The following is a 72,089-nucleotide window of genomic DNA, read 5'->3' on the forward strand; positions in this document are numbered from 1 at the left end:
CATCCAGATCTCAACAGCTCCTTTCAGTTTTTTTTCTTACAATTTTTCTCATTTTATCAAAGTTTCCCTTTTAAAAAGTTTAGTACGAGAGCCGTGGATTTGCTTACTGTCCCCCTTCCAGTCATTAATTCCAATTTGATCATATTATGATCACTATTGCCAAGTGGCCCCACCACTGTTACCTCTCTCACAAAATCCTGTCCTCCACTGAGAATTAGATCTAAAATTTTCCCTCTCTTGTAGATTCCTGGACCAATTGCTCCATAAAAATGTCATTTATTCCATCCAGGAACTTTATATCTCTAGCATGTACCGATGATACATTTACCTAGTCAATATTGGGTAACAATATAGCTAGATGGGGGAGGCACTTGAGACAGAGCTGGGGTGTGCCTCGGGCATGTCTGGATGCTCGACCGGACATGGCTGAGCTGAGGGGGAGGGTATGTGACGGAGTCTACTGAGAACGGATGAGGATTTTAGAACAGTACTGCAACTTTTACTGTTACTAGGGCTACCAGATTCAACAATACGCCCTCTACAAATTTTACAAAATTTGTAGCTGCGGCTAGGATTTTAACTGGGTCAAAAAAGAGTGATCACATTACACCTATATTGCAAAACCTTCACTGGTTATCTATAAGATATCGTATATAGTATAAAGTACTCTGCATCTTACACAAACTCATCTATGTAGAACAAACAGATTGGTTAAATAGAGCAATTAGACTACATAAACCCCAGAGAAACCTGAGATCAGCTAATAAAGGACTTCTAACAATACCATCAGTAAATTCGGCCCATCTTAGGCCATGATTCATCATTCTTCGCAGAATGATGAATCCTGCAAAAACGGGGGGGGCGAAGGGGGGGAGCGGGTCCATTAAAACCCACAGCCTTCGCACCACGCCGGTGCGCCAGCTGCCAGCTTTTGCACCGAATAACACCACCGTGAAAGGTGGTGCTATTCGGAGTGCTACTGCCGATAATGTTAGTAACATTATCGTCGCCAGCGAAGACACTGCCGACTGCCCCTCCCCTCCCCCTCCCTGACTCCTCCCCTCCCCCTAATTTGCATTCTATCGCATGCGAAAAGGCCCTTTTCGCATGCGATAGAGGCGTATCGCACGTGATAAGCTTTTGATAAATGACCCCCTTAGTCAGGTAAGAGAGAGAAGCATCTCCCTGGCTGGCACAAAACTGTTGAATGAAATGCCTACTGAATTAAAAACCCAAGCAGAGAGAAAATTATTTAAAAAAGAATCTGAAAACCTGGCTTTTTGGAACTGCATTTGGAGGGACTGAATAAGAGCTATTTTAATACTATTTTAAGTATTTATTTATATAGCATGAGACACTTTTCTAGCAACTGAAAGTGAGAAATATATAGCATTTACATATTAAGTATTTTAGTGTATTTTCAAAATTGCTTTATTATGATTGTATCATATTGTATTTTGTCTATTGTATTTTATTTTGTTTTATTTACCATATTTTAGGAACAACTGCTCTTTATCTAATTTATTGTTATTTATGTTTTACTTATATTTTATACATGGAAACTGTCGTGATGGCCAGTCTGAATGACGGTATATAAGAGATTAATAAATAAATAAATAAATAAACTCCTTCATTCTACCTTCAGGAGCCCAGTTCACACTTTTAATCTAGGTCTCCTTAAGGCAGAAGGCCTTAAGGCCTCCCTTCGCCCCGCCATAAGAATCCAGGCCTAGAGAGCTTGAGGAAGCCCCCAGAGATACACTCAGACAGTGGACATTTACCTGTTAGTAGTACCTGACGCATGGTGAGCTAGTATTTTGATTCTTGTACCTTTAAAGCACTGTAAATAAATACCTGCACTATAAATAAATTGGCAGTCTTATGGCATTCCTGAACATTCCAATAAACACAGCAGGCCCAAATACACCTCAGTGGGCTACTGCGACTGTCAGTGATCAAATCATCAGAGACAACACAAAGCAGAGTTAGGCCTAGACAAGCCTGAGGCCTTTTGCCAGTTACTGACTGCAACATCATGTCCCTCCTCTTCTGCTTCCCTGTATATATACGCACACACAGTCACTAGCTGGGCTACATCACACCTATTTATATTCACTCAAGGCTGGATGGAAACAGATTATATGGTGGATTCCCAATGTCCAAAACCATTGGATAATGAATTATTGATCCCTGGGTATAAAACAAATATGGTGAATGTCAGTCTTATCTATACATCTATATTTCAAAAAATACTGATAGCATAAAAAGGCCAATTGGTCCTTGCATTTATTTCTGTCCACGTATCCAAGGATATAGCCCAGCTTCCAACCATAAAGCATAACCATTTATAAGATGTAACTCCTTATGCAAGGCAGTTTTTGTCATCTTCCCCCCCCCCCCCCCCCCCCCCGATGACCCTGCAAGATTTGTTATACAGTTCACATCCAGCACTGCTTCCTTCCCATGTCTATCCACAAAGCTTTCAAATAATTTAAATAGCTATCAATAGCATGCCTGTTGCCTAAATACCTTTCTGGTTATTTCCCAATTCTAAATCCTTTGCTATATAGTCTCCTATTAGAATTTGTTTTTCCTTTGCGTGCCTCTTCCATCTCTTATAAAATCTGTTCTATAGTAGACTCCCTCATCAATTTTCAGCCCTGTTTCAAGTGCATTACAAGTATATGATTTACTACCTGTAGAGGAGCAGGGCATTACAGGCATCTAAGATCCACAGTCAGAGTTCACCCTGAACCAATAGTAAAATAGATTACACTCGTTTTTTGAAGGATTCTTTGCCTGTGGTATCCGATAAAGCAGTCCCTTATTGCTCTTTTCATGAACTATAGCTCAGCCTTTAGGTTCATAATATTTCTCATTAAGTCAGACAACTGTGTATAGACAGGGCACAGGGCAAACTTGAAACTTCCACTAGGTTTCTTTAAATACTATAGATACACAGATATTGCACTGCACTACTCACCTTTCATTCACCTCTATGTCAATTATAGAAAAAGAAGAAAATACCAGGGACTGTTTTTCCTAAATGAGCTGAAGCACCTGAAATACACACCACTTCTGGGGATCAGTCATGATGGAGTAGACTTAGGACCAACGTCAGAAAATATTTTTTTCACCAAAAGGGTAGAGGATACCTGGATTGCTCTCCCAGTGCAGGTGGTGGAGATAAAAACAGCACTGTGATTGAAGGCATAGGATAAACACAAAGGATTTCTAGGATAGTAATAAAGCACTGGAGGAACTTGCACAGAGCAGCAGTTTCGAACCTTGGAGGGGTAAGCCAGTTTCCCTAAAAGAAATGTGCAATTGAACCAAACCTTAGACTGAACCAGAGTTTGCAGGCTTAAGCAACACAAAGATGAGAGCCTAATCACATGATGGCCCTGCAGTTTAATGTTAAAGATTGTGAGAACTGTACAGAGGAGAAGCTATTATTCTTCATATAAGAATTTGACTTGACTTTGTAATTCTGCCAAGCCATGGCCTTGACAAAGAATTTACATCTAGCCATGAAGTGAGCATGTGTATACGTAAACCCACCAATCCTATGCCAGTGAACTGTGGTAATCTGTAATCAAGATCAACATTTGGACCCTGTGTATGTACATATGCAATGAAGTCCTAGGGCAAGGAAAGATTTTAAACTTCACAGATTAAAAAAAGAGAAAGAAAGAAAAGACTCTTAATCCACTCTGCACTGTTTGTTGCCATTCATTTAAACTTTGTATACGTGAATTTGACACCTGAGACTTTTCATAAAGCTTACAATAGGGTGAGATAAACTGGCGTAATTACTACTTTTGCTGAGGTTGTTTAATTGATATTGAATTTGATGTGCGAGATAAACAAAAGATATTTTCATAATCTTTGTAACAAGAGTGCTTTGCTCTTTTAAACCAGAAACTAAAAAACAATATCTACCATATATAAATCATTGTATGCTTATGCTGGTACAATAAAACTATTATTCACAACCTCAGCAAATTTGTAGATATTCTGCTGTCTTTACATGAATTTGGACTTATTTTATCTGACTAAAATGTCAGATAAACCATGTAAGACTAAAATCCCTTACACTCTAAAGACCTGGGGCTAACCTCCTCAGAACACAACCCTGATAAATTTTGCTGTGCAGACTGGATGGATTATCTGTGTCTTTTTCTGCTATCATTTAATTTGTTACTATGTTACTAATTGCCTAAATAACTATTTACATGAGTAAAAGGTGTTTTTTTTTTAATTACTCACTTTGGGGCAGATTTTCAAAGGGGTACGCGCGTAAGAAACGCGCTTAGCCCCCGAAAACCTGCCCCAAGTTCCCCCTGCACACGCCGAGCCTATGTTGAATAGACTCGGCGGCACACACAAGCCCAGGGACGCGCGTAAGTCCCGGGACTTTCCTGGGGGGGGGGGCGTGTCGGGGCGCGTGTCGCGGCGGCACGTCATCTGTGGGCGGGGCCGCGGGAGTGGTTCCAGCCCGGGGGCGTTTCGGGGGCATGGCCGAGGCCTTCAAAACTGCTCCCGGGCCAGGGAATCACACAGCCGGTGCAGGCGTAACTCTTCAAAGGTAGGGGGGGTGGGTTAGGTAGGGGAAGGGAGGTGTGGGGGGGGGGGTGGAAGAAAAGTTCCCTCCGAGGGAACTTTTCTTCCACCGTTCGGAGGGAACGGAAGCAGGCTGCGTGGCTCGGCACGCTCAGGCTGCCGATTTTGCACAGCCTTGCGCGCGCCAACCCCAGATTTTAAAGGATACGCGGGGCTATGCGCGTATCTATTAAAATACGGCGTACTCTTGTTTGCGCCTGGTGCACGAACAAAAGTACGCGCAGGCATACTTTATTAAAATCTACCCCTCTGTGCTTGATAAAAATATGCATTTTCCACAATGGTTGCAAGTTTATCATCATTCTCGTGGAGGCGTTCCCAGGGTGGGGTTAGGCTGGGGGAGGCAGGAACATGTATATTCTGTCTGCTTTGATTTTGCGAGAAAAAATATCTGCACAAAAAGCAGGTCCAAATTCCTGTGGGTACATTTTCCTTGGGCAATTTTCAAAGGTAAAAGTATGAGCATACTTTCACTACTAGTGTAAAATCTATAGATACAAGTAACCACACTTTGCACCTGGCCACACAGTTATAAAAATTGCCTCAAAAATAAAAGTGAAAGCAGGGTAGGAAGTGTTTTACACTTACAAAATTGATAGCAGACCCTTTGCAGAGCTGGTAAAATGTTTGCCTACTCAAAAAATTATATGAAAGCCCTAATGTTCAAAGGGCCACACACGCAAATACCAGCAGTTACCTGCATGGCCAGGCCCTGCCTGTGCCGCACGAATTTAAGGGCCCGGGCACACGGGTAACCACCGATACGTGCAGCAGTCCTGGGCCCTGAAAAAGGGGCGAGCTGGGGGGCATGGTCTGGGCAGGTTGGAGGCTGGCCGGGAAATCAGCCATTAGCCGCTGTCCTGTGGAAGTGCGGGCCGAAAATGGAATCTTGTCTTCCGGCCTTGTCCAAGCAATAATGGGCTGTAAAGGTATGAAGAAAACTCCAGGTGGCAGCCCTGCAAATGTCAGGAAGCGGCACCAATCGTAGGTGTGCTACTGAAGTCACCATAGCCCTCACAGAATGTGCTTTAACACGGTCTTGAAGTGGAATGCCTGCTTGCTGATAGCAAAAGGATATGCAGTCCGCTAATCAGGAGGAGAGAGTCTGCTTACCCACAGGCTGCCCCAATTTGATGGAATGGAAAGAGACAAACAATTGAGTGCTTTTCCTGTGGGCAGCTGTATGGTCTAGGTAGAACGCTAGAGCCCGTTTACAGTCAAGGGTATGCAGAGCCTGCTCTCCTGGATTGGAATGGGGCCTGGGAAAAAAGGTAGGTAGTATAATTGATTGAGATGAAACTCTGATACTACCTTAGGCAAGAACTTAGGGTGAGTGCGGAGTATTGCCCAGTCCTGCAGAAGTTTAGTGTAAGGCGGATAGGTAACTAGGGCCTGTAACTCACTAACTCTGCGAGTCGAAGTGATTGCCAAAAGGAAAATCACTTTCCATGTGAGATAGCGAAGTTCACAGGATTGGAGAGGCTCGAATGGTGGTTTCATGAGTCTTCCTAAAACCAGGTTGAGGTCCCAAGAAGGGGCCGGAGGACACAGTGGAGGCTTGAGGTGAAGCAAGCCCTTCAGAAAATGTATTACAAGGGGTTGTACTGATATGGGAACATCCCCAACACCTTTATGGAAGGCGGCCACTGCACTAACATGCATTCTGATGGAGGAAGGTTTTAGACCTGACTCCGATAAGTGCCAGAGATAGTCCAGAAACTTCGTGATTGGACAGATAAAGGGGTCAAGGGATTGAGAAGAGCACCATGACTGAAACCTGTTCCATTTGTAAGAATAAGATTTTCTTGTGGAAGGCTTCCGTGAAGCAATCAGGACATGGGAAACTGATTCAGAAAGGTTAAATGGCTGAAGGATTAACCTTTCAACATCCATGCCGTCAGGGACAAGGCTTGAAGACTGGGGTGATGCAGGCACCTGTCGTTTTGCGTAATCAGAAGCGGGTCCCTTCCCAAGGGAATGTGCCTGCGAATGGAGAGATCCTGAAGTATTGGAAACCACACATGGCGAGGCCAGTGAGATGCTATCAGGATCATGGTTTCCTTGTCCTAACGTAACTTCACGAGAGTCTTTGAGAGAAGTGGAAGTGGAGGGAATGCATATAGGAGACCTGTCGCCCACGAGAGGGAGAACGCATCTCTTGGTTGTGAGTGTTGGCTGCGAGCGTGAGAGCAAAAGTTCTCTACTTTGCAGTTTTGACATGTCGCAAAGAGATCTATATGAGGGTAACCCCAATTGTTGGAAGATCGAGTCCACCATTAAGGGGTTGAGAGACCACTCGTGCGGTTGAAAGGCGCAACTTAGCTTGTCTGCCAACACATTGTCCACTTCCTGCAAGTAGGTGGCCCTGAGGTACATTGAATGGGAGAGGGCCTCCCCTCATATCTGCGCAGCTTCCTGGCACAGTAGGTAGGAGCCCGTCCCTCCTTGTTTGTTGATGTACCACATGGCCACCTGGTTGTCCATCTGAATCAGGATGACTATGTTACAGTATTTGATGGCACCTGTTAAGTTAATATAATTCAACACATTGAAGTTGAAATTATGTGCCTTATTGTGAACCGTTGTGACGGCAACTAGCTTAACGACGGTATAGAAAAGATTTTAAATAAATTAAATAAATAAATGACTTGATTGGAGAGGCGATCCTGAAATACCCTGAGAGCATATCTGATTGCTTGAAGCTCCAGGAAATTGATTTGGTGTTTGGCTTCCTCTGGAGACCAATTTCCTTTTTTCTACAGATTGGCCACATGGGCTCCCCAGCCAAGATTGGAAGCATCGGTGGTGAGAATTATTTGAGGATCTGGAGCCTGGAAGGGCAAGCCTTGGAGGAGATTGATCTGATTTTTCCACCAGGCAAGAGACTGACGGAGCGAGTCGGTGACGTGGACAATGGCCGACAGGGGCTGAATGCATTGAGTCCATTGTGACCTTAGAGTCCACTGCATGACTCTCATGGCTAGGCAGGCCATTGGGGTGACCTGAACTGAGGACGCCATGTGTCCCAGTAGGATGAGAAAGTGGCGTGCAGTCGTGTAGCACTCAGACTGCAGCTGGTGTGCGAGAGAGACGAGAGTGAGAGCTCGTTGTCGAGGTAGAAAAGCTTTTGCCTGCAAGGTGTCCAAGTCTGCCCCTATGAATGATAAGACTTGAGATGGGACTAAGTAGGATTTGTCGTAGTTGATGAGAAATCCTAGCAAAATCAGGGTGTGTAAGGTAAGATGTAGGGATGACAGAGCAGTTTGCTGAGTAGGAGCCCTGATCAACCAATCGTATAGATAGGGGTAGACGTGAACACCTTGAATCCTGAGGAAGGCTGCAACTACTACGAGACATTTCCTGAAGACTTGTGGTGCAGACGTGAGGCCGAATGGAAGCACTCGGTACTGAGTGCTTGGGGCCTACCAGAAATCTCAGGTATTTGTGATGAGATGGTGTTATCGCAATATGAGTGTATGCGTCCTGGAGGTCTAGAGAGCAGAGCCAGTCTCCTTTTTGCAGAAGAGGAAGGAGGGAACCCAAGGTTATCATCTTGAACTTTTCTTGTTGGAGGTACTTGTTGAGGGCACGTAGGTCCAGAATTGGACGAACGCCACCTGATTGTTTAGGGATTAGAAAGTACCGGGAATAGAATCCTAGGCTTTGTTGGGAGTAGGGCACTGGTTCTATTGCTCTAGACTGGAGAAGGAGAAAGACCTCCTGCTCCAGAAGTGGTGAGTGGTCGGATGTTCCCCACATCAGCCGAGGTGGGGAGAAAGTTCAGGTGATAACCCTGAGAGACTATGGCGAGGACCCACTGGTCCTCGCCATAGTGGAAATGGCACAATCGACCTCCCACTGGTATCTGAGTCAGTGGAAGCTAGTTGCTGCTCTCTATGCAGGAGTCAAATACCGGAAGTAGGGCCCGGTTGAGGAGCTGCTTGCGGCTTTTGTTTTCGTATCTGACGAGACTGGACCTTTTAGAAAGGTCTCGAGGAATGAGTCCTAGACTGTGGTGGATAGGACTTCTTTGGACGGAAGAAAGATTTTTTAGTATCCTTCCTGAATGGCTGCTTGGAAGCATACTCAGAAGGCATCAGAGAGAGCTGTCTCAGGGTCTCATGATGGTCCTTGAGTTCCGCCACCATCCTTTGAATCTGCTTGCCAAACAGATTGTCTCCTACACAGGGCAGGTCAGATAATCTGTCCCGTACTTCAGGGCGAAGGTCCAAAGACTTGAGCCAGGCCCATCTTCTTGCCGAAATAGCAGCTGCAGATACCCTGGTAGCAGTGTCAAAGATATTATAAGATGATCTTATCTCATGCTTGCCTGCCTCAAAGCCCTTGTTCACTAGGGTTTGAAGTTGATCTTGGAACTGTTGAGGCAGGGAGTCTGTCAATTCTTGTATCTGCTTAAATAAGACCCTGTTGTATTGGGTAATATAGAGCTGATAAGAGGCAATTCGGGAGATGAGCATTGAGCCCTGGAAGACATGGCGACCAATGACTTCTAGAAATTTTTGTTCCTTGCCTGGGGGGAAAGGAAGTGTGAGGTTTTGATCTCTTTGCCCTCTTTTGGGCAGATTCCACGATGACAGAGTGGTGATCCAATTGAGATTTTTGAAAACCTGGGGCTGACTGTACCAAATAAGTGGTGTTAGCCTTCCTGTTGACTGGAGCCAGGGTGTTCCCAGTTCTTTTTGAGGAGATTCAGAAGAACTTGGTGAATAGGGATGGAGGTTATTTCCTTAGGAGCATCCAGGAATTGCAACAGCTCCATCATTTGGTGCCTGTCATCTTGTTCGGTTTGTAATTGGAAGGGAACAAATTCAGACATCTCCTTCACAAAATTTATGAAGGAAAGGTCCTCTGGAGGAGAACACTTTCTGCTTTCAGAAGGAGAAGGTGGTGAAGGCAGGTCATCGGTATCTGGTGAAGAATCATCTGTCCAGGTATCGTAGGGATCGGCATCTGCCCCTCTAGGAGCCCTAGGGGGACGAAATGGTGGAATCCCTGAAGGTTCTGGTCTAGGCTCCAAAGGAATAATTGGAGGCACCGATGAAGGCATCGAAGACACCGGTGCAGGCATCGAGGACATTGATGAATGGATTGGTGGGCCAACGGACATATTGGCATCGATGGATGTATCGGCATCGATGGCTGAGGCATCGGTAGGACTCCCGATGGAGGTATGCCGAACGGTGTTTCCCCTCCCGATGACAAGGTAAATGGAGAGGGCACTGGAGCCATCGGGGACCCGGGATCCATCGGTGGAAAAGTGGCAACGAGCGCTTCCAGAGAGCAGCGGTGCCAACGCTGCCGGAATCGGGTCAGCGGTCGGTTCCATGATTGGTATTGGTGTCGGTGCCAGAAGAACTTGGAGTCGATGGCCTCGTGAACCAGCTGGTCCAGTTCTTCTCGGAGACCTGGAGCAAGCAGCTCCAGCTCCGGAACAGAAAAAAGAGGCAGAGGCATAGCCAGAGGGACCACCGTTAAAGGCGGAGTCACGGCTCCCAATCCCCTTTCAGGTGAGGGTTGCCTCGGTGACCCGGTCGCCGAAAAGGTCGGTGCCTTTTTTGGACGGGGTTTCTTTGCCAGCGGCTTGGTCGATGATTTCGCTCCCTCGATGGTCTCAGACTTCTGATGTCAATGGCGCTCTCTATGATCCCCTCGGTCCTGAAGGGGAGTAGAGGGAGTTGAAGGCTGAGAAGTCGTCGATGCTGGATGGTCACCGGCCGGTAGTCACTACTGGCGCGAAGTTGACGGTGCCAGTTCTGATGACGTCGAAGCAATAGACGGCGTCGGGGTTTGAGCACGGAAGAGAAGTTCCATCTTCTCCATTCTGGACTTGCGAACTTTTGGTGTCATTAGGGCACATTTGGTACAGGTCAGGACATCTTGCTCACATCCGAGACACATTACACAGACATTATATGAGGGTCTGTTATGGACATGGTGTGATTGCAGTCCGGGCACAGACGGAACCCCGACGCCATGGCCATGAAAAACTTGAGCCGCGGTATGGTCGACGGCCAGTAGGCCGCATGTGCCAAACTCGACGGGAATCGACCAAAAATGGGTACAAACTTACCGGACTACTGCGGAGTCAAAAATTTGAAGGAGGGACTCCTGTGGGGTATGAAACTTTTTAATAATTCCGTGAGGAAAATTCCTGTCAGGAATCTCTGTGGAGCTCCTTAACCGCGTGGCTACTGCTGCACAGAAAAAAGAAGACTGAAGGGGGACCCCTGCTGGCTGCAGGGTTAGTGCCATGATGGGCATGCCCAGTAGGGGCCAGTCAAAGTTCTAGAAACTTTGACAAAAGTGTTCCGTGATTGGGCTCCATCCTGTGATGTCACCCATATGTGAGGACTACCATCCTGCTTGTCCTGTGAGAAAGGACTTTCCTCTTGTCCTCACTAGATAAGTGCAGACTATCATGAGATGTTCCAAATTCAGTACAGCTGATGTAATATATTTATGCTCTGTTTAAAATAGATCTCTAAGGAGAATGCACATATTAAAAAGAAGATAACCATAAACTACAATATGTCCTTTGGGCCGAATTTTAAAAGCATTGCTCACACAAAAAGTATGTGGGCTGCATGTGAGCAACGCGGATTTTAAAAGCCACTGATTCCATATGCATAGGCACATGTGCAACTTAATAAAAGGGAGAGGCAGGGCAGTGGTGAGGGGGTGAGAGTTCCAGGGTGGCGCCAACTTGTGATCCACATATTTACTGCTGCTCCTGATGAGGTCTGCAGACCTAAAGTGACAGGGTGAGGGGTCAGGGTCAATGGGGGGCGTGCAGGATGAAGAACCAGTGTTAGGGTTAGTTAGTGTGTGGGCCCTAGGCCGAGGTGAGAGATGGTACCACCCACAGGGAGGAGCCCCGTGAGCCCCACCGTCGGGAGGCGAGGTCTCAGCTGACGTCAGACACAGTATCAATCTAGAGTTTTTATTAAATAGAGTGGTACCGTTCGTGGAGTGGGGGGTGCCAGAGAGGAGGTCTCACAGTCCCAGAGACCCAGAGAGGATGCCTCTGAAGAGTTGGTAGTGGCTCACGGAGCGGGGTACACTGGAGAAGGGACGGGGTACACTGAAGCAGAGACGGTAGTGGTCCACAGGGTGGGGTACTCCGATTTCGGAGAAAGTTCTTTTTCACTCAACGCACCATTAAACTCTGGAATATGTTGTCAGAGGATGTGGTTAGTGCAGTTAGTGTAGCTGTGTTTAAAAAAGGATTGGATACGTTCTTGGAGGAGAAATCCATTACCTGCTATTAATTAAGTTGACTTAGAAATTAGCCACTGCTTTACTAGCAACAAACAGTAACATGGAATAGACTTAGTTTTTGGATACTTGCCAGGTTCTTATGGCCTGGATTGGCCACTGATGGAAACAGGATGCTGGACTTGATGGACCCTTGGTCTGACCCAGTATGGCATGTTCTTATGTTCTTAAACCACTCTATTTCTTATTTTTGAACTGGCTTATCAAACCAGTTAATATCCAGACGCTGAAAGATGGCTACCAAAAGTCAAGAATTAGGTAACAGAGCTGCTTAGATCATAAGAAAATTTGCTACCTATACCATATTTCCTAGTCCACTCATACTGAGCAAAGGAAAAGCCTGCTTGAAAAAAAAAATATGTGAGAACTTCAATCTGAGTCAGTTAACATCTATCTTGGACAACTAAACAAAAATATAGGATGAGGCAGTCTAGCCCAAATCTGGATTTGAAATGAAACATAGAATCATGCTTTTGACTATGATTTTGTCAAGTCAGGCTGACATTAGCACAAATATCTGTGACTCAAAATATCTGAACAATACTAAACCATCTCTCCATCCATGTGGAAGTAACACAAACAAAATCCTAATCACATACTAGACAGGTCATTTTGTAGCATTGCACATAAAGAGGTAGATTTTAAAAAATAGCGCGATCGCATACTTTTGTTCTCGCACCAGGCGCAAACAAAAGTACGCTTTTGTTTGCGCCTGGTGCGAGAATTTTATAAGATACGCGAGTAGCTGCGCGTATCTTATAAAATCCGGGATCGGCACGTGCAAGGCTGCCGATTTTGGGCAGCCTGCGCGCGCCGAGCCGCACAGCCTGCCTCCGTTCCCTCCGAGGCCGCTCCGAAATCGGAGCGGCCTCGGAGGGAACTTTCTTTCGCCCTCCCCTCCCTTCCCCTACCTAACCCACCCCCCCCCCCCCGGCCCTATATAAACTCCCCCTACCTTTATCCATGGATTTACGCCTCCCGGAGGCAGACGTAAATCCGTGCGCGCCAGCGGACTGCTGGTGCGCCAAGACCTGACCCGGGGGCTGTTCCGGAGGGCGCAGCCACGCCCCGGGCTGGTGCCACGCCCCCGGGCCCACCCCCAAACGCCGCGTCACGCCCCCCAAACGCCGCATCATTTGGCGACGCCCCTGACACGCCCTTTTCAGGAAGCCCCGGGACTTACGCGTGTCCAGGGGCTCTGCGCGCGCAGGCGGCCTATGCAAAATAGGCGCGCCAGCGCGCAGGCCATTTAAAATCCGCCGGAAATTATTCAGCAAACACAAATATCAGCTACATCAATTTTCAAACCAGATAAATGCATGTAAGTCCACATGGAAAATTATCCCATCAAATCTAACTGTATACATGTACCCATGCTAAAACGTGCACAGAACATTTAGGAAATATTTATGCAATTACTTTTTATAATTCAGAAGTATGAGCCTAACTTTCAAGCTTATTTGCTTGCTTATTTGGCATCTGTTGAGTGTATGTGCAGAGATTTATCTTAGTATTTTATAAATTGTGCAATGGAAGCAGAGCAATTTATAAAATACTAAGTAGTCCTGCTCTTAAAGTACGTGCTAAGATGGCAACTTTCAAACCAGTGCAGGTGTGCACAAGTGCGCACATTTGTCAGCCCATGCCTAGGGACATGGCTATTTAATTTAATTTATTTATTTAAAAACTTTTCTATACCGTCGTTTAGTAATGTACCATCACAACGGTTTACATTTAGGCACGAAATATGTTTGGTTTCTAGGTTATCTATAGTGTGCCAATATTTACGGTTATGTGCGAATATGCACACGTTATAAAATAGCCTGGCCATGTGCCACATTTTAAATGGGCACGCACATATGTCACTTCTACCACGTATAACGAGGGATTTTAAAAGGCACCCATGCCAACGCCATTTACAGTTTTATTAGTTTATTATCAGTTTGGCAAGTGAAGAGGTAAGTCCTCCAACCCCCCATGGTTTGATAGCCTTCACTCCCCGCAGTAATCCCCAACCCTTAAAACCCTGCCAATCTGCCTATTAATCTTGATTTTATAACTTACACGGCATCCATAGCAGAATTAAACTTACGCAGCAGGGGGGCCTCAGCGCACGCTGGATCATTTAAGTATTGAGGCACACATCTCTGGTTCATGCCCTGAAATGCTCAAACCCGTCCCCTTCTTGAAAACTTCCAAGATGTGTGTGCTGCGGCATTTACATGTATATCCAGGAGGCTTTTAAAATTCGCTTGGCATGCGCGAGCCTGACATATTCGCATATCCCCTAATTAATGCATGCATTAACCTTTTAAAATTCACCGTTTGTATTTTAGTATGTGTGAATATTTCCAGTGCAAGAAAGTGTTCACTTTCTCTACCCATTTTATAAACATATTCACAAAACAAATATAATGCATGCGTAATAACCCTGACTTATCTGCAGAGGCAGGTATTTTGTAAAGTATGCACATATACTGCTTTGAAAATACTTTTGTATGTACTTGCGGCAAATCACCAGTTCGCCGACACCTTCACAACTTTTCCCAGTCCACCTCCAGTTCACCTACATCCTTTAGCATTTCACCATGAACCCCCAGTTCACCCAAATTTCCTATGCAAAATTTGCAGACAACAAAGTCCGATTTCACTTGGCTAGTCAATTAGCGCGTGTAAAATTGTACAAATAATTTTGATAATGTATATATGTATATCACTTAAAAAAATTGAAAATTACCCTCCCTAATTATTTAGAGGAAACATAAATAGCATTGTATCTACAGTATCTACAGCTAATGTTTACCTAATTTAAATATCTTTATCGTTATCAAATGTTATCCTATCCTTTTTTCTCGTCTCCCAGTTTCATTTCCCCTGTTATTTGTAACTGCTTACTTCCTCACCAATAAGTTATTCAATTGTTCATTGTACACCCCTTGTTTTATGTAAACCAGCATGATGTGATTGTATCACGAATGCCGGTATATAAAAATCTTAAATAAATAAATAAATAAAATAAAAATTGTGGGCCTATTTATAGATATTAATGAATGCTATAGGATAAAGTTTGATTTTCTACGTGTTATGATAGAAAATGCAGAAATTATATTATCTAGCCTGAAAAGTCTTAAACTATCGCACTGTAGAAAGAGATAAAGTCTGATCAATGCAAACTCACAGCTTATTTTATCCTGAGCAGTCAACAGTGTTTTACTGACATATTTGAAAGTGCTAGGAAGTCTTCTCCATCTGGATACAAGTTCTGCATCTTCTTTGCCGACAGATGGATGTGACAGGTGTACAAATGTAAACATTGCTGCTGTGGATTTTTTTTTTTTCCAATAGGCCCTTCACAGCTTCTGAGGCACTTTTAAGGAATATTGTGAAGTAATTTGGAGTCCAAGGGAATTGTCTACAGTTTGAAAGTTGCACAGATATACATCAGCTCTCATTTGACATCATCCTCTACACTTCCTCTTCATTAACCCTAGGGAAGAAGAGAAACATTAACTCAACTGTACATTAAATCAAGGTAGTCCATCTGTCTGTACACAGTATAATATTTATTAGCTTTTGGATTTTAATAAGAAAAAAAGCAATGTTCTTATAAAGACAATGATCAAGCGAAAAATCAAATCAAATATAGGATTATGCAAAATGTTTCTCTGACAGTTGAAATATTCTTATTTTTAGAAGAAAACAGGTATAAAAAGAACACTTGAGGTTCGCCTTAGATACAATAGGAGATAAGCACTTTTACAAACAGTGGCAGAACATGAGGATAAGACTCTTGAGCTTTTATAAAGCTCTTTCACTGAGACAGGTTAAATAGTAATTGGAGACAAGTCATGCTTGACTTAGAGATTTAAGCTTCAAGCCGGGGGGCTTACATCCAATATAGCCCTATCTGGGGAACATTAGAACACAGTTGAAAAAATCCAAACAGAGTCAAAGCCTAGTTTTAAAGGAGCATGGCTAGACTGTAAGAGGACAATTTTCAGACATTTACGATAAGTAGACTTTTGCATTCCAAAATTGGTTGTCTAGATTGCTGTCCCTCAGTATGGCTAAAAATATGCACACTATTCCACAATGCCAGTACTTTTTAGTGGCATTTAGAGGAGGTGCACCCAGGGATATATGTTGCGTATTTTCAACTCTACATGTGTTATTTTCCACGAAAAAAATACTTGCACAAAAAGCAGTTGCAAATGTTCATGGATCTTTTGTATCCACAGCAAGATGCAAAGAGGCTGATATTCAGCACCACTTATCTGGATAAGTACTTAGCCAGATAAGTACCTATCTGGCTAAGTGGTGGGTAGGAAATGGGTGTTCCAGGGAGGAGCTACTTATTCGGCTAACATAGCTGGATAAGTAGCAATATTTAAACTTGCCCAGCCATGTTAGCCTGATAAGGTAGACCTGCTCAATAGCAGGTCTAAAGTTAGTCAGATAAGACTTATCCGGCTAACTAGTGATTTTTTTCAGGGATATTCAGAAACATAGCTGTACTGCTGAATATCCCATGTAAGCTAGCCGGATAAGTCTTATCAGGCTAACCTGCTTAAATGTTCACATTTGGACATCTATCCTAAAGTGAAAGTAGATACATACTTTGTCTTTGAAAATTGATAAATAATCTGCTGGCAATATAAAAATTGCTATCTAAACCCACTTACACAGGCATAGGTGAATGATCAATACAATAAAATATCCAAAACAATACACATTATAGGATTGATTTACTAAACCGTTGCCCATAGCTTGTGAAAGGGCATTATTAAATCAGGCACAGGTCTTTGGGATTCATGACATTCCTTTCCTATAGATTCAGAATGGGAGAAAAGCCTTAGTAAAACATACCCTTTTAACTGAGATTGGAAAGGTATACTTCATTTTGGACTATATAGACGTGCCAAATGCATTTCTTCTGAGAGCATGATAGTACTTATATGTTGTTTTTCTCTGTACTTAGAGGGACAGACAGACATATATGGAAAGATAAGCATGGTCTCCCCTCAATGCACACTGTTATGCAAAGAATGCATAAAAACAGTCATTTTCAGTTTTGTTACTGTCAAGCTTTAAGGATCCTTGGGATGGGCAAAGGCTGGATAATATGGACGGGCCCCTGCCCATCTGGTCAGGTTCCCAACCTTTACTAGAATGTCTTTTTCCATTGGACAAGTGAGGCTCATTCAAGTGTGTGTGTATTGGGGGGTGATGCATCTGTGGGGGTTGGAAAGTCTTATCTGGCCAATCACCAACCTCTGTGTGGCTGTTTGGCATTGGTGGACTCTACAAGTTTCTGTCACCTGCTAGGGCTGCTTCATGTTGGGTAGTCTTCTTTGTGTTCAGTGATCCTTTTTCTATTGTGGCTTCTTTTTAGGGTTTCTTACAAGCAATTTGCTGGCCAGTGAGGGCCTTGTTGATGGAAGGAAGTTCTCATGATTGAAGGGTTTTCCTTGGAATATTGTTTTCTGGGGGCGCTGGAGCTTTGTGGAAAACAGCCAATGTTTAGGAGCCAGTTGGGCAGTGCTCTGTTCATGGACTTGTTGGGTTGCTTGGCCCAGTGAGCAAGGTGATGTCTCTATTTCTTGCCTAGGGCTGTGGATGGTGTGAGAGGTTTGGGGAAGTTCATGTTTTCAATTAAATATTTAAAAATGTTTTAAAAAGTAATGAAAGGGAAGGAGAGTTAGAGTTCACTGCTGTATTATTCCTAGGTCTGTAGAGGATTAGTCTAAGACAAGGTGTTTATAAAGTTTATAAAAAGGGAAGTATGTTTTACAATTTAGTTTATAAAATGGATTAAAAAAAAAGAGCATATAGTAAGTTGTGTGATTTAATAAAAGGCTTTTTCTTGGGCTGATGCTGGGGGCCATACACAAAGGTAGCATTGAGCTGCTCAGTGCCTACAGGGCAGGAGTGCAATATCTTGCTGGGGTGTGGCAGATACCTTCTGAGGCATGTCAAGGTTATTAATGTTGTTAATGCTACGGTATAGTTGCACTTTTTGAATCCTATATGGTTTAGTCTGGACTGTTATTGAAATGTGTTGGCTGTTGTAATAAAGGTGAAAAAGAATTCCAGTTTTTACCAGGTAGCTGGGGAACCATGCCCTTTAATAATCCCTCTGGATCCCCATGGTAAGGGCTGGCATGGGATCAGGATGGCTGGATTACAAGGAGGGCTGTAATAGTCCAAGAAAAATTAGTCAAGCTTCAACGGTTTTTATTTAGCTGCAGCTCTTTAAGAAAGGAGCTGGCAGCTCGAAACAGGCAACTGTGGGAGAGTTATAAAATGTCTCCTGCAGTGATGTAGAGAGAGGGAAACTGGAGGTAGCATCAGGAGGTCTGCAGACTGCTGCCCAATGCTGATGAGAAAGAGAGACAATAGCCAGAGAAGGAGACAGAAACAAGAGCATAAGCAAGATCTTGCGGCCGATATCACTGAGGAGGGAGGTCAGGCTGGCAGAAGCAGAGAAAGGGGAGGCTGGTGACAGTGGCAAGAACATTGACTGTCAGTTTACTGGTGGTTTCTGATAGGGGCTTTCTAGTAAAATTATATTTTTGTAAGAGGATGTTTTGATTTTTACATTAAAAAATTGTCATGTTCCCAGTTATTGCCAAATCCTCTCAACTTAGGAGGAAGCATTTTCTCCTCCTTAGATCAAGAGGTTCAACAATTCAAGGGGTTGGTTAAATTTCCCCTGTAAAAGTATAGTTACGGTAAGTTGGCCAGAATTACGTATGTGTTTTATGACCCTGTTCTATGAGTCAGTTTATTAATGAAAAGCAAGCTTTACTTAGACCTGCATTAACATCTCCTTCAGAGAGAGTTTCTTTTCCTGCACAGTAAGCTCTGTATACAGTAGTTTTTGTCTTATCTTTTGACATCCTTTTTTGGTTTATTTCCTTGGCATATGGTGGCTTTGCCTCCCCTTTTTTGTGGACTAGAGTTTATTCTGAATCTTTGATTTTTATCTGCTGTAAACTGGTATTGCTTGGCTTTTCTTTGTATTTGTTCTGATGTTTACATGGGAAATTAACATAAATAAAAAGTTAAGAAATACAATTTGGGATTGGTACAGATGCTGGGGAGCCTTGGGTAAGCCTTCAACACTGTTTTAAACTAAAAATGAGGAATATAAGAACCACAAAGAATGCATTAAAAAAGGTCTCTCATACAAAAGGGTCCCTATTAAAATGAAAGTCTCAGGGGAAAAAAGGGCAGGAACACCGAATTGTAAGTCAGCAGTGCCATGGTAACCACCTTGAATGAGGGCTTCTGCATGGGAGAATCAACTGGTAGACAACTTGCTGGAGTGGAAGCACACTGAAGGTATGGCATGGTGAGACCTGCTGATTCTGATTTTACTAAAAATTAGAATTATTTACTAATGGCTGCTATGTGGGAAAGGGTATGGAGGATTTCCCAAGAATCCTATTGAAAGCTGTTGTGGGAGGTAAAAATAATTGGGAATTATTTTATTGAACTCAGGTGTATTGCTACACTGTGTACCTTGACAGTTACAGTTGAGAAACATGGTTACAGTTGTAGGGAGAGGGAACTTGTTGAACAACAGCAAATGCAGTTTAAGTGAAAAATAATCATTGACTTAAGTTTGGGGAATTTTGAAACTACTGAAAAAAAGTTTTAATGTGAAATGAATGTGTTCTAGTGTAAAGAAATACTGAAATATACATTCTCTCTCTCTTAAAGTTCAGGAATTAGAGTAGTTAAAAATTAATTTAAAGCAGAAAATGTGCTAAAATAGTGTTCTGCTTATATTAAGTGATTATAGGCTGAATTTTAAAAAGGCTGCATGTGCCGAAATGGGCAAATACATGTGTGGATGGGATGCATGCGTGATGCGGGGATTTTAAATGACCGTAGCCACAGAAGTATCTGACTGTATGTGCACAAGAAAGCCTTTCAGGAAAAGGGGTGGGCTGGGGCAGGGTCTGGGTGTGGCGTGCGTGGGCTGGGACAGCACTATTAAGCACTGTCCCGCTGAAGCGCATGCTGGCAGCCGACCGACCCATTCAACCTACTGCTCCAGAGAGCAGGTACGTTATAAAACAAAACAAAAAAAAGGTTAGATAGCAGGGTTTTAGGGGTCTGGGTTAGTAGGGGAAAAGGGAGACAGGTTAGGTATGGGGTTTAGGAAGTTCCCTCCCAGTCTCCTTTATTGGAGTAGACTGGGAGGGAACAGGGATTAGGGCCTATTGTGTCACCGTGCACATGTTGTAAAATTTCTTCCCTTATGCGAGAAAGTTGGCATTGGAGCGTGCATGTTAAAAAATCAGCGTGTCCGTGTGTACTCACCGGGAACCGTGCACGGGTCTTAAAATTTCCCTTTAATTGTTGAATAAGTGAAGGTATTGTACATAAACAATAAAAACTAATTTTCTGACTGATTAATTTAGTCTGCCCACATACTAGTAATATCAACATTTAAACCAAACATTGGCAGCTTAAAAAGTCAAGAAAATATTTAAGCCAGAGCTTTAATCTTAAATATAGAAGACCGGAATAATTCTAACTATTGTGATGGCCAGCCGCAGGACCATGCATCTAGCCTCACTTACCCCCTGAGTCAGTCCCATCCTCGTTGCGGCGCTCTGGAGCCACCACTGTCGCTTCCACACGGCAGGACTGCCCCCACGCCGCCTGCTCTGACTTCCTCGAGCGATCGCGGCTTTTCATGGTATTTAAAGGGGCCACAGCAGGAAAGCTTCCCACAGTCCCAGATATTCACGTCAGTAGGAGGTCCTACTTAAGGCAGCCCCTGCTGCCCAAACCTTTCCTCAGCAACAGGTCGCATTCTTCGAGACTACTAGTTGCTTCTCCATGGTCCTGCCTCCGCCCCTGCCTTCCTCTTCCCTGTTCCTGGCCCCGAGCTCCTGTCCCAGACCCGCTCTCCTTTTCCTTGGATGGATCTTCTAGTTTGACCCTGGTACATTCTTCAGATTTCGTCTGTCTGCTGCCTGCCCTGACTTTGGCCTGTCTTCTGGATTAGTCTGTCTGCTGCCTGCCCCTGACCTCAGCACGTCTGATTCTGCTTTTGCCTGTCGTCGTCTTCCTGGATTCATCACTCACAGACCCGCGCCTTAACTCCAGCCAGCCCTGGTATCCAAGGGCTCAACCTGTGGGGAACAAGGGTTGGTAGTGGTGAAGGTCCAGTTGGGTCTCTTTACCGCTCTGTTCCACCTGCCGACGGTGGGGACCCGCAGAGGGGATCTCCTTCTGCTGGTAGATCAACCCCGCCTCGGCCCAAGGGTCCACACTGCAACAGCTTGCTGAGGCCATGGACCCAGTTGATCTCTCGGGCCTCCAGGATACCAGGTCTGGCTCAGAAGCTTCAGCAGCAGCAGCAGTTCTTGGAGATGCTGGCGACATCGCTGGGCCATATAAATGCCTACCTCAACACCTCGGAAGCTCCTCGGGCGGCACCTGTGGCCTCATCCATCCATCTCCTGGCTCCTCCTAGATATGCTGGCGACCTCAAGCAGTGTCGCAGCTTCCCTAACCAGTGCTTAATGCACTTTCCCTTGCAGCCTGCACAATTTTCCATGGATGCCATCAAGATCACGTTCATTCTCTCCCTCCTTGATGGGAAGGCCTTGGCGTGGACCTCCCTGTGGGAGGACGGGAACCCACTTCTTCAGGGCCTGCAGTGCTTCATCCAGACATTTAAACAGATGTTCAAAGAGTCAGATTGTCTAGCCACGACAGGGTCGGACATATTACACTTTCGCCAGGGGGCAAGGCCCCTTATCGACTATACCATAGAATTCCACACTATGGCAACAGAGATTGGTTGGAGGGAGGACTGTCTAAAGAGTATCTTTCTGGAAGGCCTATCCTCACACATTATGGATGAGCTGGAAGCCAGATATCTCCCTGAATCCTTTGACAAACTAATTGATCTGGCTGGAAGGGTGGACTGTCATCTTCAGCAGCGAGCCCGAGAACTTCAGACTCCACGCCATCCCATTCCTCTGGCACCATCCTTCTCTTGCATACTCACCACCACTGCCCGCTCCGGTATGCCCCGACGAGCCCATGCAGCTAGGATGATGTCCACCGACTCCTGAGGAGAAACAATATCGTCGGGCGATGGGCTTATGCCTGTATTGAGCTGGGAAAGGTCACTTCCTAGCTCAATATCCAGAGAAGCCGGGAAACTCCCGAGCCTAGAACCTGTTGGGGAGTTGGTCCTAGGTTTCACTAACCCCGCTCCCCAACTCGTACTTCCTGTGGCTCTTTGCTCACGCAGCTGGAAATTCCAAACTCAGCTGGAGCTGGAGGGAACTTCATCAGGAAGAGCATGGTGGAACACCTGAAGCTACTGACGACCCTGCAGGACAGGCCTCTTGTAATCTCTTCTATCTCAGGAGACCTGGGGCGTATCACTGAGACCATGCTTCCCTTGTGTCTGTGCACCGGCTTGCTGCACCTGGAGGAGATTTCCTTCCACGTGATCGAGAAGGCCGTGCACCCGGTCATCCTCGGGTTACTGTGGTTGCAAATGCACTCCCCCACTATTGACTGGGAGACCCTCCAGCTCAGTAAATGGGGTTATCGCTGCTGTCAAGATGGCCTCCTGAGGTGCTCCTCACTGCCACCATTCTGGACATGCCTCCTCAGTATGCTGAATTCTCAGATGTCTTCTCAAGGGAGAAGGCAGAGATTCTCCCCGAACACCACCCCTACGACTGCGCCATCAGCGTGATCCTTGGTGCTGTCCCTCCACGCAGGAGAGTATATCCTCTGTCCCTTCCAGAGATGGAGGCCAAGGCACAACACATCCGGGAGAATCTGGAGAGAGGATTTATTTGCCCCTCCACATCACCGGCAGGGGTGGGGTTCTTCTTCATAACCAAGAAAGACAGCACCCTCCGGCCCTGCATCGATTAATGGGGCTGCAATGCAATTACTAAGAAGGACCACTACCCTCTTCCTCTCATCGCAGAGTTGCTGGATCGCTTGCAAGGGGCCAAGATTTTTACTAAACTGGACCTACGGCGAGCGTACAATCAGGTCCACATCAAACCTGGAGATGAATGGAAGACCACATTTAACACACGCGATGGCCAGTACCAGTACCTGGTCATGCCCTTCGGCTTGTGTAATGCCCCTGCGGTATTCCAGCACATGATGAATGAAATTTTCAGCGATCTCCTATACGTCAACATGGTGGTCTACTTGGACAATGTCCTCATTTTCTCCAAGGATCTCCACTCTCATCGAATGGATGTCCGACAGGTGTTCCAACAACTGCATGCCAACCAACTTTATGCTAAGCTCGAGAAACGTATGTTCGAGCAGGAATCTCTCCCCTTTCTTGGATACATTATCTCTAGCACTGGGTTCCACATGGACCCAGAGAAGGTGGGCTGCATCCGAGATTGGCCCCAACCTTCTGGACTCTGATCTCTACAGCAATTCCTTGGTTTTGCCAATTTCTACACATACTTCATTCCTAATTTTTCCTGCCTGGTTGCCCCTCTCACGGCCCTTACCAAGAAGGGTACTAACCCAAAGGAGTGGCCCGAAGAAGTGACCTCCGCCTTCCTCAGGCTAAAACAGGCCTTCTTGAGGGAACCATGTCTCCGACATCTGGATCCAACTCGTCTATTTATCGTGGAGGTTGATGCCTCTGCCATCGCAGTGGGAGCAGTCTTAGGCCAATTCTCTCCTAAAGGAATGTTCCATTCCTGCTCTTATTTCTCATGGAGGTTCACTCCCGTGGAGAAGAATTATGGCATTGGGAATAAAGAACTCCTGGCCATAAAGTTGGACTTCGAGGAATGGTACCAATGGCTTGAAGGGGCACAACATACCATTAAGGTCTACACTGATTTCAAAAACGTAGAGCACCTTCGCCATGCCCAGTGCTTGAACTCCTGCCAGGCTCGCTGGTCCCTATTTTTCTGCCGCTTCGACTGTGATAAAGTACAGACCAGCCACAAAGAACATCAGAGCGGATGTCCTTTCATGGTCCTTCAAGGTCGAGGAGAAAACAGACCCCCAGGATATGTGATTTGAACCAGCACGGATTCTGCTAACCACATCGCACATTGTTCCTTCTGGGAAAACAGTGGTCCCCTCTAAACTTCAGCAACATGTACTGGAATGGTCCCATGGCTCTCGAGTAGCGGGTCACCCAGGTCGGGCCCGGACCCTGACTTTACTCAGGCAATACTATTGGTGGCCTCAGATGGACTGGGATGTGAAGGTATGTGGGTTTGTGCCCCACCTGTGCTCGACAAAAGCCCTTGGTGGGGCAACCTTGGGGGCTGTTGCAGCCACTGCCAGTCCAAAAGGAACCCTGGACCCACCTCTACCGACTTTGTGGTAGATCTTCCTTTTTCTAGTGGCAACTGCATCATTTGGGTTGCGACTGACCATTTTTCCAAAATGGCTCACTTCATTGCACTTCCTGCCCTGCCATCCACCCCGGAGCTAGCCAAGCTTTTCACCACACACATTTTTCACCTCCATGGACTGCCTCTTCACATCACCTCGGATCGAGATGCCAGTTTACTTCCAAGTATTGGCAGTGCCTCTGCTGCAAGTTCAATATCAAGCTAGACTTTACATCAGCTTACCACCCCTAAGCAAACGGACAAGTGGAATGTATGAATCGAACCCTTAAAACTTTCCTCCAAGCATTTATAAATGAAAGAAAAGACTATTGGGCCATTCCTTCCCTGGGCGGAGTTTTTGCACAACTCCCACATTAACATGGCTACTGGGTCCTCTCCATTTCTGTTAGCATATAGAAGACAACCACTTCCGCCATATCCTCTATTCTAGGTTGTCCCTTCACCGGCCACTCAGCTGACAGCGCAGGAGCTTCATAACCTCTGGACCCGAATCGAGGGCATGATTCAAAAGGCAGCCAGCAAGAGAAGTCCAGGAGGTACCCAAGGGCTCATCCTGCGAGGAATGAGGGTTGGTAGTAATGAAAGTTCAGTTGGGTCTCTGCACGCTCTGCTCCTCCTGCCGACGGCAGGGACGCAAGGAGGGGATCTACTTCTGCTGGTATCGTCAACCCTGCCTCAGCCCAAGGGTTCACACCACAACACTACTCTTTCCTTTTTCAGGGTTAAAGAGAGAAGTTAGCTAGTAGTCTATGAATACACAAGAGTGAGAAGTGAGAAAAATTTAGCTGAAAAATAGTTTTTTTTAAATTCTTGTAAGAGCTGAATTTTAATCGTCCACGCAGGTATAAATCGACACTTACATGCATGGCTGGGCCTTGTGCATGCTGCACATATTTTCAAAAGGGCGCGGCCATGCGCATAAGTAGCAATACGTGCACAAGTGTTGGGCCCTGAGAAAGGGGTGGGCCAGAGGGTGGGGTGAGACAGAGGCCAGCTTGGACAGTGGCCATTAGCTACTGCCCGGGAACTGCGCACCGGCAGCCTGACAGTGTATGTAAATTACTTCTGCTCCTAAGGAGCAGTAAGTATTAAAAAAAAAAATAGAGGCAAGGTAGGTTAGGTTTAGGGAGTGGGGAGAAGAGGGGAAGGGGAAGGAAGATTAGGCAGGGGGTTAGGGAACTGGGGAAGGCTTGATTGCGTTGCCGTATGGACTTTGCAATAATCCCCCCCCCCCTTGCACACGGCCAATGGATTTTATAACATACGTGTGTATGTTTTAAAATCTACCACTTTGAATTTTCAGCTGCTTTCTGCCAAAGCACTACTGACTCACTCCTAAAGCTTAAAAATGGAACCTCAGAGAAATAAAACATTATTGCTATTGGGAAATGTTATCCAAGGTTGGAATAGATATGGTGCACACACTTGAAATTTATTTTATCCTCATAACTAGCTATATATCTTCATTTAAGATTCTGAAATATTATTTATTTAGACATTTTATATACCATCATTCCATATGAAGATCACAACGGTTTACAGAATATTAGAAACTGTATTATATAGGGACCGATAATATTTATTTATTTATTTTAAGCTTTTATATACCGAAGTTTAGCAAAAGGCCCTCACTCCGGTTTACAGGTATAACAACATATTACAGGCGTAACACAATACAGGCGTAACATCAGATACAACTAGGTTATAACATCAGAGACAAATAGGTTATATATATATATATATATATATATATATATAGGTTATATAGCAACAGATTAGGTATAGCATCAGTTACAAAAAGATTAACTATCGCAATCATAACTGTGGGAGGTGACATGGGTTTTCCTTCTGGAGAAACATTACAGAAACATTACTGAGAACATATGTTTATAGAGGTAGATATGAGGAAAGGTAGGAGACTGTGGGGTGTGCTAAAGCTAGAGACAGGATGAACGTCTAGTTGTATATGTTAATGCAGTCAGGTTTGTCTTGGTATTTATGTCATCCATTGATAGTGGATTCTCTGCTTGCTAATTTCTCGTTATTTTATAGAATATAAGTGTGAAATTGATTGGGTTTAAAAGGTTCAACTTAGTAGGTTGCTGGAATACGAGCTGGGTGGCGATTGAGGTGGTTGTGGTTATTAAAGTTCATAGAGGGGGTTGAATTCATGGTGTCTGAGGTCGTGTGGATGATTAGCTGATCCAGTCTTTGTAGGCTTGTTTGAAGAGCCAGGTTTTGAGCAATTTTTTAAATATTTTAGTGTTGTTCTGTAATCTTAGGTGTTCCGGTAGGGAGTTCCAGAGGTGAGGTCCTGCTATAGATATGGCTCTGTTTCTTACGGTAGTGAGTTTGGCAGTTGTGACTGATGGTATGTCTAGCTGTAGTTTGTTTGTCGACCTCGTATTGCGTTGGGGGGGGTGTCGTTGAATAATGGTGTTTAGGCATGTGCTTTCACTGTTGTGTATTGCATTGTGGATAATGGTTAGAGTTTTGTATTAGATTCTTTTTTTCTACAGGTAGCCAGTGTAAACCTTTTAGCACCGGGGTGATATGATCAGTTCGTTTGCGACCGGTGAGGATTCTGGCTGTGGCGTTCTGTAGTATTTGGAGTGGTCGTATGGTAGATTTGGGTAGGCCTATCAGGAGTGAGTTGCAATAATCAAAGCTAGTGAAGATTATTAATTGGAGAATGGTTCTGAATTTGGGGTGATTCAGTAGTGGTTTTAGGTGTTTGAGGATTAGTAGTTTGTGGAAGCTTTCTTTGATTTTCATTGCAATGTGTTTTTTGTAGTTGAGCTCTGGGTCTAACCATATTCCTAGATCTTTTATGTTTTCTTTTAATGTGATGATTGTGTTGTCAATTTGTATGTCATGGTTCTGGTGGACTCCGGAGTTTTTTCTTTCAAGCATTATACATTCAGTTTTGTCCATATTAAGGCATAGTTTCATGTGGTTTAGCATGTTTTTTATAGTATTGAGGTAAGTGGCCGAGAGTTTCATAGTGCTTTCGAGGGTGTCTGTTACAGGAATGATTAGCTGGATATCGTCGGCGTACATGTAAAATGTGAGGCCGAGACTCGTGAGTAGCTGGCATAGAGGCAGGAGGTATATATTAAACAGAGTGGCTGAAAGTGCGGATCCTTGGTGTACTCCGGTTTCTAGAGGTATGGCATCTGAGCAGTGGTTGTTGATGTTTACCCTGAAATATCTGTTTTTAAGGAAAGAGGTAAACCAGTCAAGAGTTTTACCAGATAGACCGATTTCAGTTAGTCTGGATATTAGGCTTTGATGTTCGACCGTGTCGAAGGCAGCAGAGAGGTTAAGTAGGATGAGGATGTATCTTTGTCCATTGTCAAAACCTCTTATTATTGTGTTTGATAAGTTGAGGAGTAAGGTTTCTGTGCTATGATTTTTTCTGAATCCATGTTGGGTGGGGTGCAAGATGTTGTTTGTTTCGAGATGATCACTGAGTTGTTTAAGTGCTGCTTTTTCGGTCAGTTTGGCAAGGAGAGGTAAGTTTGAGATTGGGCGGTAGTTGTTCATCTGGATTGAGATTTTTTTTTAATATGGGTTTAATTGTGGCAATTTTAAATTTGTCTGGAAGTTCACCTTCTTCTAGAGATTTATTTATGATTGCCGTGATGGTTGGAGTAATGGTTTGAGCTTTTTCCTTTAAGGCTCGAATCGGGATTATGTCGAGTTCGTGGCAGGCCGGGTTTAGGGTTCTTAATAGCTTCTCCGTTTCAGTAGTCGATATTGGTTCAAAAGTGGACCATGGTGTTATGTCTTTGATGTTTAGCTGCACATTTTGATTAGGGGAATTGTTTATATTCCCTGTTATTTTGCTGATTTTGTTTTTGAAAAAAATGGCAAGCTCTTGGCTTAGATTTTTGGTTTGGGCTGAGGGGTTGTTGTTATTGACTGATATTAGGTTGTTTACTATGTTGAAAAGAGATTTTGTGTTGTTTAAGGAGTTTTGGATTTTTTTGCTGTAATAATCTTGTTTCGTTTTATTAATCAGCTTTTTATATGTTGCCAGTTGGGTGTGATATCTTTCCAGAGTCAGAGGACTTTTATTTTTTCGCCATTCTTTTTCTTTCTTCCTTAGTGTGGACTTGGTATCTCTTAGTTGGGTGTTGAACCATGGGTTTGTGTTATCTCTTTTGTTCTGGATCTGTTTTGTTCTTTCGGGGTTTATAGTGTTGGCAATTTCCGTTGTAAGTTTGTGCCATGAGTGGGTGGCATTATTTATATTAGAGAGATCTAGGTTTGTTAGATGCTTTTCGAGTTCTTGTTTGAGAAGGTCTGATTGAAAAGGTGGTCTGTATTTGAAAGTGTATGTTTTATTTGCTTCATTCTTGATGTTTATGTTGGCTTGGGTCTTGCAGTGCAGGAGATAGTGGTCGGACCATGGGACTGGAGTGTATGATATTGTTGTGTTTGAGAAGACATTGTCGTTTGTGAATATTAGGTCAAGAGTGTGACCAGCTTTGTGTGTTGGGTTGGTCACCTGTTGGGTGAAGCTTAGGGTGGAAAGCACGTCCAACAGGGTTTGGCAAGTTTGGGATCGTGGGGAAATGTCCATATGGAGGTTAAAATCTCCGAGTATAATTGTGGGTTTCTTGAGGCTGATATTTGTTATGAGGAATTCTATGAGGGGGGATATGTCATTGTCCAGAAGTCTGGGGGGGGGGGGGGGCAGTATACTATGCAAGTTTGCAGATTTTCAGAGTCGAAGATGGTTATTTCATACTGCCGTGGGAGCGTGTGTGGTATCGGTTTCATGGTGAAATGTTTTTTTATGATTAGTAGTAGCCCACCTCCTCTGCGGGATTTTCTGGGAATTGAGAATAAGTCATATGAGTTGTTGTTTATTTGGTTTGTGATTACATGGTCCGTATTTTTGAACCAGGTTTCTGTCACTGCGATGAAGTCAAGGGGTTTTTCTTGAATGATGTCTGATAAAAGCATGAATTTTTTTGTGAGTGCTTGAGCGTTTATGAGGAAGAATGTAAGATAGATAATGCTTTTTAGTGATTTGTTGAAGAGGATCTTGACCAGTTGTCGGTATCTTTCATGAGGGTTGGTGTTAGGCGTCAAATTCTTTCAATTAACTGGGTTGGGAAGTTGTTTAATGTGGGATATGTCATTGAGGTGATGGTACGTATGCAGTATTGGAGGAGTTGGGTGAATTTTCTTTGGATTTTGCGGAGGGTAGTTTAGATGTGTAATAAGTCCAGGTCAATCTTTAGTGTTAATGTTCACAGCTGGTGCACTTTTGCGTATCTTTTGGCTGTCAGGATGATGTTGTATTGGATGGTGGAGTGTGAATTTGTCAGGATGTTCAATATTGTTGTCGAGTTGAGGCCCGTGGATCTTGTTCCGTCTGTTTGTGGTGGAGATGGAGCCTAGTTTGGGTATGTGGTCAGTTCGGTTCGAGCGGTATAGTAGCTGGATTGAGAGGGTCAGTTAGACTTGTATTTGGTCTATTTAGGAGTTATCGTTGCGTCGAAAAGGGGACACGCTAAGGGGCGTGCCAAGGGGCATACCCCTTTGTCGAGCTCCTTAGGTGCGCGACGCAGGCATGCAGCGCCAGAGGCGCGCTCACTTGCCTTATGTAGCTGGGTCCCACGTCGCCGCCTTGGGAGCGAAGAAGATCACTTTATGGGCAGGGCCAGTTAGGTCCCCGAAGAACTGAAACACTGACTGAGCTGTATATATTCTGAATATATATATTTTTGATTTGATAAACTTTTTTGCTTCCCTTTTATGCTAAGCTCTCTGTCTTCTCTGGAAAACTAAACCACTGAATTTTGTGTGGTAATGATGAGTCTCCAAGACCCTCAGGAAATCTATATTATTAAGCTACCTACAGGTGATATTTTGCTGTCCTTTTTGAGCCAACACCTGGCAGGCCTCCTCTGACCTAGGGCTGGAATGCATGGGAAAGGAAAGTATGCACAGCATGATTTATGGCTGGGTATTGGTGAGAAAAATCTGAAAAGAACAACATATTCTATATAAACCAAGATATGCAAGATATTTATGACATGTCAATGTTCCAGCACTGAAGTCCTAAGAGTTTTGACTGTTCTACTGCTGAGATTCATGGGACAACCTCAGGGAAGTGAGCAGATTTAGTGTTACATTTTAAATATAAATATATATATATATATTCTCTGGTTTTGATATTCTATGCATATACTTTCTTGTATTTTATCTTCTATTACATTTGTATTTTTCCCTTATTTACATTATACCTTACTCTTATGTGCATTGCAATTTTTATTAGTCCTAGAGTATTATATATACTCAATTTACTGGGACAATAAATGTGAAAATCAGCTACTTACAGTGTGAAGATATTTTCTATTTCTCTTTGGGAATTAAGAAAGAGCCACCTAGTGACCTTAACTATTCCCTGGCTTACAGTAGCATATTGACAAAGTTCTTGTGGAAGATTGGCAGACTTAGCATAGTCAAATTCTATTGTTTATTTCTTCAAGATAGTATAGTAGATACTTAAGAGAGAGAGGGAGCCAGGAGGAGGTCTACAGATGAAGAATGATGAAACAAAAAGAGGACTACTGGTGCTGCATGATCTCAAGCAACTAACATGTGAGCTAACCCATGCACACTAAACACACTGGACAGTAACTTGTGAGACAGATTTCAGAAGTGACTCAGCAAAATAAAAAAAATAAGCATTCATGAGAGAAACCCCAAACAAAAATACCTGATTTTATACTTTGGGGTACAGCAAACCTGCAGATAGAAAAATAAAAGGAGTTTTAAGAAAATGATTATTCAGTTACCATTAGAATATTACAAAAATAAACAATAGAAAACTCAGTTTTTTACACTTATCTGATAATATTACTTATTTGAAAGAATGTTCCATTCAATTCTAGAGATCTCTATTGACTTAAGTAGATAACAGCAAAGTTATTACAAATAATATTGTTATATTATAACTATTTGTATGTATTAATAAAAAAAACATATTTGATTTCAAAACAATCATAATGTAACATTTAACAGTTAATTAAGAAACATTGTTAATAAAGATATTTAAACTTTCTTACTTAATTGCTGTCCTTATTGCCAGCTGGGGAAATTAAAAAAAATACTTTTTGCTATTCTAATTTAAGCCTATTTTAATATCCCTCTTTCCTTCCCTATCTATAGGAGTTTAGGATAGGTTGGGAATTGGACCTCTATTTCTAGAACCCAGTAGGCAAAAAGGCATTGTAATAGGATTTTTGGGGGAATGATATTGCAGATATTTGTAATAACACCAATAATATATTTTGGTTACTGTAAGAGGAGGAACTAGAGACCCTCCTCAAAGAATGTTTTATCATACAATGTTATTGTATAGGAGTTATATGCAGGGAGAGCCAAAGAATCCTAATTGCCCTTTCTCCAAGGACAAGCTGGATGGTAGTCTTGGGTCTGGTGGCTTCTAGAAAGCCTTCCACTAGAAAGTCCTATGGAGCCCCAACACAGAAAACATGTCAAAGTTTCAATAACTTTGACTTGCCACTGAGCATGCCCAGCATGCCCTTTACCATACAGGGTCCCTCTTCAGTCTCTCTTTTTCCATGGAGCTGCAGCATCACAGTTAGTGAGCTCATTTTGGCCAACTCTCTCCTGCCTAGGGCCCATTGTTGAGTTCAGGCTATTTCCTTCACTGTTACCAACAGCACCATTGTTGTTGTGCCCATTAGAACCTGGTAGGGTGTTTTCTGGTCCCCTTTTACAATGGGGGAACAGCCTGTAGCTAGGGATTCACCCATGTGTGAGGACTACCATCCTGCTTGTTCCTGGAGAAAGCAAAGTTGCTAACAGGTGTTCTGTGAGGACAGCAGGATGTTAGTCTTCACAAAATCTGCCTGCCACCCTGCAGAGTTGGGTTTTCCTTGGTTTTTTATTTATATCTATGTTATAAGTCAGAAGAGGAACCCCATGTGGATGCATGGTATAGGGTATGCTGGACATGCTCAGTGTGGCAAGTCAAAGTTATATAAACTTTGACATTTTTTCTGTGTCAGGGCTCCATCTGATGATGATGTCACCCTTGTGTGAAGACTAACATCCTGCTGTCCTCAGAAAACACCTGTTACAAGTAAGCAACTCTGCTTTATATTTTTTCCTCTTGTTTAAAATACTTTACTTTCTAATCATTTCCTTTTCTCACTGTCTTTTGCCCTTGGATAACATTTTTTCCTGGCTCTTGCTCTTTTGTAGTTTACTATCTAACTTAGGCCTAGATTTATCAAAATGCACTAAATATTTCATGCGATAGGAAAAGGGACATGATTTATGGTAATAGGATGTTTATCGCAAAGTGCACTATCTTAGCGCTTTGCATAGGTATTAGCACAAACTGCGATAAATTTGTCATACTTTGTGGTAAGTGCCAGAATTGTAATTCCTACCTACAACCACGGGGGGGGGGGGGGGGGGGGGAAGAGAGAGAGAGCCTATATGAAGCCCACCTAGCAACTCGAGGTGAGGTTTAGGTATTAATGTAGGGGTTAGGGGCCACTTTTGATATTCAGAGTGGGGCGGATTTTCAGAGCCCTGCTCGCGTAAATCCGCCCAAAACCGGGCGGATTTACGCGAGCAGGGCCCTGCGCGCCGGGAAGCCTATTTTACATAGGCCTCCCGGCGCGCGCAGAGCCCCGGGACTCGCGTAAGTCCCGGGGTTCTCGGAGGGGGGCGTGTCGGGGGGCGGGCCCGGTCGTCGCGGCGTTTCGGGGGCGTGTCGGCAGCGTTTTGGGGGCGGGTACGGGGGCGTGGCTACGGCCCGGGGGCGTGGCCGCGCCCTCCGTACCCGCCCCCAGGTCGCGGCCCGGCGCGCAGGAGTCCCGCTCGCGCGCGGGGATTTACGCCTCCCTCTGGGAGGCGTAAATCCCCCGACAAAGGTAGGATGGGGGTTTAGACAGGGCCGGGCGGGTGGGTTAGGTAGGGGAAGGGAGGGGAAGGTGAGGGGAGGGCAAAGGAAAGTTCCCTTCTAGGCCGCTCCGATTTCGGAGCGGCCTAGGAGGGAACGGGGGTAGGCTGTGCGGCTCGGCGCGCGCAGGCTATACGAAATCGATAGCCTTGCGCGCGCCGATCCAGGATTTTAGCCGATACGCGCGACTACGCGCGTATCTACTAAAATCCAGCGTACTTTTGTTTGCGCCTGGAGCGCAAACAAAAGTAGGCTATTCGCGCTCGTCTGAAAATCTACCCCAGTGTGAAGTACGAACAGCACAGTGCACTCTTGTGAAGATTTGATGACCTTTGGAGTGAGGAAACTCACCCAAAGATGAGATTTGTGCAATATTCTATCAACCTAGCTTGATGTTACCCAGGTAGAGAGTCCATCTCATCAAATTGCCAATCCAGCCCACTTGGCCAGAAATCCTGCCCCCAATACCTCCCCTTTTCTTAATTTGCATTGCACCATGCTTTATAGTGTTTTACGTTTTCGCATGAGTTAAAGGTGCTTTTTGCATGCGATAAATGCATTTTCGCATGCGTTAAAGGTGCTTTTCGCATGCGAAAATGCCGTATAGCACTTTGATAAATGACCCCCTTAGAGTGATCATCCCAATCTTCCTCACTAACTGCTGTATTGAAATAAAGGCAGAGATTGGGATAAGCATGATTGGAAGGGTGGCCAAAATATTTCAAGGATTTATAATTTATTCAGTATTTCACTGTGAGTCAGTTCCAGGAAAGATCCAAATCACACTTGTGATTCATGAATCAAACTTCTAGTGATCTTCTTCCTGGATTTTTTAAAATTATTACAAACCTTCAATTAATTTGGTCTCAAAGGGTTTGAATATACTTTTTAATTTTGCCCTTTTCCTATAACTTTTCATTTTTGATTATAGATATTGTTTTACGTTTGTCAATCACAGTGTTATCTGTAATCTTTGCACATGAGGAATAAATCACTCAAAACATAATTTTCTATTTAAGCAATGCAAAACTGCTGAGATTCAACAGTTTGGAACAAATTGTTCTACATTTCTTGTTCAGTATCCTCCTTTGTGCCATCTGTATGTTTTGGCTCATTTCTTTCCTTCATGTGAATTCTATTGTTTGAGATACCCCTATTGAAATGCAGACCTTTATGAGGTTGGGGTTTTTTTTCACATTTCTTTAAATCTTAACTACTAGATCATTTGTAAAAACTGGTTGTTTAGCTATTGTATTTATGATTCACCCTCTCAGTATCTAAGGACTCATTTTAAAACTTTGTGTCTTTTCATTTTTTCACTCTTTTTTATTAAACTGGTTGCTGATAAAGATACATTTAACTAGATGGTATATAGAAGGTAAGGGAATATTTAAAAAAATGAACTTACATATCCAAATGTGAATAGAGGGCAAAATCTGTAGGAATAAATGACAACATTCATTTTAAAAATGCCATAGAGAAATATTGTTTCATAAATGATTTAAGATAATCAGATAAAAAAGTAAAAACAAAAAATAAATAAAATTCACAGTTATTGACAAGAAAAAGCCTGAACTCAATAAAAGTTATGAAATATATTTTAAGCTGAACTATATTAACATCTAAAAATGTTCACTGGACAAATTTGTTAAAACTCATCATGCAAGTCAATTGAAAAATTTAATTATTTGTCCATTCTGCCAACACCCAAGCATGCTTCCATGGAAAAAGTGGAAACAGCATCAGTCAGTGAGTCACTCATGCTTGAGGCAAAAATAAATGCATTAACCTTAGAGTCCTCCAAGAATCACGTAAGTAGTACATACATAATATTTGAATGAATAATTCAATTACTCTTGTGATTGGAATTGAGAGCGCCAATAGAAAGTCTATACAAAGCATACTTCTTGCATAAACCAATTGTTTTATGAGATGCTCATTGCTCAGCAAATATCTCTATTTTTCAGGCACAGTTCAAATATTGTCATTATTGTCCCCTTTAGATCAAATATAATTTTAATTAATTGAGCCCTTACAGTTGAAATTCATCCTAGTAAAGTGGGGTATATTCCTGGTAAAAGGGATTTGATAATGTGAAATATCTTATAATTGCTCACTCCTAATGGCCTAATTTTACCTAATTTATTTATATCACTTGACGTTGAGAATGCCTAGGGAATGATAGGATGGAAAGGCCATTTTTCTGACCTGCATTTTTAAAGACTTCTTCAAGCCTGTTATAAACAACTTGATCTTGGCAACAAAACTTCCTGTCTATCCTGAATGGCTTGAAAACATGAAGGAATTTACAAAATGAAACCCCTGACTCAAGGTTTGATTGTCCGAAATACGTGTGTCGGGTGATTGTTGTTTGGTGAACTGACACAACAAGAATACATTGTCTGCGCAAGCATGAACTAATGACAAGATAAGTAATTTAAAAGACAATTCAAAAATATTTGTATTTGCATTAGAAAAATTATAGAGTGATATATGTGGGACCAATGATTAAACGAAAAGCAATGAAGGTATTTTATCAGTAGTACTTATGATGGTCCTTTTATTCTAAAATATATATATATATATATATATGTTTCTATAGGCAGTTTTCTGTTGCGCTTCCTGGCCGCGTTGGTGCCGCGACCGGGCCGCTCACCTGGCGCAACCATCTACCAGCTCCTCCCTCAGTCACTGCGCTGCTCAGCCGCGGCCTCCAAGAGCGTCCCCAGGCCCATCGGGGCCTTCTTCCTCGCAGCGCTCCTCACGCTGGGGCTCGGCGTCCTCCTTGGCATCAGCCCCGCCCCCTAGCACGTGCCCTCGGAGCTCTTCTAACTTTAAAGGGCCAAGCAAGGGAAACTCTCAGGCGGCACCCAATTCTGTCACCTGAACCCAGTATATATAGAAGGGCTCAGCCCCTAGCCCAGTGCCTTGGCAATTGGGTCGTACACTCTGGTGTTCTCTAGTTTGCCTGTTCCAGTGTTTCCTGTTCCAGCATCTCCTGTTCCTTCGTCTCTCCTGGTAGTACCCTTCGGACTGATTGCACGGAACTGACCTTTGCCTGTTCTTGACCACGTCTGTCTGCCGCCTGGAACAGACATCTCCCTGTGCACTGACCATGCCTGATCGCCGCCTGGAGCTGACTTCTGCCTGTACACTGACCACTCCTGATCACTGCCAGGAATCGACCTCTGCCTGTACACTGATTACTCCTGACTGCCGCCTGGAACTTGACCTTTGCCTGATCTGACTACGCCCGGACTGACTACAGGTACTGATCCCTGCTTCGGCTGACCATTCTGAACTGATACTCTGGCCTTGATCCTCGCTATCCACTTGGACACTCTATTCTGGCCTCCTGCGACCTCTGGACATTCTTGCTTGGACATCGACCACGCACCCTTGTTTGTGGTGGGCACTCCCCTGCGCTTCCTCTCTAGGAGACCCTGTGAGGCCCACCTAAGACCAGGCGGCCCGGGTACCCAAGGGCTCAACCTGCGGAAACCCAGGGTTGCTATTAGCGAAGCTCCAGCTAGCCTTTGTCTCCTTCTGTGCTCCACCCCCTGGTGGCAGGTGCTCTCTGGGTCCGACCAGAGGGCCGTACCAATCCTACACCAGGCCAAGGGTCCAGCTCCAGCGCATCATTTTCTTTTTGTTTGGACTGATCAGCAATCTCCATAACAGAATGAAAGGTTTTGCAGAATATCACCAACTCTTCTCTAAGGCTATCCAATCCTTTATAAATAAAATAAGAAGAATTGCAGAGAAAAGAGAATGTTATAGTAATTAAAGAATTTATTTGAGACCTTTTGTTTTGTCTCACAGTTATAAGGCTACTAGAGATGTGCATTTGTTTAAATGAATGTATAAATCATAACCATTGTGCCCATATTCATTTCATTTGTGGTCTCCCAAAACAAACGGATGTATCCCATGAATGAAACAAATATTCTTCATCCCATTTTTTTCTGTTTCCCTTTCATTTTTATGGCCCAATGAAGTCTATGGCTGTATATTGTGAAGAAAAAAAAATCCTGGTAACCAGCTCTTGCCTGTGTGGCCTGACCACCTTATCAGAGCCAAGGTAGAACAAGTTGGGAGACTAACCAAAGGACAAATAACTAGACTATAGCAGCTATCTGGTTCAAGTGACACTGACCCACTCCCATTGAAAAGTTTGAGTATGTCCAAAAAGCTCTGTAATTTCTCTCTAGCTCATGGTGGAGAATGACATGTTACTAGAAGCTCTCACAGAGTTTTACAAAAGCTTACAAACTTTGAGATTTGGTACTGGTAACGGACTGATTCTGCACTTCTCTATGCTACAATGGTCTCACACACTTACTGTGCCAGAATGAGAAACATTGCACTGCTGCGGATTTAGATTTTTTTTTCTTACTGGGGAAGGGTCAGGATGGGAGACAGTGTGAGATTGCAGTTGCAGCAGTACTAGTGATTTTGTCTCTGTCTGTCTGGACACAAGTGAGGTGAGAAGTGCATTATCAGAAACAGGTGAATTTTAAAAGCCTGACACATGTATCAATCAGGGAATGCAGGAATAAGTTGGGCTGGTGTACGATCGAGTGGATTTTAAAAGCTGCCCAGATACGCATGTATCGCCCTTTGTGTGCACAAATGAATGTTTTCCATGAAAGGGTGAGGAGTGGGCATGGTCTGGGCAGAGCATGCTGGAATTTCAACCTGAAATGTGTGCATATATACTTATGTGATCTGGTCCGCGCTGGGGTCCCCCTGCTGCTTAAATTTACTTCTGCAGTGGATGATGTATAAGTAATAAAACAAAAAAATCTAGGCAGATTAGCAGGGTATTAAGGGTCAGGGCTAACATGGGGGAAAGAAGGCTACTAAATTAGGGGTGTTTGGAAGATCTGCAATGACATTGGAGTGCATTCCTTTTAAACTCCCCCCACTTATGCAACAGAAATGTTGAGACGTGGACACTTGAACCGGCTAAGAATGGGGTCCGTAGCTGGGAGGCGGATCAAGCCCAGGAGAACAACAGGAATCTTCACCACTGGAAGCCCGAGGTCCCCCCAGGAGGAGCCCTTGGGAACCCGGGCTGCTTGGACATAGGCACAGTATCCTGGGAACCAGGAAAGGGGGAGATCCAAAGGAGACCAGCTGGAATCTTCACCACTGGAAGCCCGAGGTCCCCCCGGGAGGTGCCCTTGGGGACCCGGGCCGCTTGGACTTAGGTGCGGTCTCCTGTCGAGGCAATGAACAAACAAGGTCCAAGGCAAAGCAGGCAGAAGTGAAGCAGAACCAGAAGTAATCCAATGGTTGTGGCAGGCGGCAGCGGTGCAAGATGAAGATACGAACCAGCAGTCGGGGCAGGCGGCAGACTAGCAGGAACCAGACACAGGCCAAGGATCAGGACGGGCAGCAGACGAGAGATACCAGAAGCCAAGCTGAAGTCAGGAACCAGGAAGACAAGCCGAGACGAAGGCAGGAGCAGGAAAACAAGGACCGGAATGGAGCAGGAACACCGAGGCAGGAAGACATCATACGGGTTCACAAATGAACAACAGGACTGAAATTACATGATAACAGGGAAAAGGAACTGGGAGGGCAATAACTTAAGAGCAGCATTGGAAGGAAAGGTTATATACAACAAAAAAGGAAAAGAAGAACTTAAAATACAGTATCATACAGTATCATAATGTGGCAGTGCTAGGTGGGTGGGGAGAGGAGATACTATTCAGGGTAGGCACGTTTAAATAACCAGGTTTTTAACTTCTTTTTGAATTTGAAGGAGCATGGTTCGAGTTGCAGGGCAGGTGGGAGAAGACATCAGCAAAGTCCATATAGGGTATAGGTAGAGAGACTGTAGTGGTAGCTAGAGGCAAGCTGGGTCATAGCACAGTAGAAATACAGTTCAAAAAACAAGTGGAGCTCCATGCGGTAATCTGAAGAGTCTCCCAATCAATTAACGGAGAGTGCTTCTGCAGCCAAGGGAGGCCTAGGACGATGGGGTGAATGGACCTTTCCAAGACAAGATATGAGATTTCTTCAGAGTGGAGCACTGCAGTGTGAAGCATCAAAGGTGCAGTAATCGCTGAAACACACCCTGGGAGAGACATGCCTTGGATAGAAGTAATTCATAAAGGTGGTGTTCGAGGAAGCACCGCTAGCTGTAACTGTTGGACTAGCTCCGCCAGAATGAAGTTTCCTCCTGCCCCGGAGTCAACAAAGGCGAGTGTGGGGAAGCACCCCCCAGGATATTCAAGAGTTACTGGTATGGTACATTGAGGAACAGAGTTGATACGGCCTAGGGAAAGCTCCCTGATGATGCCTAGGCCCTGGCGTTTTCCGGCTGTTCTGTGCACTGGGCTAGGAAGTGTCCTTTATTACAACAGTATAAGCAGAGACCGAGTGAGTATCGATATCTCCTTTCTTCAGGGGTAACAGAGCTCCATCCCAGTTGCATGGGTTCCACCCCTTGATTACCTGAAGAGGCTGAAGAAGACACAGGATGAGAGAAGGCAGGTGCTAGAGTAACTGGCCTTCGAACAGTCTTCCCCTCCCGAGCTTGTTGCTGGAGTCTTCGATCGACCCTTCCTGCCAGGTCAATCATGCTGTCCAGATCATCAGGAAAATCCCTAGCTGCTAGCTTGTCCTTAATGCGGGATGACAGTCCTTCCAAGAAGATGCTATGAAGTCTGTCCTCCCTCCAGTCTAACTCTGTTGCCAAGGTGCGGAACTTGACCACATTTGGCCAGGGACCGGGAATCCTTGCGTAGGTGCAGCAATTCGGCAGCCGCTGTGGATCTTCGAGCTGGTTCATCGAATATCTGTTTAAACATGGAAACAAACTGCTGAAGATTACTCAAGATTGGGTCATTGCATTCCCACAGTGGGGAGGCCCAAGCCAGAGCCCTCCTCTCTAGTAAAGATACAATGTAACTTGTCTTAACCAGATCAGAAGGAAATTGCGTTGGCAGCAACGTAAATCTTATAAAGCATTGGTTCAGGAACTCTCGGCATTGTTTAGCATTGCCTGAATTCCGGGACGGAGGCGGTCGGTGTGTAGACGCTGCTGGACCGGGGCTAGGAGCCGGCGCTAGTGCAGGAGGCGGTGCTGGAGGATTGGAGTCCAACCGGTTTGCCAATCTCTCCACTGTGGCTGCCGGGACATCTAGGCAGTGTTGCTGCTGTTGTAGTCACTGGGCAATACCAGGGACGGCCTGGAGGCCGGCAAGGTCTGCCGAGTCCATGGCCTTAGCAAACTGTTGAGACATGGACCCTTGAGCCGGATAAGAACGTGGTCCATAGCCGGGAGGCGGATCAAGCCCAGGAGACCAACAGGAATCTTCATCACTGTAAGACGGAGGTCCCCCCAGGAGGAGCGCTTGGGAACCTGGGCCACTTGGCCTTAGGTGCGGTCTCCTGGCGAGGCAATGAACAAACAAGGTCCAAGGCAAAGCAGGCAGAAGTGAAGCAGAACCGGAAGTAGTCCAATGGTCGTGGCAGGTGGCAGCGGTGCAAGACGAAGATACGAACCAGCAGACAGGGCAGGCGGCAGACTAGCAGGAACAAGGATCAGGCCAAGGATCAGGACGGGCAGCAGACGAAAGATACCAGAAGCCAAGCTGAAGTCAGGAACCAGGAAGACAAGCCGAGACGAAGGCAGGAGCAGGAAAACAAGGACCGGAATGGAGTAGGAGCAGGAACACCGAGGCAGGAACAAGCAGGATCAGGAACACGAACAGCAACTAGCACACCAGAGTGAGACCTCTTGCTAAGGCAAGAGATAAAGGTTAGAATGGCCCTATTTAAAGGACTGTGCTGATGACCTCACTTTGGGGGCCGGGCCTAGGTTTTGCGCCACGGCCCCTTTAAATTCGGAGCTTTGGCACGAGTGCGCGCGCGCCTAGGGGGGCAGAGTCAGCGGCGGCAGTCGGTGGCGTCTCCCTCGTGGGGAGAACGCCACAGGAAGGCCTCGTTGCGGCCTAGCTTGGGGGACAGGAGACGCCAGCGACCTCCCGGCACAGTGGGTAAGAGCAGGGGAGCGTGATCACCCGCGGCCAGGTTTCACAAAAAGAAATGGAATTTGTGTGCCCAGGTGCATTCCTATTTAAAATTTAGTGCATATATGCATGCGCCTAGCCTATTTTATAACATGCATGCATATACACGTGTCATAAATTGGTCTCACCTCTGGGCACAGGCTGACAAATGCGTGCACCTATGCAGGTGCATGCCGGTTTTAAAATTTACCTTAGACTGAAGATAGAAGTGTCTTATTAGGCTGTCAGTTTTTTTTGTCTATTAGTATTAGTTTTTTTCTATGTGGATTTGTTAAAATGACCCCACATAGTACAGCACACATGCAGTGTGTGTGTGTGTGTGTGTGTGAGAAAGAGAGTGGTATTGTGAATGGGAGTACAGTTACAAAATTAACAATTACATTTTTGATAACCAAGCCCTCAATATGCACTGCACATCAACAAATTCTATCACGTCATGAAATGACAGAGGAGAAGTTATTTTAAAGGCTGGCAACTTTAGCATGGGGGCAGCAATAAAAAAGACATCCCTGCACCTACATTGAAAAGGGACTATTTTTTTAGGTTCAGAATAGCAGAGAAAAAGGCAGCTCAATTCAACAAAATTTGAAATCTAGAAAGCATATACCACTACCATCTATTCCTCTCCCTCTTGTTTTGGAGCAGAGGGCAAAGAAAGGAAAGTCATTCAAAACTGGCATTATCAGGGCAGGGGTAGCAGAAATGCAATGCCCAAAACTAGCAGTACGCTCTTGTTTGATTCTTGTTTCTGAGTCAGTGAAGGCAGTACTTGCACCAACTGAGTCTAGGGAAGAATTTTGTCTAGGTTTCTCTGAATCAGAAGATATTAAAGAGCTAGTAACCAAATAAAATTTTGGAAGTTTAATTACTAGCATCTTAGCTTCCAGTGAGGTGATGGAAGAGAAAGAGAGAGAGATGATACTGACAATTTTGATATCAACCCCCAAAAAGAGCAGGCAACTCAGGAAGAGTGAAGAGCGATGCCTATGGCATTTTTGCTCAAGGGTCACCCTCTACCTCAATTCCAGTGCCAGCATGGATGTAGAGAAGGGATCATGGAAGAAAATCCTTATCTGGAGACATTTTAATGTGAAAAAGGACCTGCATTTCACTGGAGGAGGTAATTTTAAAAGGAGTTACACCTGTAGATGTAAAGTATTATCATATCAATTTTAAAAAGCCATTTGCCAGTGTAAAGTACACTTATATATGTATAACCTATGGACAATTCAATGGAATATAACGTAGCAATTCTTAAAAGCTTTTAATGCTTTTTAAAATTACCCTCATATGAGGGTAATGCTTTTTAAAATTACCCTCATATGAGGTAATTTTCAAATGAGTTACACGTGTAAATATCATACTATTGCAATTTTCAAAAGCCCACTTACACGAGTAGTGAATTTACATGTGAAAAACAACAGTTTTAAGAGTGTAAATCTTTTTGAAACTTATCTCCCATATCTTTTCACCAAGAAAAGAAGCCTATTCCTAAAAAATGACCTCATAACAAGTTGGGCTGACTCGTGTGCGCCTAGGGAGGCGCACACAAGAGACGATCAGTGGCGTCCGGAGCAGCATGGAGGGCAGGCCGGTAGAGCCGGCTCAGGGCCGGGGCACACCATGCCAAAGGTCGGGAGACTTGTCTGGCATCAGGACAGGTAGAGGAGACCAGCTGGGAATCCCAACAGTACCCACCCTTTATGCCCCTTCGCAGAGTACCAGGCTTGATGAAAATGTTGAAGCAGGGATTTGTCCAAGATGTTTGAGGCTGGCTCCCTGGAGTTCTCTTCGGGACCAAATCCCTCCAGGATATCAGATACTCCCACACCTGTGATTGTGCCTTACGTCCAGTATCTCTCTGGCTTGGTAGACCGGGGTCCTCTTCAGAGGAGACATCTGAAGACTTTGGTATAGAGTGGAGCATAGAGAGTACTAGGGGCTTTAGCAAGGATACATGAAAGAGTTATGTATCCTTAAACTAGCAGGCAGGTGTAGACGATAGGAGACCGGTCCCAGCCACTCGCTGACGGAAAATGGTCCACTATGTTTAAGAGCCAGGTCGCATGGAAGGTACCTCAAAGGCGTATATGGTGCATGCTTAACCACACCTGATCCCCGGGTCAGAAGAGAGGGGCTGGATGAAGGTGCTTGTCTGTAGTCTTGGCAGCTTTGGCGGCTTTTGGAGGTTATATTTGTCAACTGGTTTGCATTACTTTCCAAGCAAGGGCTGTGATTATCAAGTTTAACAACAGTATCAATTAGAAAATTTGCATACAGTAATACAGCCCTCTAATTACAGATGCACTCTTAATATTGGCTGTCCCAAATCTTCCCAGAGAAATGTATTTGTGAAAGTCAGGGCATAGTAAACAAAAGGTAAGTTTTGTGGCATGATCTATATAGCCCCCATAGCTCGCCACATCACTATTTCCAGCCACCAAATGTGAAGACTGAAGGTTACAACCCCTGGATTGAAGCTTGAAAAGCATTCATATTGGCATACCATCTGCCTTCAGATCCCCATTGAAACCTTCAAAACTTGCTTCACTCTCAGGCTAAGGGTGAGATTTTGGATAAGAAAGACCTGGAATGCATTTGTGGTAAAGGAAGATTCTGAATGTTTGGGCTGAAGGAACAGTGAAACTTGGAGATGATACAATACGTCCATTTACTGACTGTCCTCCTTCGTTGGTAGCCTTAGAAACATGACTAGCAGAAGAAACCACCCATTAGGCAAAGGTCCCAACACAGGCACCTGGGGCTCCATTGATGATATATTCTTCCCTTTCCTTTTATTGCCAATCAAGGATAGAAAAAAGGTTTTGATCACTAAGGGCCTCATTTTCTAAAGTATCGCAGGCCTGCGATACTTTAGAAAATCGCGCTAACGGGGGGGGGGGGGGGGGGGGGCGGGAGCGGGGGGGGGCGGTCCGGCAGCGATCGCACCACTGCGGTGCGATTGCTGCCGGCATCGCGCCCAATAACTACACCATAGAAGGTTTAGTTATTGGGCGCGAAATAGAGAGCGAAAAGGGCCTTACCTTTCCGCTCGGCGCGCTGTCTTCACGGAGTCGGCCCCGGTGACGCCCCCGACTCCTCCTCTTCCGGGGCCGACTCCGCCCCGATTTCATTAGCGCAGGCCTGCGCTACTTTCGCTAGCTATCGCAAGCTTGCGCTAACAGCGCAAGCCTGCGATAGCTTTGGAAAATGAGGCCCTAAATTCCCAAATCCAATCCTGGTATGAGTAGTACTCATGGCTGTTTAATTATCCAATAGCTCCTAAGATACTCCCCAAGGGCACGCATCTTTGGCTTTCACCTTAGGCTGCATGCCGATGGCTGTGTGCTGCAGGTTTCAGATTTTATAAAAGTTAGTGTCCCAGGGTTGTCTTACCAGAGGAGAGAATGCTCAACTCTTTCTCCTCCTATTCTTTCTAGCCAACAGAGCAACACTCTCCTCATGGCGCACATGGCCTCCCACTGGCACCAGGTCCCTCCAAAGTTCATTATTATTAAGTATAAGAAAAATATTATTATTTTTTATTTATTTAATACTTTTTTATACCGACCTTCATGAATAGATTCATATCAAATCGGTTTACATAGAACATGGGGGTTAACTGATTATAATTATAATGCGGTGACTAAGTGCCAACATTCTATCTATCAATAAACAACACAGAAAATTAACATACTCTCAAAGAAAGAAGTTACTTGGGTGACAACAAATGATCTCCTCGAAATTAATAAAATAGAGAAAATAATTAAAATATGTGAGGTGAGATGAAGGCATTGATTTTTGTTTTCAATTATGTCATTATTTTTGTATTTTTCTGTTGTAATCCTTTGTGACTGATACCAAACTTTCTTTTCAAGTTTATATATAATATTATTTTATGTCTCAGTAGATAAACTAATAACATTATTATATAATAGTGTTTATATAACAGGTGAAAATTCTTTTACTATTGTGAAATTGTAGAAATCTCCAATAAAAAGAAAGTGTAAGACATGCTGTTCCTGGCTGGAGTATAAGTAGAAAATAAAGTCAATGTACTGCAAATTTATAACTCTAAACTAGATAAAAAGTTTCTCTGCTAAAGTTCATTTTAAGGTTTCTAAATTTTGAAGACTTTTTTTTTCACTGAGAGTGGGTGGCTATAAACTATTCTGAAATACAAAATCATCTACAGGGAAATAGGGTTTAGTATGGTAACTGAATAGGTAAATTTCAATTGTACTTAAATATATGGAGTCAAATATAGCTAAATTCCACCAATTACTTTTGTTTGTCCCTAATATATATATATATATTCCAGATCCAATTTTTTTCTGGAAAGTACCTGTATACATATTTTGCCCAAAATTGAGATAATCTACTGATTAGATCACGTGTCTCTTGGAATTTGTTTGGCTTTCAAAGCTAAAATGATGATATAATTCCAAAACCTAGAGTGAGTATACTTTTCTTCTACAGAATGTAAAATAAAGTGAAATCAACAGGTAAATAGATATTTAACTGCATAAATTGGCTGTCAGAAAATTGCTCTCCTTCAATACAGCTAAAATACCAGAATACACACTGTTCCACAATGCATGAGCTTTTAGCCATATTTAGAGATGGTGTTCCCTGGGGTGTGTTTAAGCTAGGGAAGGAAAATAATGCCATGTAGATTGCGCTTTCAAATCTACGCATGCTATTTTCCATTTAAAAAGTACAGGCACATAAAGCAGGCATAAATGACTGTGGATACTTTGTACCCACAGAAAATTTCAAAGCAAAAGCAGGCATCCACTTCCAGTTTGAAATTTGGTGCAAAGCCTGTGGGTAAAAAATAGTTTAGTTTATTGGTTTTTCTATACCGTCACATTGGCAATGGCATCACAATGGTTTACAATTAAATTAAAATAGAGAAATACAATAATATCATAAAAGAGATAACAGCTAAAATTAATAAAAGAGACGTATAAATTAGCTGCTAAAAAAAATCATAAAACTACTACTATAAAATATAACCAAAACATGATACATTATTATCTAAGAACAAATATTTAAGAACTTAATAAGATATCCTAAAGTCAATTATTCTTTCCTAAAATTAAAGTTAAAATTAAAAGAATTAGAAAAAGTTAAGACCAGAAATATAATAATGCTACTGCTCACTGCGACTGTTCCAGCTCAGTATAAGCACATTCAAACAACCATGTTTTTAAGTCTGCTTTAAATTTTCTTTTGTCTGCTTGTAGTCTCAAATAAGTAGGTAAGGAATTCCATACTTTAGTTCCCGCTATTGATATTACGCACCTCCTTACTTGGCTGAGCTTTGCGGATTTAATCGTAGGAACTGTCAAAAGTCCTTGATTGGCTGATCTTAAATTTCTCTGTGGAACATGCAAGCGTATAGATGAATTCAGCCACCCTGTTCTTTCACCGTATATAATATTATGGACTATGCAAGCTGTTTTATACTGGATCTGATAGAAAATCAGAAGACAGTGTAATGATATCAAAGTAGGTGTTATGTGATCATATTTTCGTTTGTCTGTTAAAATTCTTGTGGCCGCATTTTGAAGGACCTGGAGAGGCCTAATAGTTGATGCTGGTAATCCTAACAACAGTGAATTACAATAGTCAATATTTGCAAAAATTAAGGCTTGTAACACAGATCTGAAATCACAGGGCCAGATTTTCTAACCTACGCTCGCGCGCACAAATCTACGCCCGATTTTATACATGCGCGCGCAAGGGGTGCACACTTGTGTACGCCGAGCCCTAGGGGAGCCCCGATGGCTTTTCCTGTTCCCTCTGAGACCGCTCCGAAATCAGAGCGGCCTAGGAGGGAACTTTCCTTTCACCCTCCCGCACCTTCCCCTCCCTTCCCCTATCTAACCCGCCCCCCAGCCCTACCTAAATTCCCACCCTATCTTTATTATTTAAGTTGTGCCTGCCTCCGGGCAGGTGTAGGTTGCGCACGCTGGCTAAGTGCCAGCACACGATTCCCCGGCCTAGCAGACCTACGGAGGCCTCTGGCCACGCCCCCTCCCCGCCCCTTTTTCAAGCCCCAGGACATACGCGCGTCCCAGGGCTTGCGCATGTCGCCGTGCCTATGTAAAATAGGCTCGGCGCGCGCAGGAGCGGGTTTTCAGGGTTACGCGAGTAATATACGCATGTAATCCTTTGAAAATCCGCCCCACACTGTTCTAAAAATGGTTTCAATTTTCTTAATGTTAGTAATTTGAAATAACCATCTTTTAATTTAGTAGTAATATGTTTTTTCATGGATAATTCTGTATCTAAAATAATCCCTAAGTCCCTTGTAAAAAATGTTGGTGTTATCTTAGTATTGTTGTCCAATATTAAATCAGGGATGGTTTGGTAATGACATTTTCTCTTGAGTAGAACTATTTCTGTTTTATCCATATTCAAGATTAATTTCAAATTCTGTAATAATTTTTTGCTCTACTGACTTTTCTATGGGAACTAAAAATTGTATGCCATCTGCATAAATATAAAATTTTAGGCCTAGTCCATTTAAAAAATGACAAAATGGTAATACATAAACGGTAAAAAGGGTTGTCGACAGGGTTGAACCCTGTGGCACTCCAGTTTGCAATGATATCTTAACAGATAGAGAGTTCTTAATTTTAACTTGAAAGGAGCGATTATTCAAAAAGGACATGAACCAATTTAAGATTGTATCCTTAATACCTATTTCTGTTAAACAAGTAAATAAAATATTGTGGTCAACAGTGTCAAAAGCCAATGACAAATCTAAAAGCACTAAAAAATAACTGTCTGGTATCAAAACCTCTTTCTTAGGGACTTTGCACCAGTGAGGATAGTTTGAAAATTGCCCCCATAAAAATAACCAAGTGAGCATATAGAAACATAGAAAATGATGGCAGAAGAAGACCAATCGGCCCATCCAGTCTGCCCAGCAAGCTTCACACTTCTTTTTTCTCATACTTATCTGTTTCTCTTGGCTCTTAGTAACCTTAGGTTCTATTTCCCTTTCACCCCCACCATTAATGTAGAGAGCAGTGATGGAGCTGCTTCCAAGTGAAATATTAAGTTTGATTAGTTGGTTAAGCGGCAGCATAGCTCTCTGCCGTTGAAGCAGAGATATGCGTGAAGTATTAGTTTTACTTCTCCCCTGCCGTTGTAGCAGAGAGCTATGCTGGATATGCATTGAAAGTGAAGTATGCCTTGAAGGTCACATTAACTATCATCTAATATTGAAATGCCTAATAATTGGTAATTGAATATGCCTAATAATTGGTAATACCTATAGCCCATGAACCCATCCCTGTTTTTTTGTTGTTTTTTTTCTTTTTTTAATTTGGAGATGGCAGCCCTCCATCCTTCCGCTCCGTGAAGGTGGAACACCAACCACTGGCCACTGGCATCCCGCTCCGTGAATGCCTTTGTGGCAATTTAGTCCATATCTGTATGGACTAAATTTTCAAAGCCATTTACATGCAGAAAATGTAGTTAATGAAGGTAATTTTCAAAGGAGTTATGCACGTAAATGTCATATACAATCATAGCAATTTTCAAAAGCCATTTACTTGAGTAACGTGCACTTATGCGGGGCCATCCTTACTCTTTATCAGCACATTGGTGCCAGGAAGTCTCAGGAACGAGGGAACAAATGGTAATAGTGTCATGCCTTTGCACTCAAATCACATGCAATATATTGATTCATACTTATCAGTCATTGGAGTCTGTTCTGATCCATAGTTGTCTATTCACAGTACAAAGTCTTCCGGAGATCTAACTAGCTTGTCTTTAGATGATTCATCGGATGATGACAAACATAACCCTGGTCAGAAGGATATTACTAGAAAGGTTGAATTTAATGTTCCTGAACATAATGGGAGTGATAATGCTATTCAAGGAGGGGAGAGGGATGAAAGGAATATAGCCGCCTCTTTTTTTAAATCGAGGAAGGAGCGAGCAGAGGCACTTACAATCATCGGATCAAACGGACGTCATTCAGCCGCGAGCCGTACAATTTTCACAGATAAGGGATAATATAAACATTCATTGAGTGATTCTGAGGTAAGGGATAAACCGAATATAGTGGTGAATTTTGAATATCCTTTCCCATGAAAAAACGTTATAAATGCATAATTTTTAATAGTATATGGAAGGGGATTTGGGGGTACAAGGCTGTAAAATTTGCCTAGATCAGGGGTGGGCACACCTTTCTTTTTTTTTTTTTTTTTTTTAAACACGAGCCACATAACTGGTGCTCGTCGGGGAGGGGTGTTCCCCCTTGGAACTCCTTGAGCGGAGGGGAGGGGTTCAGTAGCAAGTATTGGAAGGTTTGGGAATACCTGCACAGAGCAGAAGTTGCTACCCTTAACAGAAACATGGGGGTAACTTGCACAATATTTCAAAAGAGACATGTCAAATAATACCCGATAATTAAAACTAGTAAGGATTTTTTAAAAATCCCCTACTCTCCATACCTGGGAACCTTTGATTTCCAGACGCCCTAAAATTGTTAAAGATTATTAGCAGGCAGAGAGGAAGAGAAGGGGTTGTGCACACATAAGTGCTTTTTTTCTCTCACCCATACCCACACATGTATATGCTTTCTTTCACCCTCTCACATAAATATGCCCTCTCTCACCTCTCCTACACACAAGTGCTTTCTCACCCACACATACACACTGCGAAGTGATGCATATAGGGAAAAATAACCTTTGCTGTAGTTACACAGTGTTAGGTTCTGTGTTAGGAGTTACCACCCAGGAAAGAGATCTAGGCGTCCTAGTGGATAATACATTGAAATCGTTGGCGCAGTGGCGATCAAAAAAGAAAACAGAATGTTAGGAATTATTATGAAGGGAATGGAAAACAAAACAGAGGATGTCATGCCTCTGTATCGCTCCATGGTAAGACCGCACCTTGAATACTGTGTGCATTTCTGGTCACCGCATTTCAAAAAAGATATAACTGCACTGGAAAAAGTGCAGAGAAGGGCAACCAAAATAAGGGGCATGGAATGGCTGTCCTATGAGGAAAGGCTAAAGAAGTTAGGGCTGTTCAGTTTGGAGAAGAGTCTGCGGGGGGGATATGATAGAGGTCTACAAAATCATGAAAGGACTTGAACAAGTTAATGTAAATTGGTTATTTACCTCTCAGATAATAGAAGGACCAGGGGGCACTCCATGAAGTTAGCAAATGGCTCATTGAAAACAAATCGAAGAAGAAATTATTTTTCACTCAGCACATAGTTAAGCTGTGGAATTCATTGCCAGAGGATGTGGTTACAGCAGTTAGTGTAACTGGGTTTAAAAAAGGTTTGGATAAGTTCCTAGAGGATAAATCCATAAACTGCTATTACGGTAATTAATAAGCAATAGTAGCTTGTGACCTAATGTATAGGAACTTGCCAGGTTCTTGTGACTTGGATTGGCCACTGTTGGAAACAGGATACTGGGCTTGATGGACCCTTGGTTTGACCCAGTATGGCATTTATGTTCTTATGTTAAATCCTATGGACAATTCAATGGCATATATTTTAGCAATTTTCAAAAGCCCACTTACTTGAGTAAAGTGCATATACATGTGTAAAACCCAATTTTAAGCATCTAAATTGTTAGAGCTGTGGACCCTTGGACCAGGACGAGAGTTGGTGCTACCACCGAGGATGGCCCCCCAATGGTCCTCATTGCCGGAAGACGGTGTAGGTGAGGACGACCCAGTTGGAACTTCACCTATACCACCCTCATTTCCCTCAGGTTGAGTCCTTGGGTACCGGGTTCGGCGGGGTCTTATGTGACGGGTCTGCTCGGTGGAAGACGGGTCCAGCGGGCAGGCAAGAAGCGGAGTCAGGAATCTGGGTCAAGGCTGGCAGCGAAGGTGCACAACGAGAGCCAAGGCGAAGGTCAGGGGCAGGCAGCAGACGAACAGAGACAAGGAAACAAGTTGAAGTCAGAACTAGGAGATCAAGCCGAGGAAGAGGAAGCAGGAACCAGGGACGAGGAATGGCATGGACTCAGGAACAACAGGAACAGTCAGGAACCACAGGATCAGGAAACACAAGATCAGCAACTAGCACTCCGAAGAGAAGGACCTGTTGCCAAGGCAAGGAACTGAGGACTGAGCCAGGGTTTAAATACCCCTTAGTCTTAACGTCATCTTCAGGGGCCGGGCCGTGTTTCCCGCCGCGGCCCCTTTAGAGTTGGGCTGACTCGTGCGTGCCTAGGGAGGCGCACACAAAGAGACGATCGGTGGCGTCTGGAGCAGCATGGAGGGCAGGCCGGTAGCCGGCTCAGGGCTGGGGCACACCATGCCAAAGGTCGAGAGACTTGTCTGTCATCAGGACAGGTAGAGGGGATCAGCCGGGAATCCCAACAGTACCCCCCCCCCTTTACGCCCCTTCGCAGAAGTACCAGGCTTGATGAAAATGTTGAAGCAGGGATTTGTCCAAGATGTTTGAGGCTGGCTCCATGGAGTTCTCCTTTGGACCAAATCCTTCCCAGGATATCAGATACTCCCAACACCTGTGATTGTGCCTTACGTCCAGTATCTCTCTGACTTGGTAGACCGGGTCCTCTTCAGAGGAGACATCTGAAGACTTTGGTGTAGAGTCTTTTGGGGTAGACATCTGAAGACTTTTGGTATAGAGAGTACTAGGGCTTTAACAAGGATACATTGAAAGGAGTTATGTATCCTTAAACTAGCAGGCAGGTGTAGATGATAGGAGACTGGTCCCAGCCATTCGCTGACGGAAAATGGTCCACTATATTTAGGAGCCAGTCACATGGAAGGTACTCAAAGCTGTATATGGTGCATGCTTAACCACACCTGATCCCCGGGTCAGAAGAGAGGGGCTGGATGAAGGTGCTTGTCTCTAGTCTCCTTGGCAGCTTTTTGGATGTTATCCTGTATGGTGGCCCACAGAAAGTGGAGTTGTCGAGCTGTGAGCCGGGCCACCGGAGAAGGCACAGACAGAGGTAGTAGTAGTGGAGGTCTTGGTTGCTTACCGAAGACAACCTGGAATGGGGAAGTCCATGTGGCAGAGTGAACATGTATGTTGTGCGAGAATTCTGCCCAAGATAATAGAGATGCCCAATCGTCCTGGTGGCTCCCAACAAACAAGTGGATAAAGGTCTATTGATCCGCTCGGCCTGGCCATTTCCTTGAGGGTGGAAAGCAGACGTAAAATCCAGTTGCACTCCAAATTTCCTGCACAGAGAACACCAATACTTTACCGTGAACTGGGGATCACGATCAGATGTGATATGTTGTGGGAGGCCGTGGAGGCGGAAGACATGCTGGGTAAAAAGATGGACCAATTTGGGTGCAGAGGGTAACTTAGGCAGAGGAGTGAAGTGTGTCATCTTGGAGAACCTATCGACTATAACCCAGATCCCCTGGTACCCATGGATGGGGTAAGTCTACCACGAAGTATGTGGAGATAATAGTCCAAGGTCCTTTAGGTACTGGGAGTGGTTGCAGGAGGCCCCATGGCTGATACGGCAACCGCTTCTGCTGGGAACAGGTTGGGCAGGAATTGACGTATGCCCGGACATCTTGGGACATTTGAGGCTACCAATAATAGCGATAAAGGGCTCTGACAGGGTGTCCGGCGGTGAGTGAATCATGGTTCCAGAATAAAACGTTTTGCCGCAGGTGGAGTGGAACTACAGCCTTTCCGGAGGTACAGTGCTGGTGGTGGCAAGCAGAACTCTGGCAGGGTCTAGGATGTATTGAGGTAAATCAGGAACATCCTTCATCTCATGAAGTCTGGACAGGGTGTTTGCCCTAGCATTTTTTGATGCTGGTCAGTAGCGTAAGAGGAAGTTAAAATGACTAAAGAGTGACCAGCGGGCCTGGCAGGGGTTCAAACATTGTGCCTTGCTAAGGTATTCCAAATTTTTCTGATCGGTGTACATCATGATGGGGTTTTGTGCCCCCTCCAACTATTGTCTCCATTCTTCAAATGCCATCTTAATGGCCAGGAGTTCTTTATCTACGATTCTGTAGTTTCGCTCTGCTGAGGTGAATTTGCTGGAGAAGTAGGAGCACGTAAGAGGGTTCCATGACTGGAATACTGGCTAAGTATTGCTCCCACTGCGATGTCCGCGGCGTCAACCTCGGACTTCGCAATGGCATCAACCTCGGATATCGCAATGTTCGTGTTGGGTCCGGGTGATGGAGGAAGGGTTCACACAGAAAAGCCTGTTTTAACCCCTCAAAGGCCTGGATGGCCTCTGGAGACCAGTGTCTGGCATCTGATCCTTTCTTTGTGAGTGCGGTAAGAGGTGCCATGATGTGGGAATACCGCGGGATGAAGTTCCTGTAGAAGTTGGCGAAGCCTAAAAAATGCTGTAGTGAGCAGAGTCCTACGGGTCAAGGCCAGTCCCGAATGCTGGCCAGCTTTTCAGGGTCCATAAGAAATCCTGAGGTAGAGACAGTGAAACCCATGAAGAGAAGGGACTCCCACTCGAAAAGGCACTTCTCTAATTTGGCATATAGGTGATGGTCTCTTAGACATTGGAGAGCACAGTGAACCTCCGAACGATGGGATGCCAAGTCTCTTGAGTATATTAAAACTTCATCCAGATAGACAATTACATTGGTATGAAACATGTCCCTGAAGAACTCATTCATAAGCTTTTGGAAGGCCGCCGGTGCATTACATAGGCCAAATGGCATTACTAGGTATTCATAATGGCCATCACACATATTGAAAGAGGTCTTCCATTCATCCCCGGGCTTAATATGGAGCAGATTGTAAGCCCTGCGGAGATCCAGCTTTGTGAAGATCTTGGCCCCTTGGAGGTGGTCCAGTAGTTCCAGGATAAGCAGGAGCGAGTACCTGTCCCAGCGAGTGACTGCGTTAAGCCCACGGTAGTCAATACATGGTCTTAAGGAGCCATCCTTTTTGTCTACAAAAAAGAAGTCCGCACCAGCCGGGGAAGTGGAAGGACAGATGAATCCTCACACCAAGTTCTCACGGATGTATTGCGACATCGCTTGGTCTCGGGCAGAGATAGCGGGTAAATCTGGCCACGCGTGTCAGGCAGAAGGTCATTCGCACAGTCAAAAGGGCGGTGCTCCTGGAGAGTTTCAGCCTTCTCTTTCAAAAACAAGTCAGCATAGACTGCATACTGGGCTGGCAAAGATGAGGTGGCGGTGGCTAGCAGAAGTTGAGGCCGAGGTAAGTCCTGAAGACAAGAAGAGAAACAGTTGGAAACCCAGGAGGCTACTTGCATGGACTCCCAGTTGATATGAGGAGTATGCTTCTGGAGTCAGGGAAGTCCTAGTACCACCGGGTGGACAGCCTTTTCAAGTATAAAGAAGGTGATCTCCTCGTGAAGCAACCCGGTGCGGAGGACCACGGGATCAGTACAAGAGGTTACTTGACCCGGCAGAGGATCTCCCTGTATGAAAGAGATTAACAGCAGAGTGGTGCGGTTGACCACAGGAAGTTGTAGCTGTTTCACTAGCTCTGCTAGGATAAAGTTCCCTCCGGCCCCGGAGTCGATGAAGGCTAAAGTTGAAAAGGACCCGTCGGAGTACTGGAGTGTCACATTGGGGAGGATTTATGCAGCCTAGGGTCAGCTCCCCCGTGATGCCTAGGCTCGAGAGTTTCCAGGCCGCTCGGGGCATTGAGCCAGCAGGTGTCCCTTGCCGGCACAGTAAAGGCAGAGACTGAGAGACCTACATTGCTGCTTCTCTTCAGGTGATAGGTGGCTACGACCGAGTTGCATGGGCTCCTCACTATGAGCAGGCGCATACTCAGAGGTTACCGGGGAGACCAGGGGTCGAGAGAAGGAACGTGCCAAAGGAACTGCCTGCCACCCAGGCTTCATTTCCCTCATTCACTGTTGTAGCCGCTGATCAATTTGGCCCGTCATATCAATGAGCGCCTCCGGATCCTCTGGTAATTCTCGAGTGGCTAATTCATCTTATCTTCTGGAAGCCAGGCCCTGTCCTCTCGCCAGCCCAACTCTGAGGCTAGGGTGTGGAATTCTACTGCTTACTTGACCAGAGAACAGGACCCCTGGCGGAGGTTGAGGAGCTCTGAAGCCGCAGTAGATTGACGCCCTGGTTCATCAAAAACTTATTTAAAAGTCCGGATGAAATGTGGAAGGTCCCCGAGTATGGAGTCCCCGTTCCAGCCCTTGGGTACCGGGCTGGCAGGTGCGGGTCTCCTCGGTGAAGACGGGTCCAGCGGCAGGCAGAGGCGAAGTCAGGAATCCAGGTTGAGGCTGGCAACGAAGGTGCAAAACGAAGAGCCAAGCCAAAGGTCAGGGGCAGGCAGCAGATGAGCAGAGTCGAGGAAACAAGCCGAAGTCAGAACAAGGAGATCAAGCCAAGGAAGAGGAAGAAGCACTAGGGACAAGGAATGGCACAGAGTCAGGAACAAGAGGAACAGTCAGGAACCACAGGATCAGGAAACACAGGATCAGCAACTAGCACTCCGAAGAGAAGGATCTGTTGCCAAGGCAGGGAACTGAGGACTGAGCCAGGGTTTAAATACCCTTTAGTCCTGACGTCATCTTCAGGGGCCGGGCTGTCATTTCCCACCGTGGCCCCTTTAAGATTCGGGCTGACTCACGCACGTGTAGAGAGGATTGGCGGCATCCAGAGCCATGTGAAGGGCAGGCCGGCGGCTGGCTCAGGGCCGGGGCACGCTGCGCCGAAGGTCAGAAGGCTTGCCGGGCATCGGGACAGAAAGGGGGAACCGGCTGCGGCAACCCGCAGCTGGGAATCCCAACATAAATGCTTTTTCAAAATCAGGTCATGTGCAGAAATAGCTTGTTAGAAAATTTGCCAGTCTTAGTGCCAGATTTATTAAGGCTTTTCTCCCATTTTGTGTAAATGGGAAAAACATTTAGTGATTCAGGTATTTAGACAGTAAATTTTAAACGAGTGTGTGGGTGCACATGTATACATATGCATCAGCACGCACTCAGAAGCATGGTCATTTAATAACATGCACACACATAAGCTCATATGTTATAAAATAGCCTAGGCACACGTATGTGTGCACCTAATTTTGCAAGTGGGCACGCACAGCCATGTAAAGTGGGGGAATTTTATAACAGGCACTCATGCACGCCATGACCACTTTCACCAGTTTGTGCATCAGTTCACGCAGTCTAGTGTTAGGTCCTCCAAACCCCCCCCCCCCCCCCCACCTCACTGGTTCTTTAGCCTGTATTATCCCATTACCCCAGAATCCTTAAACCATAAAGTTAGCATGAAGTTAGTTAAGGATGCCTGTATTTTTATTAACTTACACCTCCTCCATGGTAAAAGTAAACTTATGCTGCAGTGGACCTGGGCACTTGTACACACATCTCGGTCCCACTCTGGAACGCCCATGCCCCGCCCACACCACATTCTTTTTTCATGCGAAATGAGAGATTCATGTATCGGGAGATGTGCAGTCATGTAGGCAGCTTTTAAAATTGGGTGGACACATATACATGCGTGCACATCTCCTGATTTTTGTGTGCGCCCAGCTTTTAAATTTCACCTCTTAGCATGCAAAAAAGTATGCACATAACTTGGATTTGGTACTTTTGTGCATGCAAAAAAGAAACTTCTAGGAGGTGGCGGGGGAAGTCTTCATATTTATAGCAGAGTTGCCAACTGGCTCCAAATTTTCGGGACAGGGTGTTCCGATCCTGATTTTACCCTACCATATGCAGGAACTTGTAGTCCAGCTTTTCTAAAGGACAGAATTGTGAAGTCAGAGCTACAAGTCCCTGCAGGCAATGGGGAAAAACCAGGCCATTTTAGGTCGGTTGCAGCCCATTACATCCAAACTTGGGTCCTGTAAGGGAATCCAAGAATAAAAACCAATCTAAACTTACTTTCAAAGAAAACTAGTATAAAGTGCCTATAAATAAAAATGGAATTATTTCAAATGCGAGTCAAAATATCATGAAGTGCAAAAGGAATAGATAAACAATCAGCACTCACCAATAAACTTTGTTAATTTTCTCTGGAAATATCAGTGCAACAACTGAAACCAGGAAAATGTTCTTGAAATAGAAAATCCTTATATAATGTGGGAGAACTATTAAGAACATAAGAAAATGCCATACTGGGTCAGACCAAGGGTCCATCAAGCCCAGCATCCTGTTTCCCACAGTGGCCAATCCAGGCCATAAGAACCTGGCAAGTACCCCAAAACTAAGTCTATTCCATGTTACCATTGCTAATGGCAGTGGCTATTCTCTGTGAACTTAATAGCAGGTAATGGACTTCTCCTCCAAGAACTTATCCGATCCTTTTTTAAATACCGCTATACTAACTGCACTAACCACATCCTCTGGCAACAAATTCCAGAGTTTAATTGTGCGTTGAGTAAAAAAGAACTTTCTCCGATTAGTTTTAAATGTGCCCCATGCTAACTTCATGGAGTGCCCCCTAGTCTTTCTACTATCCGAAAGAGTAAATAACCGATTCACATCTACCCGTTCTAGACCTCTCATGATTTTAAACACCTCTATCATATCCCCCCTCAGCCGTCTCTTCTCCAAGCTGAAAAGTCCTAACCTCTTTAGTCTTTCCTCATAGGGGAGCTGTTCCAGTCCCCTATTTTGGTGGCCCTTCTCAGTACCTTCTCCATTGCAATTATATCTTTTTTGAGATGTGGCGACCAGAATTGTACACAGTATTCAAGGTGCGGTCTCACCATGGAGCGATACAGAGGCATTATGACATTTTCCGTTTTATTCACCATTCCCTTTCTAATAATTCCCAACATTCTGTTTGCTTTTTTGCTGGGTTAACACCCGTGCTCTTACTTAGTTTGTATGCTTAAAACAAGGCATACAAGAACTTTTTCTTGGCTTCAGTTGTTGCGTGGATATTTCCAGAAATAAATAAAGTTTATTGGTGAGTGCTGTTTGTTTATCCATTCCTTTTGCACTTCATGATATTTTGACTCACATTTGGGATAATAAAAAATGGAATACAGTGTGCTAGGAAAACTCAAATTTTCAACTGCAAAACCTAATCCAGGGGGGGGGAGGGGGGCAGGTGGAGAGCAGAGAGCAGAGCACACTGTTTAGTGCCCAATGGCTGGTGAAGGCATCCACCGAGCCAGTAGATCCAGTAACATAGTGCTCCACTCAGAGGTGGGAGCGCACCTTGCAGTCCATGGGTATCTTCTTGTTCAGATGGCCCTTTCTGCAAGCACCAGGAGGAGGTTGATGAAGATGTCACTTGCTCTATGAACTGCAGTCTGTGACATGATTCGGCAAAAGGTAAACATGTGGGGGAAAAAAATTGAGCCTAAACTGCAAAAACAGGTTTTTAAGGACAATAAAAAGGGGCTGCTGTCTGGTACAAAATAAATATGCATGGAAGATGGACTCTGATACTACACAAAAGTGCAGGAGGGTGAGGAGTTTGTGAAAGAATCATGCAGAATTCTCCAGCTCAGATCCCCAGTGGGTCTTGGGAAATGTTGGGAATAGAAGGATGCCCATCGGGGGTTCTTGCCTTCAGATGGCGGAAGAGCTTCCCACCAGATGGTGTCTGGGTGAGAGTTGAGGGTGAGGAAGTGCATGGTGGGCAGCACAAGTGAATAGATCTATTTAAGGTTGCTCCAGACCTCTCTTCGATGCCTTGGTAATAGGTCGTCTACCCTTCCTGGTAGTACTAGTTGCCTTCCATGTTCCTGCTCCTGTGTTCTGCTCTGTTCATGTTGTCCGTCAGTGTCCCTCTCATCCTGTGTCCTGCTGTGGACTTCTGACTTGACCCTCAGCTTGTATCTGATTTTGCTGACTTCCACCTGCCTTCTGACCACTGCTTGAACACAGACACTGATCCTCCGCCTGGAGCACCTCTGCCTGGTTGGACCACCAACATCCATCATCGCCTGTTACACCTTTGCCGTATCAGAGGCCCGCACCTAAGACCAGCTGGCCCTAGCACCCAAGGGCTCAATTTAAGGGAAGTGTTGACTGGTATTGGTGAAGCTCCAGTTGGGCCTCTGCCTCAGTTAGCTCCACCTGATGATGGTGGGGTACTATAGGGCTCCTCCCTGCAGGTAGTGCCAACTTCCTGTTATAGTTTTGTAGGAAATTGTGAATCCCGGGCTGACATGAGATGTCTCCGCCCACAGGGAGGAGCCCCGTGGGCCTCACCGTCGAAGGACGTGGTCTCAGCGACGTAGGACACAGCTGTGAGAGAGACTTTATTAGAGTGAAAAGATAAGGCATAACCTGAGGAGCAGGAAAAGCAATAAACACAGTTCTTGAGCAATAAGATAGACCCAGGGTGATACTGTAGATGAGAAGGTCCGGTAGTGGCCCGCAGTGCGGGGTATGCCAAGGATGACTGTACTGTAGGTGATGAGGTAGATGAGGTCTTGAGATACGGGAACCAAGCAGAGGATCTTGAGTAGTTGCAGCAAAACTCTGTAGCTCAGGATATGTAGAAGCGATAATGCTGAAGAACGGTAGTGGCCCGAGGCACGGGGTACACCGTGGAGACTTCAGCAATGTTGGTATCGTAAGAAACTGAAGAGGGTACTCACACAAGGAAGTTCCAGGAGAGAGACCCGAGGAGCGGGTCAGGTGAAGTCCAAGGCAGGAAGGCCCTTCAAGGAGCGGATAGCCAAGATGCGGAAGGGCCCCCGAGGAGCGGATACCCAGAGCGTCCGAATGCCACGAGGACATACTGGAACAGGAGATCCAAGAGTAGAGCAGATTTAACAATGAAAGAACTCCTTGCTAACTCGTCTTAGCAGTGGGCCAGTCAGCTTAAGTACATCAGCGGGTTGATGTCATCTCGAGGGGATGCCCCCGAGGTTCCTGCCATGATGTATACAAAAAGAGGCCTGTTCGAGCGCGCACTCCTAGGTGATTCCGGAAGTAAGATGGCAGTCGGCAACGTCCATGCTGTCCCGGGGAAGCCAGAGAGGTCGGCATTGGTTGGCGGAGGTCGCCATTCTTCTCATGATTGACGATGCAGGGAGAAAAGAGGTGAACAGGTAGTTCTGGAAGGGCAAGTGGCATGGTAAGGCAACGGGTGGTCTCCACTCTCCAGGCATAAAGCGTGACAACTGGGACCCCACTTGGATAGCTGAAGAGATGCCCAGTAAAACTAGGGAGAGTGAAGTCAGTTAAGTCCAGAAGCATCGCATGAATTCCGGTATATAAAATTAAAATAAAAAAATAAAAAAAATAAAAATAAATAAATGAATAGCTTTGTCAATAACATGAAACTCCATGAGTTCAACACGGAAGGCCCCCATTTGGATCTTCACCGGAATGGTGGTGCTGGAGATGATCCTGGGTAGCAGACACTATCTGCAGGAGATCCACATGTGATTTCATCCAGAAATTATCCTGGCTCTGGAGACAACCAAAGTCAAGACTGGAAAGTTCTGGCCACCAAAAGAGATGGTCATAGGAACAGTTAGAGGGGGAGATGACGATGCCAACCCTAGGGTGATTCTCCCGCTGGATCCTAGGCCTGAAAGTTTTCCAGTTTAACCAGACAGTGGGCAATACTATGCTCTGAACCACCACAATAAAGACAGAGCCCGTCCTGTTGACATTTTCTCAGGGTGAGACGTCCCCGGCTTAGTTGAATCGGCTGTTTTGAGACAGGTCCAGGGGATGGAGCTGGAGGAGCTGACCCTGGCAGGTTGCACATCAGAGTGGTTACATGACTTCTGGGAGACCAGTTTTCTTGGTGGCATTGCTGAATGCAGCGGTCAGTCCAGCCAGGTCAATGAGGGGCTCCAAGGAATCTGGAAGATGGAGATGAACTGTTAGAGGTCCCGCAGGATTGGGTGGGACTGCTCCCACAGGGGGGAAGCCCAGGCCAGGGCTGGACCATCCAGGAGAGATAGAATGTAGGTGATCTTTTCAGTCTCCCGGGAACAGTGCTGCCAGAAGGGCAAAGTGCATCTTAGTGCCAGGGCTTCATTAACCAGTGTGTTTCGGATTCCCGTCATACCAGTGCTCACTGGCAGTGGAATCTTGGAGCAATGAGTCGCTACCGGTGCAGAGGGTGCAGGGACAGAAAGCATTAGCACCAACATGGAGTCCAGGCAGGCATTGAGGTGTTCCATGGAGGTCAGAAGCACTTCTAGACAGCACTGTTGCTCCTAAATCTCGAGTGCCAAAGCCAGAATGGCCTGCAAGGAGTTGGTCTCCACAGAGTCCATGGCCTTGGAGGTCTGTTGACAAACAGGTCCCTTGGGCTGAGGGGAGGTGTTGCGCCCGGTCGCAGGCAGCTGTGACCTCTCATGTCCACATTACGCCGACTTCTCAGACGCATTCCCCAAAAAAGTGGCTGCCTCCCTGTAACTTCACCGTGAGTACGACTGTACCAACAATTTGTTGCCCAACTCTAAACCATCCTGTGGCAGGGTCTATCTGCTTTCGGTTCCAGAGATGAAGGCCATGACCGAATATATCCAGGAGAACTTGGACAAGGGTTTCATCTGCCACTCCACCTGCTCAGTTGGGGCCAGATTCTTTTTTGTGGGTAAGGGACACTGCTCCCTCCATCCCTGCATTGACTATTGGGGCCTTAACTCGATTACTAAGAAGTACTGTTATCCCGCTAATTTCAGAATTAGTCAACCGCCTCCAGAGAACAAACGTATTCTCTAAATTGGATCTCTGAGGAGCATAAAACCTGGTACGTATCTGCCAGTGAGATGAGTGGAAAACAGGGCTTAATACCAGAGACAGCCACTATAAATATCTTGTGATGCAATTTTGCCTATGTAATGCGCCCGCTGTGTTTCAAAAAATGATGAACAAGATCTTCAGGGACCTTCTCTATGAATGTGTAGTGATATATCTCGATGACATCCTGATTTTCTCCAATGATGTCACTTCCCATTGCCAGCATGTTCATCAGGTATTACAACGCCTCCAGGATAACCAACTGTATACTAAGCTTGAGAAATGCTTATTCGAGAGACAGAGCCTTCTCTTTCTAGGGTATATCATTTCCAACATCAAGTTCAGCATGAACACTGCAAAACCCAAAAGGAAAGGCCAGAACCCACAGATCTGCGGGCTCTACGGAGATTCCTGGGATTTGCCAACTATTACAGGCATTTTATTCAAAATTACTCTAAGATTGCACACCTCTGACCACTCTCACTTGGAAAGGGGCCAATGCCAAATTCTGGCCACCTGAAATGGAGAAAAGCTTCCAGGATCTCAAGCAGACCAGCCTGCAGGAATCCTGTCTGTGACACCTGGATCCTATGCAACATTTCATCTTCGAGGTAGATGCCTCCCTTGTGGCTGTTCTCCCAAAGATGCCCAAGGGCACCAACAAGTTGCTTACAAATATATTAGGGCTAATATAATACTCAGCTATTCACCATCTCCAGGAGGTCTAGGGTACTATCTGGCCCTCCCAGCATGCCCATGTGCCCAAGACATTCACTGGACGAGGACCACATATATCAAAATATGGTGCAATACATATAAGAAATCATTTCATACACACACTTTGTTTGACTTTCCTATATACAATGCTTACCTTGCTGGCATTGTGGCTTTGAGGTGTCCAATTGGCCAACCTCTCACAGCTGCATCTGAAATGTGGCTCAGCACCAACCATTTTGCTGTGGTGAAGCTGGCCTGGCTGTCATACCCCTCGGCTGTCATCCTTGCCTGCTTCCTCTTCAGCAGCCATTGGAAGTCCCGACACTTGTGGCTCAAATGTTTCACACTGCAGTTATGATGCACTGCATTGAGGTAATGGCCAATTTTCCACAGTTGCTCCTTCCTGTTGGATCCCATTTTCCTGGACTGGGGAAACATCCAGCAGATGTTGGATTTTCATGACCTTGCAAAAAGGTCTACTTCCCTTGGTAGAAAGTTTGACTTCCAGATGTGTGCTCTACTCCTTTGAGATATGCAGTGTGACCCAACCTTTTTAGTATGGGGTGGGGTTATGCATGTAAATGTTGCATATTTATACAAATAAAATAAATTGAATGTATACATGTTTATTGGTATTCACATATACACCTGCAACTTTCTTGTATAAATTCTCTGGTGTATGGTATACATGTATCATTTTTACTCATTAGAACAGAGATGGTTTATATTAAGGAATCTCAATTCAGTCCTCAGGACACACCTAGTCAGGTTTTCTGAATATACACTATAGTAATGAGACAGATAAGCATAATATACAGGCAGTGCATGCTAATATACTTTATCAATGTTCATTTTGGATATCATGAAAACCTGTCTGCCTAAGATTGTCCTGAGGACTGGGTTGAAAGTCCTTGGTCTATACAATGTATAACAGCAGAATCCATCTCCTCTGGGACATTTGTATCTGGTTAGTTCTTTCTCCAGAAAGATAGTAATGTGGGAAATACCTGGACTAGATCTGCGAGTCCCAAATGCCATCTATCCAGCTGCACTTCTACCATCATAAGAAAAGTCTTGTGATTTAAAATAGCATGGAATGTGTGGATAGGTACATGGACATCAGAGATGTGGATGAATAATTATTTGAGATTAGCCTTATTCCCTTTGAACCAGTATTTCTCTCCATCTATAAATAGATCTTATATTTGGAAGTATGTACCTTCTAGGCATTTGTGTCCTGTGTCCCACTATATATCTGGCCCAGATTTTCTCTCAGACTCTGTCTTTTCTTCCACCCTTCCATCATTTTATCATCTTAAATCAATATGAATGAGAAATTGCTGCTGACAATTACACTTCATACCAACGTCCAGGTGCTAGACAAGCTGGGAGCATTCCCTTAAAGCAGGTCATTGTTCTAGTCCATTACATTTTCCAGTGATGGAAGAACATGGGAGGGCCAGCTACTTTTATGACCAAGGAGTAACTGATTGCTCTGAGCTGAGAGCTTTGGTGTAAGAGTATTGCAAAAGCACATGATGTCATGTAGAACCCTTGCATAGTAGTCTTCTAGCAGGCTGATGACCTTTGAAAGGAAGGTGTTTCAGAGCTAATGTTTGCTTTTGTCTTTGAAGTGATTTGCTAATGAGATCCTTCAGCTGAAAAGCAGGGATTTTATCTGTAAGGATAGCCATTGTGAGCATGGAGAGGGGTAGGCGGGGTGCAGGGTCATTAATCAGACAGTAGGTTTAAGGAAAGTAGGCATTGTATACCTGTAATATTAGAAATATAGCATTTCTTTCTGTCATATGTGAATCCATGGGTCACTGAAATTTGGGATCCTCTGAAGTCCATGGGCCTTTAAGCAACAGCCTGCTTCAGGTGAAAGTAGCTCCTAACAAAATATCTAAATGTAAATAGGGGATACAAATAAAAAAAATAATTATTCTGAGGCCCCTGAGAATTATGGTGGTGGCCTGGGTTCCTCTGGAGAAAGACCAGGGCCTGACTGTAGAGGTTAGAGTAGCATGGGGCTCACACTTGGATTGGGAGCACTGCTGGAGGCCCAGAGAGAAGCAGCTGATGGGAAAGGAACATGTTGTGGCCCGACAGCCTGTTTAGAAGGCCTGGGGTACCACTCTAGACTGTGACAGGCTTGGTTGTGGGCCCATAGGAGACTCTCTGGTGGCAGTGGTAGCTCTTTGATGGAGCTGGACTGTAGTGGTGGAGGATGTGGGAACCAGGGACAGACTCCCAGCAGCATCAGTGGTTTCAAGCTGGAGGGGTCAGGAGCAGCAGGGAGCCATGACAAGCTCCAAGTGACCTGAGAAGTGAGGAAGAAGCTGAGGGAGGAGTTGGAGTGGTCAGCTGAGTGTCAAGCTCTTGCCGCTGCTGGTCCTTCTGCGGTGAGTGCAGGAGAGCTTTGCACTACCGTGGTGACACTGATGGGGCATGTTTAGATGCCAGGCCCTTGGGAAAATCCCAGGCATGGAGAGTCAAGTTAAACCGCAATCCTATCAATGTCAGCAATGACATCAGCAGGTTTCCATGGGTGCAAAGCAAGGACTATAAATTTAGTCAAAATAAAGCCAAATTAAATTAAATTGAAATAAGTATAGAATACAGGTGGGCAGATGCAGTGAATGTCTCAGCCTTGGTTCAATATAAATAAGCAAAAGGCGGCACCACTTCTTAATTTTTTTTTTTTAAATTTTTTATTTATTGATATTTTTAATAATTACAAAGCATATCCATCTTTGTACAGAAAAAAGAAACAATATTTAATACAATCAGTATAACTTTCAAAGAAAAAAAACCAAAACATTATTTCTATAGTCCCCTAAATAACTGGAGGGGGGTGAGTACTTAGAAACTAAGGAAGCTATGATTTCTCATTATATTTTATAGAGATAAACATAAGAAACTGCCCTTAACTTGCTAACATTCACCATTTTATTTTACCTAGGTTATTGGACTTTCAACAGGCGATGATGTTCTCATCGCCCTTTTATGGGAATTGAGCCACAATTTCAGTTGTTCAGGAGTCGTAAACACATATGTATTACTACCATACTTAATAATACATTTACATGGGTATCTAAGTTGATATATAGCCCCCATCTCTCTGGTCTCCTTTCGAAATGTCAAATCAAATGGACCACTTCTTAAATATTTAACGTGGCTCAATCGGTATCAAGAAAATCCAAGGGATATAATATTATATGTATAGATGAATAACAAAGTTTCTAAAGATGCCGCATCAGCAAGCCTGGCAACGTGTTCAACCCTTCAGAGTTGAACCGTCTGGTCTTCTAATCATCTGCGGCTCTTAATGGCTGTGTAGCCTGTGAATAATGTCAAAAAGGTGACAGAATAAAGATCTTTTATACTCCGTCCAAAACAGCAATGAAGCCTGTAAATTACCATGTGTCATGGCTCGAAAGCCTGTGACGGTATTGTACAATTAGTCCGTCTGCCCCGACTGTACAGTGTGTCTCTCAACCCGACAACGGCTGGTGTTTCGCTGCTGGATTGCAGCTTTGTCAGGGGTAAATCACCTCTTTCTTGCGGACGCCAGGTCTCACGATGATTCTTCTCAAAAGCGGGACAGAGGCTTACAGGCTTCATTGCTGTTTTGGACGGAGTATAAAAGATCTTTATTCTGTCACCTTTTTGACATTATTCACAGGCTACACAGCCGTTAAGAGCCGCAGATGATTAGAAGACCGGACGGTTCAACTCTGAAGGGTTGAACACATTGCCAGGCTTGCTGTTGCGGCATCTTTAAAAATTTTGTTATTCGTCTATACATATAATATTATATCTCTTGGATTTTCTTGATACCGATTGAGCCACGCTAAATATTTAAGAAGTGGTGCCTTTTGCTTATTTATTTTGATTCACAGGACCCATCCAGTGTTCTTTTTGCTGTTCAGCCTTGGTTCAAACAATTTTTAAAACAGTCTCGACAAAGCCCAGTGAATAAATTTCTTCAAAACTGATTTACACCACCCAAGTCAGGTGGGAGATATAAGAGGGGAGTATGAGAACTACGATTTAAAGTCTACTTTGTTTGAGAAGGACATAATTTTTAAATGGTGGGCATTTTTCAGTGAGTGATTTTAAGAGTAGAGAGTATTTGAACATATGGGATAATAGGAAGCATCATGGGAAATATTTTTCTGTGTTAAGAAATATGTTTTGAATGATTTTTGAAGCTTAAAATTTGAATTGACTGCAAAGTAAACGCCAATCCAGTGACTATGGTAGTTCAGTCCAGGTTTTACCATGGCAATCACCTACAAACAAGTTCCAATAACACAGCATGAGCCACAGAATTGATACATTCTGAAGTCATCATTTTGGCAACACAGAGGCTTCAGGATTAGGAAAAGAGCATAATAACACCAGGAAAAAACAAGACCCAATTTTTTTGTTCTAACAAAGCCTTTTTAGACAATATGTAAGTCTCTCTAAATTGTTTAAAGATCAAAATAACAAGGAAGAAAAAGAAAAGATATGGAAGCAAAATTCCTTATGAGACATACAGATTGGCACAAGAACTATTTAAGTATGCATCAACATTAACACAAGGATCTGTAGAGGCTGTAAACATCTGAGGCAGTCATAGAACACTAAGGGCCTCATTTTCTAAAGTATCACAGGCGTGTGACACTTTAGAAGATGAGGGGCAGGGGGCCGAAATGGGGGGCAGGCCTGCGCTAGCCGGCAGCGATCGCATCATCGCGGTGCGATCGCTGCCGGTTTCGCACCCAATAGCGCCACCATAGGAGGTGTAGTTATTGGGAGCGAAATAGGCAGCAAAAAGGCACCTACCTTTTCACTGTCCGTGGTGTCGGCGCAGAGTCCACCCCATCCCGGTATCGCACGCGATAAGGGACCTTTCGCACGCGAAAAGTCCCTTATCGCGTGCGAGCGGCTTGGAAAATGAGGCCCTAAGAAAGAGCTATGCTGGAAACCAAGCTGAGAGGGAGAGCTCTCCAGCAGCTCTGTTCTTGAGGCCTAGTAAAAAAAACAAAAAACCCCTCACCCTTAAAATATCACAAACAGTTGCCAGGCACTTTGGGGTGATTGTATACTTGAATGAATTAAGTAGAAATAACCTGGATACAGGTAGGATACAGGGCAGTTAAAGTTTGTAGTGATCTTTACAGAGAACAACAGTATATAAAATGTCTAAATAAATAAAATTTTTCACAGCTGGTCTGTGGTGTGATAGTTGTCAGCTTTTAAAGACTATTGATGTGAGTGAATGTTGGATTAGAGAAAAGAATACACAAAAATTAGGAATTGAGCTGTTGTAGCAAAGATATTATGATATACCTCACAGTTCAAGCCCCAAACCCCAGCTTAGAGGAGTGTTCCTCCTGCTGGTCAAAGATTACCCCAGCTCCCACATGAAGCAGGAAAAAAGGAGTTATGCTAAGGATCCAATACCAGGGCAATGAGCCAGGATACCTCATGTTCCAGCCCTAGTTAATTCACATAGTCCTAAGTAGAACTGAGAAATAGTGATTTCTTCTGCCATAATACTATCAAAGTCTCAGATATTTCAATATCTGAGACTTTGATATAGCATTAGAGGCTATAAGGTCAAAATCAATAACAAGGAATCCCCACGCACCAACGCCCCATTCGGAGTCCCTCAGGGCTCCTCCTTATCGCCCACCCTGTTCAATATTTACCTACTCCCTCTCTGTCATTTACTCTCAAACCTAAAACTGAAGTTCTACATATACGCAGATGACTTCCAAATTTTAATCCCCATATCTAACCTACTGGATTCAGCTCTCAAATTATGGGACTCTCACTTACAAACAATCAACCTTCACCTCTCAAGCCTCAACCTGGTGCTTAACACTACCAAGACAGAACTCCTGCTCATCTCCCCAGAAGGCAGTCCCTTCCACCCTCAGCTGCACGCTAACACACAAATCTCCCACGTTAGAGACCTTGGAGTCATAATAGTCACCTGAGCCTAAAGCAATTCATAAACCACACTACAAAGGAGTGCTTCTACAAGCTAAACGTTCTCAAAAAACTCAAGCCGCTTCTTTTTCATTATGACTTCAGATCTGTTCTCCAAGCCATTCTGTTTTCCAAGGTCGATTACTGCAATTCCATCTTGCAGGTCTTCCTGCTTCTACAATAAAACCCCTCCAGTTGCTCCAAAATGCGGTGGCAAGAATTCTGACGAACACTAATCGGAGAGAGCACATCTCTCCCGTATTAAAAGATCTTCACCGGCTCCCGGTAAACTTTAGGATTCTCCATAAATCACTTACAATTATTTACGAAAGCATTCACCATCAGACCCCTCTTGACCTGCAACAGCCTCTCAAACTTCACTCTGCAACCAGACCCTTAAGGGAAGCTTACAAGGGATCCCTACATGTTCCTCCAATCAAAGTGGTGCACCACTCAAACATCAGAGACCGGGCATTCTCAACAACAGGTCCCTCCATCTGGAACGCCATGCCCCCGGACCTCAGGCAGGAAACCTGTCCACTAACTTTTAAAAAGAAAGTCAAAACATGGCTTTTCGGTCGAGCCTTCCCTGTTCCTAGCCCTACAGCTTAACTCAGAATTGTTCTCATCACCTCTGTAAATAAACAAACACTAAATCATACAAATACGTCATGATGAGGCTGGTTCCTCTGCCTCCCTCCCACATCTTCATTTGTATATAGTAAATTATCTTGGTTCTCCCCTCTTTATTTCTTTTCCCCAGTTTATGCGCCCTTGTTATAATGTAACTTTTTGCTCCATCAAATTTTGTCTTTTGTTATTGGTTTTTGTTAATTGCTTAGTTCGATGTAAACCGAGTTGATTTGATTTGTATCAAGAAAGTCGGTATATAAAAGCCTTAAATAAATAAATAAATAAAATAAATTTCTCAGCTGCAGAGAGTTAAGTGAAGTCCCAAAGAAACATTTCACCAGAGTTGGACAGAGGAAGGCTGAAGTTAAAGCACGGGCCCAAGCCCATTACCAGGGTCTGAGGAGAAGGCTGGGTCCTGTCACCTGAACCTTGGCTTAGGCCACAGACCAGGCCCAGGCCTGACACCATGTCCTGACACTTGGTCTTTGGCCCAATTCCAGGCCCCTGTCTGAAGACCAGGTCCTGACAACTGAGTCTCTGCCCAAGCCCAGGCCTGACACTGGGGCCTGGCCCAGAGCTGGGTCCTAAAACCTGGCCCAGGCCTAACACTGGAACCTGGCCCGCATGCCAGGACCTGAGGCCGTGGCCTTAGCTCAGGGTCAGGCCTGGGCCAGGAGGTCCAAGCGCTGCCTGCATAGGTCTTCTTTTCATCTTTCTTCTTCAAATGATGACATCTGCTGTGGATGTGCCATTTCATCATCTGGGCCCAGGCTCGGGTCTAGACTGAGGCCCAGAGTTCAGGACCTGGCCTCTTGCCTGGGCCAAGGCCCAGGTGTTGGATCTTAGCCTCCCAACCAGGCTCTGGCCTAGACTGAGGCTCAGGCATCAGGACCCAGATTCTGGGCTGTGTCCCAGTATTGGGTCTGAGGCCAGGCTTTGGCCTAGGCCAAGGCACAGGAGTTGGCACCCGTCCAAGGCCCTGGTGTCTGGCCTAGTCCCAGTGTCCAGCCTAAGCCAAGATGTTGAGAACAGGCCTCCAAGCTTCTGCCTTGCATAGAGTATAAGCAGAGGTTGCAGCAACCTACCATGGCCTAGGCCTACACAAGGTTGTGATTCGGCTTGGGCCTAGGCCTCACCAGTGCATCCTGGCCCCAGCATTCTGCCGGATGGGAGAGATGGGTGGTGGAGATGGGAGGGCCTTGGGAAATCCCATTGATTTTTGTTTGATTATATTTTTTTTAATGTTTGATTAATTTGTTTCTTTCATTTACTAAAAATGAAACATTTAATGAAACAAAATTAATGGGGGGAAACCCACGAAAACAAAACAAAAAAAACACAACAAATTTTTTACTCCTATGGCATACCCCTTTATTCTGTGGGAGACCCGGTTGGGAGGAAAGCATTGGACCGAGTATCATGTGTGATGCCATCACAGGATCTGCCTACACCAAAGATATGGCTACAACTACGAGCCACATTAATATCCTCGGCCATGACAGAGATCCCCCACAGAGGTTGCAGTTTACACATACACCTCATCTCTGTGTAAACTGTAATGATTCAGAAAGGGCTCTCTCATGTGTGCTCCTTTACTCCCTTTTCATTTAAGGGCATTCCTAACATAGTAGAAGCTGTGTACATAGAACATCTGCTTTGCTGCATGCACATCTGGTGCCCTTTGGGGAGTTAAGTGTTACCTGTGAATTTATATCTCTGATTCGTGGTCACCCTAACTGTTAGTTGTTTTAGGTGTGTAAGTTTTACTCTACTAAAACTAATTGCATATGCTGATGTAAAGGTAAATAATAAGTAACAATTATTGGATAAATCAGTATGGAGTAATGGCTATATATGATATGCTTAAAGGGTCTTTACTGGAGTAGAAAATAAACCATAGTTAGTAGTAAATAACAGAATCACACATCAAAAGTTTAGAGAAAATTATAAAAAATTATATAACACAAAAAATAAGTCTTTCAGAAACTATTTATATATATAAAATAAAATGCAATAGGGGTGGGTCAATGTTATGGTGCAAAATATTTACAGAAACAAAAAAAATGGCCAGGAAACTAGGGAGGCCAGGTGCTGTAGGCTTAGGAAACTGATCTGATTTGTTGGGAACCTCATGGCCATGAGCTGCAACTGATTTTCAGGCGCTCATGGCCATGAGCACCTGAAAGACTCCTGAGGCCAGCTCAGATCCCTCTAATCTCTCCTCCATCATCTGCATACCCTCACCAAAAAAGCACTGAGGCACAGGCTCAGTGTTCCAATGAGCTTGGCTCAAGAGCCCTTGGCAGGGCAGCAGAAGATGGTGGGAGATCCTGGCCTTCTTCAGCCAGTAAGGGTTGGGCAGTATGAGTTCTGGCCTCCCTACATCTCTTGGGCAGAACAGGGAGGAGTCCCTACCAGGATGGGGAGGGGGATAATGCTCTCTTCAGGCCCAGGGCCCACGGGTTGGAGCTGAAGGGGGCTCAATCCTCTCCAGCAGTGGCAATGGCTTCCTGTGCAGGAAGGGCTGGGACCTTGCTGCCATATTCCTTCTCTTCTTCCTCCTCCAGTTCGTCTTTCTCTGACAGCAATGAGGATTTCTCACCTGTGAAAAGGACACCAAATGTGCATCTATTGGCATGCTCATATGCTACAGGGATGTATGTGCACAATCATATAGGTAGGTAGAGGCCATTCCTTTTCTAGGAGAAGTCTAGGCAAAGGGAAGTGCTTCTAGCTATGAGACACCCACGTCATATAGGTGGTAGCAAGGCCATAGAATGATTCCTTC

The 72,089-nt window shown here is 44.5% G+C and overlaps 1 long non-coding RNA gene across 1 annotated transcript; it reads right to left on the bottom strand.

Annotated features, from left to right (window-relative positions):
- Nucleotides 1-15,104: 15,104 nt before the first annotated feature.
- Nucleotides 15,105-34,717, bottom strand: LOC115091698. The gene is made up of 3 exons (XR_003856799.1): nt 34,688-34,717; nt 31,057-31,085; nt 15,105-15,406 (listed from the first exon to the last, which is right to left on the bottom strand). It is a non-coding gene; the product is annotated as an uncharacterized LOC115091698 (long non-coding RNA).
- Between the last annotated feature and the right edge of the window lie 37,372 nt (nt 34,718-72,089).

Source organism: Rhinatrema bivittatum, chromosome 5, assembly GCF_901001135.1.
Source record: "Rhinatrema bivittatum chromosome 5, aRhiBiv1.1, whole genome shotgun sequence".
In the NCBI taxonomy this organism is placed as follows: Eukaryota; Metazoa; Chordata; class Amphibia; order Gymnophiona; family Rhinatrematidae; genus Rhinatrema; species Rhinatrema bivittatum.